The sequence below is a fragment of the Mytilus galloprovincialis genome, chromosome 2, assembly GCF_965363235.1.
Source record: "Mytilus galloprovincialis chromosome 2, xbMytGall1.hap1.1, whole genome shotgun sequence".
Taxonomy (NCBI): Eukaryota; Metazoa; Mollusca; class Bivalvia; order Mytilida; family Mytilidae; genus Mytilus; species Mytilus galloprovincialis.
Window position 1 is genome coordinate 75,564,001 of NC_134839.1, and position 55,276 is coordinate 75,619,276.

At 33.1% G+C, this 55,276-nt stretch overlaps 3 protein-coding genes across 4 annotated transcripts; 1 reads left to right on the forward strand and 2 right to left on the reverse strand.

The window, feature by feature from the left end:
- Positions 1–12,232: 12,232 nt before the first annotated feature.
- LOC143062546 (uncharacterized) lies at positions 12,233–26,637 on the forward strand. The gene is made up of 3 exons (XM_076234211.1): positions 12,233–12,364; positions 25,454–25,526; positions 26,047–26,637. Exons 1-3 carry the CDS (start codon positions 12,244–12,246, stop codon positions 26,240–26,242), a joined length of 390 nt encoding a protein of 129 aa, XP_076090326.1. The 5' UTR covers positions 12,233–12,243; the 3' UTR covers positions 26,243–26,637.
- Positions 26,638–28,327: 1,690 nt separating this feature from the next.
- On the reverse strand, positions 28,328–31,476 carry LOC143064402 (uncharacterized). Its single transcript, XM_076237211.1, has 3 exons — positions 30,999–31,476; positions 29,568–29,747; positions 28,328–28,637 (listed from the first exon to the last, which is right to left on the reverse strand). The coding sequence occupies exons 1-3, from the start codon at positions 31,464–31,466 to the stop codon at positions 28,350–28,352; spliced, it is 936 nt and encodes a 311-aa protein (XP_076093326.1). The 5' UTR covers positions 31,467–31,476; the 3' UTR covers positions 28,328–28,349.
- Positions 31,477–38,234: 6,758 nt separating this feature from the next.
- On the reverse strand, positions 38,235–48,210 carry LOC143064403 (uncharacterized). Of its 2 annotated transcripts, XM_076237212.1 has the most exons (5): positions 48,048–48,210; positions 46,374–46,947; positions 43,524–43,703; positions 41,522–41,802; positions 38,235–38,946 (listed from the first exon to the last, which is right to left on the reverse strand). In XM_076237212.1, the coding sequence occupies exons 1-5, from the start codon at positions 48,155–48,157 to the stop codon at positions 38,358–38,360; spliced, it is 1,734 nt and encodes a 577-aa protein (XP_076093327.1). In that variant the 5' UTR covers positions 48,158–48,210; the 3' UTR covers positions 38,235–38,357. The 2 variants fall into 2 exon arrangements, with proteins under 2 accessions (XP_076093327.1, XP_076093328.1); XM_076237213.1 differs by lacking the exon at positions 43,524–43,703.
- Positions 48,211–55,276: the final 7,066 nt, after the last annotated feature.

The window sequence follows — 55,276 nt, forward strand, 5'->3', positions numbered from 1 at the left end:
AATTGAAGAAAAAAAAAATGGCGGAAGGTACCGAATGGGAATTCAAAACTCGGGATAAATTAACAACGTCGTGACTAGAATATTGATTCCACTACAATAAATGTGTCATGATACATGTATTTCTGCACTCGAAACAGTCAATTTTTCATATTGCTTGCCGAGCTTTTGGAATAATCAAAATCAAGCTGTTGTTTTATTTGATGCCAACTGGCATGACCTCTTTTGTTTTATATCATCACAACAGGAAATTCAGAAGAAACCAAGAAAAATATTGAAAAAATTAGAGAATAGTCAATCAAGTACCCAAAACACACACAGAAAGCCAAAGATGATTAACGCAAACCACACTACAAAGTTTAGGGTAACTGTGGATGATGTGGGAGGATAAGCTTCACTAGTGACTACCTTTATAACGAAAGGTCTAATTTGAACCAATTCCAACCGAACACATTTTTTATCTGAGTGTTTGATTTTTCAGAGGAAATAATTAATAATTATAAACGAAGATAACTTTTACTGTGTATAAACTATATGTGTTTATATTTATTTAAAATATAATTTTTCTTATTCTTGGATATATTATGACACATGTATCTACACACTGTACTGACTTAATTAAGTGTAAAACTAAGTATCTAACAAGTTGAATGCATTTTGTATTGTACATGTATATTAGACAAAAATGAGATATGGAATGATTGTCAATTAGACAACAATCGAACAAAGTTAAAACGACGTAATTTTAAGCAACTTGTATTGTACGACCCTCAACAATGAAAAAACATACAACATAGCACCGAAGAATCTGATTACCCTTTTGGGCAGATGAGACCACCCTTGGTTTTTGGTGGGGTTCGACTCGTATTACTCATTTTTGGGTTTATTGTATGTTTTTATGCTAAACAACCATCAAATTGCCAGTTATAATAGTAGTTTCGTTTGTCTTCCTATGTGTTGTTGTGACGTTTTCAATAGAATAAACTCAGCATACAAGGATAAAACATTTGTACGGAAGATGCGCGTTTCACCTATAAGAAAACTCACTAATGACGCTGGAATAATAACAAATAACAACAAGAAAATAAATAGCACGTGCTGTTATGAATGTTGAATGATATTGGGAAATACAATTTGATAATGCGATTACTTTCATTCAATCAAAGTATAGACTTTTTTTTAAACGCAACATTTGACTCTTCATTTATCATTTCGAACTTAACATGATCTGAAAAGTCTGAACTATTCAAGTATATTGTTAAGTCATAGTTAGTATTTATGTCAATTTTTAGAGCTTTCCACTGGGTTAAATTCGAATTCAATACCGTTAAAAAAATACGTTAATATTTAATTCAGTATTGTTCAGTAGCTTTCAAACAATTTATTTGTTGTGAACCGGCAAATAACCTCAAAAATTGAACTCAGACTGAACAGATATTAATCAACTGCAAGCAACTTTCTGAACGGTATTAAACCATATCTTACCGCAGTGAAGAGTGACCGAAAGACTGAATTGACATAAATTTATTTGTTCAGTCTCATAAGATCTGATTAGATCAAAATAACCGTTCCCGATCAAAGTTAGTTTACTGTTGATGTAATGTATTTTTTTTTCTGGCTTTGTCTATACCAGCAACAACAAATATTATATTATAATCGATAACTCTAGTACCACGTACGCTTAGTTACAGCATCGTTATCTATCCATTGTAAAAATTAAAAAAAACCCCATAATATTGCATCACCCAGTAATGAACGAAACAAGTCATAATATGTCTGTCAGTCAGGCTTGGGGTAATTGTAATTGTAATCGTTAATCAGCTGTAATTGATTACAATTTTTCAAGTAATCATTGTAATCATTGATCAGCCAAAAATCTGATTACATGTAATTTAATTTAATCAATTACTTTTCAAAATACCCTGTAATCATGATAACTTTTTGAATACATTCTGATTACAATGAAAAAATCTTAGACTGTGATATGGTCAATAAATGAACCTTTTTGTTATTCTTATATAATAAATATTCAACATGTTAAGATTGGTTTACTTTATATTAGCATGTTAATTGATTGGTATACTTCAGTAGAAAATAAACTCTTACAGTATTGAAAAGTCACTGTTAGCCTAAGAATAGACATATACACATGTAGTACTCTGGCCTTATTAAGAAATATTATACATTTATTCACAACTTAAAGATGTACATATATATATTTGATAATAACTGTTAAATTCAAGTTTATACAATCATACTTTTCTAGTATAAGTGACTTGAAAAACGACTAACCAAAGACAAATTACGACAACCCAAATGTTAAATCTATATGACTGTATAAGCACACATGTTCTCTAAATGGCAATCAGTATAAAAGCTATTGTCTATAGTAGTTCCGATCCCTTCTTAACCTCGCATTATATCTAAAGACGACAAAACAACAAACATCATAATATAGCATAGTGGTATATATATTTATTATCTAGACTAATAAAAAACAAGCTATACTACTTCCATTATATAATTGCTAAAACTACATGACAAAAACATATAAAAAATGTAACAATATAATCAATAAATGTATCTATGTTTTGGCTTTCTCGGGGGCTACTCACTTTATAAAAAATCTATCTAATCTAAACAATAGTTTGAAACATTATTCTGAAAATAAACTATTAACTATAGGATGCGGTGGATACCTGCAACATTGTTACGGCTGCGGTGGATACCAGCAGCGGGTTTTTCGGTTGCGGTGGATACCAGAAGCGGGGTTTCGGCTGCAGTGGATACCAGCAGCGGGGTATCGGCTGCGGTGGATACCAGCAGCACGATATGCAAAATAATCCCATGCTTACTTATACAATAATAATTGGAACTGATAATTAAGAATATCTACTATACTGATGTATAATTGACTTGGGGGTAAAAAATAATTTCCCCGAAATTAACATGGCCAAATTAAGCGAATTTAATACCATTAAATGAGTGAAAGACCCCAAGATAGATACATCATTTATGCGATTTAATATTATTTTTTTTTATTTAGTTATATAATCTAAACTAAATTTATTAAAATATGGAATTAAAATGGTCTCCATGTTTTTTGGGTTTTTTTTAACCACTCAAATGTCACATAATGTTACAAAAAAAATTACATGTGTGTAAAACTACAAAAAAAAGAAACAATAATAATCTCTCTGAAGCTTTAAACTACAACAAATGAATTAGTTATGAAAACACATATCGTGCTGAGCTCTTTTCAATACTTTGGCATCAGTTCGTATGTATCGTATGTAACAGTCTGATGACCACCTGCCCAATGTTTGAATAATATGATCCTCGACACCACATGCTGCTGCGGTTGTAGCTGCTCCTATACGAAAGGAGTGACCACAAAACTTAACAGTATTATAGCCAAGTGTGTCCAATAGTTGTCTCAATGAAGGAATAAATGTTTCCCTGCTTAACGGCGATGATTGAAATTCATCCTCGACAAAAAGTGGAGATTTTGGTAAAGCGCCATTGTTATATCTTATAGACAGATACTTATTCATTGTATCCACTGGTTTAAATGTGTCATTTTCATAAATAGTAATATTCACCCCTTGACGAAAGGGATCACGCTTAGATGATCGCAGGCGAAAAATGAAAAACTGTTTCGTCGGATCCACAGTGATATCTTGCAAAAGGATTGTACATGAATTGTCATTATAAGACCGACAGGTAAATTCTCCACACCTAAGAAAACCGAAAAATGCCATTTTAAAAGCACACTGAAACATGAGGTCTAGCACTGGTGAAAATATCCCTTTCGATAATAAAGCACAAAGTTTATTCAAAATTGATGATGTAATTGGCAATCTTTCTTGAACAACATTGTTCTGAGATTTTTTAATACCCCGAAGAATAACTGGTAATCTGATAGCATTCGCCATAGGATCATATCCTAAAAATCTTATATAATAATGACGTACTCCGGCAAGATAGAGTTTAATAGTCTGGTGTTTAAGATTAAGTGCTTTTTGACAATAAGTTAAGAAATATACTAGAAGATCTTCTTTAACATAAGGAAGGTTAATTTCGGAGCACGGTTGACCATTCTTGACCAGGAAAGTTCTGAAACATTTAAAAGCGGATTTATATGTCAATCTAGTGCTTTCTCTCAAAGACGCATCCCATAATTCGTCTATCTTTAAATTCAAACCATCATCAGCTCTGAGGGATGCAGACAAGGAGTTGGTATCGCGTTTGCATGTGGTGCCAAGGCGCTGAACTTCATCATCTGGTAACGAGAAAGAGAATCAGCTATACAGTTTTTTTTTACCAGGAATGTGTTTGGCATGCACTACAAAATTATTAATTGCTGAATGATAAGTGAGCTTTCTCAATAACTTCATCAAGTTTGTTTTCTCTTATTTTTGAGTGTAAATTCACATTGCGATAAGACGTGTCACGGTACTTGTCTATCCCAAATTCATGTATTTGGTTTTGATGTTATATATATATGTTATATTTGTTATTCTCGTGGGATTTTGTCTATGTGTGTTACATTTTAGTGTTATGTCGTTGTTCTCCTCTTATATTTAATGCGTTTCCCTCGGTTTTAGTTTGTTACCCCGATTTTGTTTTTTGTCCATGGATTTATGAGTTTTGAACAGCGGTATACTACTGTTGCCTTTGTTTGAATCTTAGATCTACCTTTTTTTTTTATAATATCAACAGTAGCTAAATTGTCACAATTAAATAATATACGTTTTCTTTCCATCTATCTCCCCACAGTACGCATGCCATTACAATGGGATACAATTAAAAAAACGCCATAGATGTTTGCATACAAGACAATAGTTCATAAGGAAAGTCACCTTGAAACCATGCATTTTGATAAAAACCTCCAAATGAGGAAGGTGTAGCATCAGTAAACAAGTGAATGTCCGCAGCATTCGTTATATTATCATTTAAAAAGAAGGAAACACCATTCCAATCTTTTAAACATTTTGACCACATAACAAGATCAGGTTTACAACTTTTTAAGTGCACATGGTGATGCAACTTTTTAACAGTAGTAGACAGTTTAATTAAGTGTGACACAAATGATCTACCTGACACAATAACTCTGCACGCAAAATTTAAATGCCCTAGTAAACTTAATAACTCTCTTTTTGTGCACGAATTGCGCTTACTAAAATATTCTATAATTTCTTGAATTCGTAAAACCTTTTCTATTAAAAGGGAGATAAGCCTCCATATTAATAGTATCTAAAAATATCCCTAAATATTCTAACTTATGACATGGTCCTTCAGTTTTCTTAAATGAAAGTGGCACACCTTATGACTTAAAAATATCTTAAAAAAAAGTATTTAGTTTGTTGAGCATTGTCTTGTTCTGGTACAATAACTAGAAAATCATCTAACAAGTGTAAAATGTGCTCTATATTGTAATTGTTCTGAGCAATCCAATAAATTGCTTGTGAAAGAGTGTCAAAGATTTTTGGGCTAGACCTGCACCCAAACACCAATTTATTAAAAAAAGTAATATCTGTCATTCCATTTGATTCCATGAAACGGCCATAACATTGGCGACAGGGGCATAACCTTGAAGGCGTCGGCTATATCGGTTTTTAAAAGCCAAGATTTAAAACCTAGGCTTTTGATAGTTCTGATAGCATCATCAATTGAAACATATTGCAAAGAAAATTCATCTTTATCGATAAGTTCGTTTAAACTAGGTTTTTTTGGATCCTCATGAGGCGCTGACAAGTCTACGATCAAACGCGTTCTTTTTATTGTATTTACCTTCTGCCACACCGATAGGGTTAATGCGGTAATGTGTAAATGCAATGAAATCAAATGGTCCTTCTAAATAGCCCTTGTCTACCTCCGTCTCTATTAATTTTAAAACGTGTGTTGGTTGAGATAACGCTGATCTTAAGTTTTTGCACTCAATAGACTTAGATGGTAATGTTGTAATACCTGTGGAAAAACCTTGACTTAACCAAGAAACTAGGTAATTCTTAAATTCCTTATTTGGATGATTTTCTAATTCATGAACTAAATTACTAATCACAATGGGTGTTGATGCTCCTAAACTTAGGGAAACTTGATCGTTAACATTCTTCTCTGCATATTGGACCCGGTTTTGTTTTGTCCTAGTGCCTCGTTTTTTGAACTCGTACAGACTGTTTTAGGGTGCTCTCCATTACAACTTAGACAAACATGTAAATTTCTACAATGAGGTCTAAAACAATCTGTTTTCCCGTTGAAATTATTACAGATTTCCTTTCCTCCATGGTTAGAACGCTCCCTGACGTGTATGTCTTGATCTGACCTGTATGACCCTGTCGTATTCCTATTGCTATTGTTTGACTGATTACAATAACTACTTGAGTGAAAAGTGCTACCGCAAATGCTACATGTGTTAGGTTTAATGTTCGCAAAAATATTGCAAAATAAAGTGTTATTTCTGATAGATCAGTCAACAGGAATATGGTTATGCCTTAAATGAGCTGCCGCATCAGCGGAAAACCGTTTATGGTACTCGTAAAATCCCTTATCCGGATACCTGGTGGCCATATCAACCAAATCGCGTTCATAAAGATCCAGCTCACTCCTACGGTGAGGAAATGTTGTACACATTATGTTCTTATAAATCCCAAAAGCCTGAATAAATTCGCCCAGAGACAATGATCTTGAACTCCTAGGGTCAGATTTATTGTTTTTGTCTTCACTCAAGCTTAACGCGTGTGTTCCTGAACCAGAATAGTATGGTATCAGTAAAGATGTTAGATTAATGTCCATACCTGATAAAATATTCTTTCGTAACTGGGGTGAAATTGTTTCCACAAACGGTAGAGTTTCTGCAGAATAGCCATGTGCTGTTCTCACCATGTGGCCTGAATTTCCCATATTTAAAAGCTGTTCCTCGCTTCCTGCGGCTGCGTTCGGTGCAGTTCGTGTGTTTTGTAATGCATTGTATGCGGACTGTAGATTGAAATTTGACCAAGATTGATTTGAATTTGTAGAAGTATGATTGAGGATATTGGATACACTATCCACCGGAGCGGAGACATATGCATTTGGTGTTTCTGCGATTCTACTAGTACTGGTATTTTCATTTCTGGCTTTAAGTAACCTTCCCTGTTAAGCCGGAAACATTCTGTTGTAGGGATTGTACAGTCGATGATAGTTTAGATACAATTCCAATCAAAACACGATTGTCGTTACTGGGCGTGTTCTCATTATTGTTTATGTTTGGTGCATCCTGGGATCGCGGATCCCCATCTACACGTGCGTTTTGTAGTGGCAATGCATGATGGTATACCGCACTACCATTTATGGGTTCCTCGCCACGTGTGTGACTGTTTTCGCCTCGTCTTCCTCTCCACCTGCGTTTGTTGTGTTTGATGTGATATTATCGGAATTTTCGTATCGTTTCAAAATACGAACCAATGTCAAACGTTTTGCATTTATAGGAAAAGCGATATTCTTTCTTTCTAACTCTGCTTTTAGTCTAGCAATTGTCCAATTTTCAAGTTATGTAGGATTATAGACTGCATTATTGTTTTTCTTTTTCCTAATGGGACCCATTGCGTCCGTACATGTGTATAAATGTAATGTCAAATGCAATATAGGTGAATAAATAAATAAACAGACCTCAGATCTATGAATACTAAAACTCCAAATCGAATATAAAATAGAACATATCGTATGAATGAAGACTTCTCGCCGTACAAACACATGGATTGTTCAAAGTTTATTCCAGGCTCCTTTTCCTGATATATTTTTATCATACGGGATAACTTATTTGAATTCATATATAGTCTGAATAAGCCAACACTTAAAGTTTATGCACAGCAGTTTAAATACTGAAACAACTATTTTGTCATTAACTTTTTGTAAAAAACAAAATTAAAATCTGCTACGACGAACTTGCAGCTTCAAACGAGCTTATTAATACTTTACTTATATTTCCTATCTGATTGGCTAACCAATCTTCTAAAAATATCTCAGTTCTCTCAGTAATTTCTAAAAATCTCTCTCTCTCTCTCTCTGTTATCTCAATTTGTATTCTATAAATATCCCACCTGACGTAGACAGGAATTATTTATCGTATAAACTATAATTTAAATCTTTAAATTACCATAATACTTTTCTTTAAGCAATAAAGGAAAGGTGTACTCAGTGGCGGATCCAGAGGGGGGGTTCCGGGGGTGCGCACCCCCCTTTATTTTGGCCGATCAATGCATTTGAATCAGGACATATGTTTTGCACCCCCCCCCCCCTTTGCCCTGGGCTAGCACCCCCTTTCGAAAATTCCTGCATCCGCCACTGGTACTGACATAAGAAGTCTCTAAACACATTAACTCCAAATGGAGCTTTCGTTAGTAGAAGCCATATTAACTATGTGTACCAGTGAGAAAAATGTAAAAGCATAAACATATAGTATATATACCAATACACATAATTAACAGCGCCTGGTGATGTTTCATAGACTAGGCGCTGTTAATTATGTGTATTGGTATATATACTATATTTTTAATACTTTTCTTTAACCCTGAATTATAATCTTTTGTTAATATTGTGATTTTAGTCAACTTTAAATTTACAGGTAGGAAACCAGTCAAGATTTGATTTTATTGCAATTAGTATAGTTGTTGGACAATGTATTTGATAAAAGATTAATCAGACATGTGAACATTTATCTAATTAGCACAAACTAAATTAAAAGTTGGACAAATATCTGGTTAAAAATAAGCAAATTTTTGTATGTCTTTGGACTGGAAATGTAAAATGCAATGATTTTTAGTACTTGAATTTTGTTTACAATTTGATTAAACAATTCTATTAAAATTTTACATATTTTTTAACTGGTAACTTTATTTCATCCATATTTTAACTTCCATAAACTGCATCTTGAAATACATGTAAAGTCTTTAAGAGGTTAGAAGACAAACAGCAATATATTCAATTGAAGTCAAAATAAATCAGTGAGAGATCAATGATGATAAAGGGTAATGGGTCAGAACCAGTGACACAATGTTCATGTATGTGTGTAGTAAACTTTTGTAGTTAATTAAATAGATGAAGTTTGAAGTTATCATTTTATAATATATATCAACAAAAATGCTATAGTTATATTAAACGTTTATTCATTCACAATGTTTTTTTTTTAATTCATTGTAATTAGATGTAATCATAATTACTTTCCCTATTTAATCATTAATTTAATCAGACACTTTCAGAAATGACAAAGTAATTGTAATTTAATCAATTACATTGAAAGTAATCGGACCCATCTCTGCTGTCAGTTAACGATATGCTGTCACAGTAAGACATCTAACCCGGATACAACTTACTGAACTTTAAGGAGCGCTTAAAGTGCCTGATATGAACGTAATTTTTCTTTTTTTTTTAAATTAATTTTTTTAAGAACTTATTATTTAAAACCGATAGAAAAAAACGCTAAAAAATATTAAGAAATAAGCATGTTATATCACATTAAACATTCCCATCGCACCTGTCTGCGACAAGTCCCGAGTGCCAGTCTGAATAACTTCCGGTTTTCTAAGAAAGGAATGCGTGACGTCACATTATGAACACAGAATATAAACAATAATGGCATCTGCATCAACTTCGAAACATCAAGACGATAACGACGACAGTTCTGAAAGTGATTTTAATGAACTGTGCCTGTCTTGTGGTTCATCGGAATTTGGAATGGGAGAAAACGGGAGCTCAGGTTCGGACGATGTGTTAGTAGAAGCTACTGGTGCCATTGCGGGGGCTCAGCGGAGGGCTCAGAGTAACTCATACCAGTTTGAACCGTGCAACTCATATCGGACGAGTCTGAACCAGAAAACGGCGAAGATGAAGACAAATTGGCAGACAATTCTTGGTAATTAATAAATGATAATGTATCTATTCACGCATACCCTTACTTAGTAAAAGGGATAAATATATAACTAAAATATTGAAAAAGAAGGAAGTGAGATACCTACCAGTTCTGTACCTATGCCGGCCGCCTTGCATTAAACATAACTCCAAAACTATAAAAGTGAACGTATTGCATTACTATAACCGATTCTCGACGGGAAAGGTGTAAGTCAAAATACGTTACTTTTATAGTGGGGGCGGGGGGAAACTGTTCATTGATTTTTTTTACCCATTTTTCTCAGAAACTACTAAGGCTACCAGAAAATTAAAATCACGCTTCATATGTGCATGCTTAAACTGTGCACCACTTATTGCGGACCTGTTTTTGTATTGTTATGAGTTACAATTTATGACAAAAATAAGCAAAGACCCATCGAAACAACATCTGATTAACAAATTTAATAATACTTTTAGATATTTGGATGATATTTTGGTTCTCAATAATGACGACTTCAGTATGTATATTATTGAAATTTATCCTGTTGAACTTACTTTAAATAAAGCTAATACTAACAATGACCACTGCCCTTTTCTCGATCTTGATATCTATATCACTAATGGGAAGCTGAATACTAAAATTTATGATAAAAGGGATGATTTTTCATTTCCTATCGTTAATTATCCGTTTTTAGATGGTGACGTTCCCTTGTCACCATCTTACGGTGTTTATATATCTCAACTTGTACGATTCGCTCGTGTATGTAACAATGTTTTAGATTTTAACGAGAGAAATTTATGTATTACTGAAAAATTATTACACCAGGGTTTTCGATATCACAAAGTAGTCAAAACATTTACTAAATTTTATCATCGGTATAAAGACATCATTCGTAGATATAGCTCAACATGCAGACTTCTAATACGTTCAGGTATTTCACATCCATTTTTTTATGGAAATATTCTTTATAAAGCACAAAGGTGTCAGTATTCACCTCAGAAACTTACAAAACCTTTGAATAGACTTATTAAGAAGGGATATAATTACGATACTGTTGTCAAGTCATTAAAGATTGCATATTTTGGCGTTAATATTGAGTCACTGATAAGGTCTTTGCATCGGAACTAAACACATTTATTCTAAAAACAGTTGTTGGCATGACACGGGTTATGTTCTTCTCATATATGTTATGATGGTATGATACTAAACCCCTAACGGGAAGGATTGTGCCTGATGTTCATATGATGAAATCATAATCTTTCAGTCAGTTTAATTGAAGTCTGGAGCTGGCATGTCAGTTAACTGCTAGTAGAATGTTGTTATTTATGTATTATTGTCATTTTGTTTATTTTCTTTGGTTACATCTTCTGACATCAGACTCGGACTTCTCTTGAACTGAATTTTAATCTGCGTATTGTTATGCGTTAACTTTTCTACATTGGTTAGAGGTATAGGGGGAGGGTTGAGATCTCACAAACATGTTTAACCCCGCCGCATTTTTGCGCCTGTCCCAAGTCAGGAGCCTCTGGCCTTTGTTAGCCTTGTATTATTTTAATTTTAGTTTCTTGTGTACAATTTGGAAATTAGTATGGCGTTCATTATCACTGGACTAGTATATATTTGTTTAGGGGCCAGCTGAACGACGCCTCCGGGTGCGGGAATTTTTCGCTACATTGAAGACCTGTTGGTGACCTTCTGCTGTTGTTTTTTATTTGGTCGTGTTGTTGTCTCTTTGACACATTCCCCATTTCCATTCTCAATTTTATTTACTGTTTGAATCTTTTCCTGATACATTACTCTACATTCAACAAGTTTCTGTTTACAAAAATTCAATGTAACTACTTCCATTCAACCTCTCCTCAGTATATGTACATTTTTAATACCGGGTGCAAATCATCGATCAAGGACAAACATAAAGCATTATAACATGAAGAGAAGCAATTATAGCTTATATTCAATATATTTTTGCGGTTTCTTCTTTCAAAGATATAAATAGAACTCATTGCATTATTATGTCGGACCCAAATGTATCTACAATATAAAAAAAAGATGTGGTATGATTGCCAATAAGACAACTAACTCTCCACAAGAGGCAAAAACAAACACAAAAAGTAAACAATTATAGGTTACCGTACGGCCTTCAACAATGAGCAAAGCCCATACCACATAGTCAGCTTTTAAAGGCCCCGAAATGACAATGTAAAACAATTCAAACGAGAAAACTACAACTTTATTCATAACAAATGAATCTTTCTTTGAATGTTCAAATCAATCATACTGAAAATATATAGTTTATGCTTTAGTATCTTAGATATTTTTGTTGCCCTAAAATAAATCGGTTGCTTTCTTCAAGGTGTAATTGTGGACATTGTGCAGTTATGCCGTCAGCAAGAGAGTGTGTATGCTGTTGTGAAGTTTCAAAAATTGATGACGTGAAAAATGAACACACTGACACAGCTTGTATAACAGACAATCCGGGATTTCATCCATTATGCCTTGATACAGTAGCGGGTCAATTGGCGAAAAGGGCAGAAACACATACACCGAAAACTTTGGATATAAAATCCCGACGTATTAAATCAAAACCTCTGGCAACACCCAAACAATGAACTGAAAGAAGGGTTTCTTGATACTGACAGCAAACAATTCATATTTAAAGTTGCAAATACCTTATTTCTGACAAAAGTATATATATATATATATAGCATAACAATAACATAACAGTGACATATATTTGAGATCACAATTTTAGTCAAGCTCAAGACCAATAAGAAAAACAACTTGCAAATTTATCAATAATAAGTACACCTTTAAGTGAATTTCCAGACAAATATTGCCTAGGGTATCTTTTCAAAGGTTGATCAAAAATACTAAAACTACTCATAAAGAGTATAACTACTGTAACATTAACTGCTATGATGTTCTCTCGTTTGTTGAGAATAAGAGCAGATATGGACAAAAATATTATAAGTACTCATGTATTAAAAGTACATCTGACCTCACGCTAATTATACTGGGACGTAATTCATGAAAATAAATATTATAAGAACTAGAATTTTGCTTAAACAGTGTAATTGCTTCCACAGGCTAACACTATAGTCTAGATTTCCAAACTTGGTTATCACAAAGTTTACTTATGGGCAATTATGTGACTTATTGAATGCTTTTAATAATGGCAAGAGTTTAGTAGAGACTTTGTATTAGCTTCCTTTCACTAAGAACGTAAGTCTCATTTTAAATGATACAGTTTAGTAGAGACTTTGTATTAGCTTCCTTTTGCTAAAAACGTAAGTCTTATGTTTCCTTGACCTTTATTCTAAACAGTGAATTTTAGTGAAGTTAAAATCGAGAACTATAATTTTATTGCAATAATGTTTGTTGAGACATTGTTTTAGTATCCTTTGGCTAAAAACGATTGTCTCAAAAGTGACCAGAAGAAAATGACAAAATATGGCAAGAAGTACAATTATCTATTTTACTAACAATGTTCCTTTAAAGTTTTGACTGACTATACATGTATAGATATTTGATTACAAAAATGATGTCTTGAATTATTATACAAAATAATTGACTAACTGTTTTGGTCTTTTAACCAAATATATGGAAGATTTGTACTAGTTTCCTTCACTAGTAATGTGTATTTCTATGTTTATCTCATTGTCTGAAAACCCTATTAGAACCCTTAACTAGTGCAAAAGACTTAAATTTACTGAATCACCCTTTATAAGTGACATGAAAATTCTATATAAGTATTGTCAAAATTGTTCCGTTAAGTTACATGAAAACTTCAGACAGTGATTCGGCAAAAAGTATTATTAACGTACGAAATTTCTCATCAGAAAAATATGTATACGTAAATTCTATGGTTTATGTATTGTAATTCAATTTAAACCATTATTATTAAACAAAGACAAATTCTCATAATTTTCCTAGATTCCTCAAGTTTTCCGTGAAATTTTGGTAAAATATTTGCGTAAATCGTTTTTAAACAATTATGTACACTTTAAAATGTTAAAAACTTTACAAAAGTAAAGTAAATCTATTATTCTTACTTTCAAAAAGAATATCTCCTTATTATTTTAGTAACGTCTTAGCCAGAATGACGTCAGACTCGCGTTTTGGGGTTTTATACTTGTACTTAAAAATAGTGCAAGTTTTGTGCAGTTTTCGTGCAGTTTCTGTGCGATTTTCTACCGCGCAACTGCAAGATTAACAGTAAACCAATGGAAATCATTTGCGGCATTTCTCACTTCGGCCGTTGTGAAATGTTTAAATTTATTAAATAGATATACAAAAATCATTCTTAAGCGACTTTATATTTGCTAAAATGTTTGTTCCGTAAATAGAATATAATAATAAAATTTCTTTCGATAAGCTAAAAATACTCGTGACCTTCCGTAATCGTTCGACCAATGAAAACGCTTCATTACCGTTAACTGAAGATGGCGCTGAAAGGAAGCCAGGTGCTTGTCTGTCAACGAATTTCGACAAGTTATGTAGTTAAACAAAATGTTCTGACATAAAACTTGTAATTCCCTATACCGAAATGACTTGAGGAAACTGTACAGATAAGTAAGTTCACATGACACAATCAAAAATGTACATACGAGTAAAAACAACACTCGGTTCAATGAAAGTAAATAAATACGGGGATCGTCTCATAACAGTAAATAACAGATTCCATAGTAAACAGTAGATACAATATTCTATAATAAAATGACTGCATTATAACCTATTCTGTCAGTTATTAGTTATTTGAATCTGAATAAAAATTATAGAAATAATCCTAAAAATGGAATGCACTGATTCTATCTTTGTCTCTGAATAAGTAGAGTGAAATTTAGAATTGAACAGCATACAATTATTCACATTTGAAGTTTTAAGAAAAGTAGTTATTATAAGTACAATTGATAAATGGTACCCGTCACATTACCCCCCTTTTAGAATTTGTGTCCCTACAAATTGGTTATGATAATCAATAAAATAAAGAATTTGAAAACCACAAGAACAATATGATATAATGGTACTAAATGTACAAGTAAAGTTTTCTCCAATTGAATTTCATAAATTTCCAACAAAAAAAATCAATTACTACCAGACTTTTTGAGTTTTAAAAAAAAAAACAATTTTTTCTATTTTTACTCTATCCTAAATATATTCAATTAAATACCTAATTATATCAATAATCATTATTCATGTACAAACAAAATCACAAGAAAGAAAAATATATAACACAAATACAGTTCAGGTTCTTCTGGTATATCTTGGCATGGGTGTAATACTCCTTCTTTGGGCTGGTCGGTAAGGAGAATATCTGTTCCTGTTGTAGTGACGGGCTGGAGAGGCATTCCTTTGTCTGTTCTCTGTGTTTTGACCTCGAACTACAGACCGTAGTCCGGTCACCTGACTAGTCAGTCGTACAATTTCCTTCTGCATGTTTTCCATGTTAGTTGTCATAGTACTGGTAAAGTTTGTAAATTTTTTTGTTAGTTCCTCCAACAAAACCTTATGGGAGCATGTGCTTGAAGATGATGATGAGGATGAAGAGGATGAAGATTTTATTTCAGAATTATTTGTTGGAACCATGTTCCATTCTTCAGCTGGATGTGTGTTTGTGGTGATGGTAGTAGTTGTCTGCTCGAACACAAACTCGTCTGGCTGTGACTGTTGCTCTTCCTCCAGCTCTTCCAGTTCTCTTTCGCGGGCTATGATTTTCCTTATAGGGGAGGAGAGTGGTGTACCCACTGGTTCGGGTCTTTCCTCCACCACTTCTGCTTCCTGCACTACATCTACCACTATTTCCTCCACCACTTCTGCTTCCTGCACTACATCTACCACGATTTCCTCCACCACTTCTGCTTCCTGCACTACTTCAACCCGACATACTGCCTCAGCTGGTTGTACCACAGGAGTTGGACCAAATGTTGGAGTATATCCTCTGGTCCTTATCAACGATTCACCGCGGGTCATCTTCTCTAGGTCTAAACCTATTACGGATCGGTATGGTAAGGGACTCTTTTTGATATATGCTCGGTCTCCCTGGTACTGACCCCTATTGATCATCTCTTCCTTCTGTATCTGGTGGGGTCGGAAGTGCTGGCCATGCTTTATCATCTCGCTTTCCTTGCCACATCGGAAAAGGCATAAGGTGCAATAATATGGCACTACTTCTAATGGCACATGCAATTTCCAGATGTGGCCTTCAACACGGTGTTTTTGACCAATGTAACCATCTTGGTCAATACATTTGAGGCAGCGATATAACCTTCGGATTTGTTTGTTGTTTAGATTGTCTGACATTCTGCAATAAAAATAAAAATATAAAGTATGTTGCCAGTGACATTGCACTTTATAAAGAGCTAGACCAAAACATATAAGGTTCCAACTTTGGTTCCTTCTGTTAAGGTTGTGGTTTTTCCTACATTGATAATTTATTTATTTTATAAATGTAATTTTTTTTTTTTATATGTATGTTAAAATTCAGCATAGCACAGCATTATTTTTATTTGGTACCACACGACTTTACAAAATAAAACAAATTGTACTAAATCTTGCCACTTATTGTCATTTTTACTTAAATTCTTAATACACCCTATTTATGTTAAGGCCTGAGAGATAACGCATTTCCGTTTTGTGACAGCAACTCAAAGACAGAAAACAAATTATTAAATGACAAATTAGGAAGTATCCTAGCGTTTATTTTATTTTTACAAAGGCTGGTATTAACACACTAATTCAAATAGTGTGTACATAACTATATACAAAGAAAAACTAAGTACCTAATGTTCCCAAATTATATTATTGGGAGACTATCCTTAACAAAAAAAAACATCATTTAATCCTACATTCAATTAAAACTAAAAGATTAACTTGAGTACAATCTTGAGCTTGACTATTCCTTATCACATTTAAATTTTATGTACAACTTTATCAGTTTATTTACATTTGGAAAGAAACATTTTGAATACATACAAAATGTACACACATAAAAAGAAACAATCATGTAAAATACTTGATCAGTACAAGTATAAACATATAACTTATGTCGTACATGTACATGTATAGCATTTAATATCATTTATTCTGAGTTTCAACTTGTTTAATCCATTTTTGGGTGCTAGTCCCTTTATATGGCTTTAGTTTGTTATGGTTGACCACTTTTTTGGTTCCTTTTGCATCTATCTGTATTTGATAATTTAGGTCATTGTACCTGTTTACTATCAGACATGGACCCAAAAATAAAGGTTGTAACTTGAAACAACTTCCTTCTCTCCTTGTTTCGTTTAGGTACCACACTTTGTCAAACTTTTGGTATTGGACAAGGTTGGCTTTGACATCATAGTGATCTTTTCTTTTTTTAAGGTTAACTTCCAAATGTTTTCTGGCTACATGATGAGCTTTCTGTAATCTCTCTCGTACTTTAAGCGCATGGTTTCCCCATGTTCCCTGTTCAGTTTCTGAAACAAATTCTGTTCCTTCTCTAGTTAGCTCATAGGGAAAACGAATTTCTCTGCCTAACATCATTACATTGGGAGTTAAACTAGTCGTATCATGTGGACAAGCTCTATATGCACTCGCAAGGCATCCAAGATTAAGATCCCAGTTCGTCTGCTCTCCTCTCAAATAAGATTTTATCATAGAAACCAAAGTTCTGCTAAAACGTTCAACTTGACCATTGCACTTTGGATTACGGGGGCTTGTCCTTGTCTTGCGTATATCTAATATACTACACAATTCTTGGAAAATGTCGCTTTCGTAATTCCGACCTTGATCAGAATGTATGGCCAAAGGGAAACCAAAACGACAAATTACATCATTCAAGATAATATTAGCGCATGTTGTAGCTGTTTGGTCAGGAACTGGAAATACTTCAACCCATTTAGTAAAGTAATCCGTAACTGTTAAGATGTACCGATTATTCCTGGGAGTAAGCGGCAATGGCCCAAGGAGATCAGTTGCAAGTCTGTCGAGGGGCCCTCCAACTGGCATTTTTCCCAACGGAGCCCTCAATAATTTTTGAGGAGGTTTGTTGGCCCCACAGATGTCACATTGGCTTATCCAAATTTGTATGTCTTCTTTCATCTCGTACCAGTAATACCGTTGAGCTAATTTTTCCTTTGTTTTGTTTTTGCCTAGATGTCCTGACAAAATTGAGTTGTGCATGTTATTTAGTACTTCCTTTTTCATCTTGTCTGGAACTAAAAATTGTCTGTAATCTCCTGAACCATCTCTTCGGCTGTACTGCTTAAACAGCAGACCATCTTTCTTAACAACTGATTCCCATAGGTGCCAGTAGTGTCTGGTAGCAGCACTGTATTTTTCTAATTCTTTTGAATTAGGTCGAGTGTCACCTTCCTTCCACTGTAAGAGAGGTCCGATATCTGAGTCATCTTCCTGTAGTTTTAATAATTCTTCTTTTGAGTGTCCATTACTCCATGTTGTCCATATATTATCATCTGAAGTCTGTTGTCTTGTTTTTACTGCACAAATCTGTATAGGTTCTCCACCATCTTTGTTTTTAGTTGGATCTTCAATATTTTCCTCATGGATTTCTGGCGATAGCAATCTTGTACTCTGCATTTCTATGGCACGATTTCGACACTTCTTACAGGGACCACATTTTAGGTACTCCAAATTGTCTACATCCGCACACTCACAATCTTTTGGATTATAACATCTAGACAAAGCATCAGCATTCCCATGTTTACTACCGGGGCGATATTCAATGGAGAAATCGAAATTGGATAGAATTTCTAACCATCTAGCTATTCGACCTTTAGGCTCTTTCATGCTAAAAAGCCATATCAATGCCTGGTGATCAGTACGTACACAGAATTTACGTCCTAGCAGATACTGCCTGTAGTATTCAATAAAGTAGCGTACTGCTAAAAGCTCTTTGTCCGTTATACAGTAGTTGCGCTCTGCCTTATTAAGGGTACGACTACCATAGGCTATAACTTTCAATGTACCATCCTGTATCTGACTTAACACTGCTCCAATAGCTGTGTCACAGGCATCTGTGTCCAAATAGTATTCACCTTCATCTCTGGGAAAAGCCATAATATCTGTACTAGTGAAAGCTTGTTTTAGTTTCTCAAAAGCAATTTGGCATTCCTTTGTCCACTCAAATGACTTAGATTTCTTGGTCAGGTCAGTTAAGGGTTTTACCATGGCTGACAAGTCCTTAATAAAACGTCTGTAGTAGCTACCCATGCCTAAAAGTTGTCGTACTTCAGTGACGGTTTTTGGTACAGGCCAAGATAAAATTTTTGCTGTATTGTCCAGATTTGGACGAATTCCTTCATCCGAAACCACATGACCTAGAAAAGTGACCTCTGACTTCAGGAGTTCACATTTCTCTGGTTTTAATTTCAACCCAGATTCCAAAATTCTGTTTAAAACTGTATCTAGCCTTGACATGTGTTCTTCGAAACCGTTACTAAATACAATGATATCGTCTAGATAAATTAGACAAATTTGCCATTGAAGCCCATGGAGTACAAGTTCCATCAATCGTTGACAAGTAGCTGGACCATTGCAGACTCCAAATGGCATCGTCTTGAACTCATACAGACCACATTTGGTTACGAATGCTGTCTTGGAAATATCATCTTTCTTCATGGGAATTTGGTGATATCCACTGGTCAAATCGAAGGTCGACATCAAGGTGGCGCCACCTACGGCATCCAGACAGTCTTGTATTCTCGGAATAGGAAATGAGTCCAGCCGAGTAAGGGCGTTCAAAAATCTGTAGTCACAGCACGGGCGAATCTTCCCGTTTTTCTTGACCACTAGCTGTAATGGACTTCCCCAAGGTGAATTTGACTTTTGTATGATCCCTTGATCTAACATTTGTGTTATGGCTTTCCTCTCGTCATTGGCAAAAGCAAGTGGAACTCTTCGTGGTGGTTGTTTAACTGGCTTGGCTTCACCGGTGTCAATTGTATGTTCCACTAGGTGTGTCAGCCCTAGGTCTGTATCATTTACTGAAAATGCTGCCGAATATTTTTGCAAAAGACTAACTATAGCCTCCTGTTCATCTTCTCGACGGTTGTTCGCTGCATCATCATATAAAGAACGTAAATGTGTTGGTACGACGCCACTTTTCCCTCCGTCAGTTGTTCCTTTATTTGCTAGACTTCTTATTATTCCCTCATTTGTCTGCCATGTGACAGGTTTGGAACCTGTTAATTTTATTCGTCGGACAGAGTTGAAGTTCTGTGACTCCTCACTGTCTTCCTGTGAAAATAGCGTAATTGGATCAGTATCTAATTTTTCTGCAATTCCAATAACTGCATCTTGATTCAGCTTTACCTCTTGATCAAAAGGATTCATGAGTCTGACCTTATTAGTCACTTCTTCTCCAATTTCAACAAGACAGGCGGCCATTACTAATGGATAGGTATCTTCAAATTGTGGGCAAGGTTCTATTAAGTAGTCTTGTGGACAGTTGTGTAAATCTTTGTCGAAACGGTCAACAAAAACATCAATAAGTATCTCACTTCTTGGCTGTATGACATAATGATCAGCTGATCTAACTTTTCTTATTGGTTCCGTCTGTCCAACTTGGATACATGGGATAGTGGTACTATTAAGCAAGATAACTCCTTCTGTTAATTTTATATCAGCTGGGCCTTGATCTCCTTTCATTAGGATATCTAAACCTAAAAGGGCTTCATCTTCTATTTCAGCAACTATGAGTTCCTTCTCTAAGGCCAACTCACCCAGTGTCAAGTTAAAAACAGCTTTTCCCAACTCTTTCAATGGTTGTCCATCAGCACTAGCCAAAGAACTAGATTTTTAAAGTTTTGGTCTTTTTGATGAAAGTATTTTTCTGAATGATTTAGTCGAAATAACAGTTCGTGTAGCTCCAGTATCAGCAGTAAATGTAACATCAATTCCTTCAATACTTCCTTGGATATATACTCCTTCACATCTCAAAACTTGTCTTCCAATAATATGAGTTTCAACTGGTGGAAATCTTTGAACATCATCTAGGCCTTCAGACGATTTCATCGATACTTCCGCAGTACAAGTGCCAGCAGGACTATCACCTCTATGCAAGGGTGAATACTCAACCTCCTGTTCACTCTTGTGACTCAGTGGAGGACTATCACCTCTAATCAAGGGTGAATACTCAACCTCCTGTTCACTCTTGTGACTCAGTGGAGGACTATCACCTCTAATCAAGGGTGAATGCTCAACCTCCTCATTTATTCTTACTGGTTTCAAAACATGACAACTATCAGTATCAATTTTATCTAGACCCCCTTTTTTTGTACTTAAACTTTTATTCTCAGAAATTAAACTGCTATTTTGACCTTTAACATCATTCAAATTTTGACCTTTAACATCTAAAACTGTATGGGTCACCTCCCGGTCATCAGAGATGCCCACCCTTAGTTTAATGGAAAACCTGGTGGTGGTACCCCCATATTAGGGTTGGGACCAAGGTTACCGTTATTTTGTCCCCATTGTGGTTTAAAGTTATTGTTTTTTGAAGGAAATCTGTCTGCAACTCTATCTGGATTTGCGAAACAATTTCTCGCAAAATGTCCCGGTTGTCCACAGTAATAGCATAATCCATTCTGTCTTGGACCCTTATGTTGGCCATCATTGGATTGAAATGGTGTCTGACTGGTTCCTGGTCTACCATATGTCTTATGCTGTAATTCTTGCTTTTTGTCTTCAAACATCTTGTTAAATAAAGATTGCAAATCCCCTTCTTTAATAGTTAGACTTTTATTTTTGTCTTCAATCTGGCTTTCAACAGACGTTTTCTCCGCTCCCTGGTAATTGTCGGACTTTTTGTCATTATCCTTTCTAGTAATGTTTTCATTCTTTTGTCCTCCTTTCACTTGTCGTACTGCCTTCTTATTATTTTCTTCTCCTTGATTCGGATTTTTCATGGTCTCTACGTATGTAATGACTTCTTGTACTGCTTCTTCTATGGTTTCAGGATCTTTGTTTAATTCTATATGAATACGGGCCTTATAATCTATGAGTCCCAAGAGAAATCTCTGTAGTAGATCTTCTTGGCGTGTACTTGCATATCTGTTTTTGTAGGCTTTGTCATATAGCCTTTTTAACTCTGCTGCAAATTTTTCTGGTGTCTCTCCGTTTAACTGTTTCCTTCTACTAAATTGAAGCCGGTATGTTCTGGTGGTCTCTATGACTCCAAATCTATTTTTCAGTTCTTGTACCAACTTTTTGTAGTTCCTGATAGTCTTCTTTGGCAATTGATCAAACGTGAAGTCTCCAGCGTCTCCTTGTAACCTGGGTAACAACTCTTGAAGTCTATCTTCCTCATTCCAAGATTTGAGTTTTGCAACTGCTTCGAATCGATTGAACCAAACCTCCCACTTCTCTTGACCAGTAAAAGATGGAAGCTTGACGTTATGTGAACTTGACTTCTGTTTTGACTGTGTTATTTTATCGGTAGATACACTGCAATCAGAATCTACAGGTTCATGGCAATCTTCCTCTGAGCTGGAATCACTGGAGTAACTACTCTGTATACTTGACTTTCTAGTTGCCTTACATGTTGAGGAACTTTTTACATGTCTTGGTTTTCTCCTATGTTGTGGTTCTTCATTTGATTTGATAGTATTTGTACTGGATGGTTGAGCAATAACATTGCTACTAAAAGCAGCTTGTATCGCAAAAATAACCTGGGTAGTCATATCTTGTATGGCATTCTTAAGTGTACCATAAATGCCGGTATGTTCATTAGGTGACAAAGGACGTGTCTCCTCCACCAAATTTTCTTTCTGTAATTTATTACTCTTTTGTCTCTTGTTGTATAACCTCGAACTTCGTCGTAAATCTAAAGTCTGAAAATTCTTTTGTATCCCACTAGTACTTGGTGTACTCTGTGGTAAATTCCTGGTGTTTGTAACCATAGTCTGTTCAGCTTGCTCGATTTCTGAGTCGGACAGATCTGTATAGCCAGTAGCCTCTGTCTCTGTAGTATCATTTTGTCCGGTCTGATAATCATCAGTGTCGTCTGTAATGATTTCTCTTCCACTTTCATCTCCACTACCTACTGGTGGTATATGTGTTCTTTTTTTCACCATTACTGCTACTGCTCGTACTACCACTTAAAGGGTACGTATCACTAGATCCACTCAATAAATGAATGAATCCCACCGTGGATGCCAGAAAATATGTAGCGGGTCAATTGGCGAAAAGGGCAGAAACACATACACCGAAAACTTTGGATATAAAATCCCGACGTATTAAATCAAAACCTCTGGCAACACCCTAACAATGAACTGAAAGAAGGGGTTCTTGATACTGACAGCAAACAATTCATATTTAAAGTTGCAAATACTTTATTTCTGACAAAAGTATATATATATATAGCATAACAATAACATAACAGTGACATATATTTGAGATCACAATTTTAGTCAAGCTCAAGACCAATAAGAAAAACAACTTGCAAATTTATCAATAATAAGTACACCTTTAAGTGAATTTCCAGACAAATATTGCCTAGGGTATCTTTTCAAAGGTTGATCAAAAATACTAAAACTACTCATAAAGAGTATAACTACTGTAACATTAACTGCTATGATGTTCTCTCGTTTGTTGAGAATAAGAGCAGATATGGACAAAAATATTATAAGTACTCATGTATTAAAAGTACATCTGACCTCACGCTAATTATACTGGGACGTAATTCATGAAAATAAATATTATAAGAACTAGAATTTTGCTTAAACAGTGTAATTGCTTCCACAGGCTAACACTATAGTCTAGATTTCCAAACTTGGTTATCACAAAGTTTACTTATGGGCAATTATGTGACTTATTGAATGCTTTTAATAATGGCAAGAGTTTAGTAGAGACTTTGTATTAGCTTCCTTTCACTAAGAACGTAAGTCTCATTTTAAATGATACAGTTTAGTAGAGACTTTGTATTAGCTTCCTTTTGCTAAAACGTAAGTCTTATGTTTCCTTGACCTTTATTCTAAACAGTGAATTTTAGTGAAGTTAAAATCGAGAACTATAATTTTATTGCAATAATGTTTGTTGAGACATTGTTTTAGTATCCTTTGGCTAAAAGCGATTGTCTCAAAAGTGACCAGAAGAAAATGACAAAATATGGCAAGAAGTACAATTATCTATTTTACTAACAATGTTCCTTTAAAGTTTTGACTGACTATACATGTATAGATATTTGATTACAAAAATGATGTCTTGAATTATTATACAAAATAATTGACTAACTGTTTTGGTCTTTTAACCAAATATATGGAAGATTTGTACTAGTTTCCTTCACTAGTAATGTGTATTTCTATGTTTATCTCATTGTCTGAAAACCCTATTAGAACCCTTAACTAGTGCAAAAGACTTAAATTTACTGAATCACCCTTTATAAGTGACATGAAAATTCTATATAAGTATTGTCAAAATTGTTCCGTTAAGTTACATGAAAACTTCAGACAGTGATTCGGCAAAAAGTATTATTAACGTACGAAATTTCTCATCAGAAAAATATGTATACGTAAATTCTATGGTTTATGTATTGTAATTCAATTTAAACCATTATTATTAAACAAAGACAAATTCTCATAATTTTCCTAGATTCCTCAAGTTTTCCGTGAAATTTTGGTAAAATATTTGCGTAAATCGTTTTTAAACAATTATGTGCACTTTAAAATGTTAAAAACTTTACAAAAGTAAAGTAAATCTATTATTCTTACTTTCAAAACGAATATCTCCTTATTATTTTAGTAACGTCTTAGCCAGAATGACGTCAGACTCGCGTTTTGGGGTTTTATACTTGTACTTAAAAATAGTGCAAGTTTTGTGCAGTTTTCGTGCAGTTTCTGTGCGATTTTCTACCGCGCAACTGCAAGATTAACAGTAAACCAATGGAAATCATTTGCGGCATTTCTCACTTCGGCCGTTGTGAAATGTTTAAATTTATTAAATAGATATACAAAAATCATTCTCAAGCGACTTTATATTTGCTAAAATGTTTGTTCCGTAAATAGAATATAATAATAAAATTTCTTTCGATAAGCTAAAAATACTCGTGACCTTCCGTAATCGTTCGACCAATGAAAACGCTTCATTACCGTTAACTGAAGATGGCGCTGAAAGGAAGCCAGGTGCTTGTCTGTCAACGAATTTCGACAAGTTATGTAGTTAAACAAAATGTTCTGACATAAAACTTGTAATTCCCTATACCGAAATGACTTGAGGAAACTGTACAGATAAGTAAGTTCACATGACACAATCAAAAATGTACATACGAGTAAAAACAACACTCGGTTCAATGAAAGTAAATAAATACGGGGATCGTCTCATAACAGTAAATAACAGATTCCATAGTAAACAGTAGATACAATATTCTATAATAAAATGACTGCATTATAACCTATTCTGTCAGTTATTAGTTATTTGAATCTGAATAAAAATTATAGAAATAATCCTAAAAATGGAATGCACTGATTCTATCTTTGTCTCTGAATAAGTAGAGTGAAATTTAGAATTGAACAGCATACAATTATTCACATTTGAAGTTTTAAGAAAAGTAGTTATTATAAGTACAATTGATAAATGGTACCCGTCACAATACACACGTATTAAAAGTTGCCTATTACCAGTATAGACAGCAATACGGAGAGCATCCTTATCATGGAAATGAGTAAGAATTTCAGTCGTGAATTTCAACATCAATATCTATATTGGTTTATTTTTAAAATCTATTTAAATCTTGAGTCAATGCTCTGTGTTGAAGGCTGTGCAGCAAATTCAATCTATAAATGCTTAAATTTAGTATGTGAAGTCTTGGCTAGTGTGCTTTGGATGGCAATCATACTATGTTATCTCATTGAAAAATGCAACACCTACTTTTTTATACATAGTTACTTGTCTAATTGTACCATATGTCCAAAATTGATTTTTGTTCTCGAACTTTATTACGCCTCAACCAAATGTTATGAAACTTGTACACAATACTTATATTCACAAACCTTTATATATTAATATATTCAAGCATGACATTATCTTTGTTCATGGTTATATTCCCCATTTATTATTCAAAAGTGAATATATATAAATTTTAAATGGATAAAAATATTAAATTTTGCAACTAATCTTGTCCTGAATATGCTTGAAATATTTACTGCTGGAGATTATTAAAAGAACATATTTTATAATTTCAGGAGAAATCGTTATACAGAATATAGACAATTTTTACGGTGGTGTTGGCAGTTCCTAGGGAAAGAGGTCCGTGTGGTTATTCCATCTTGTGTGCTTTTTTTTTTATTGTTACTCTCCTTGATTTACATATTCTCTCTCAAATCAGACTTCTTAAAAAAAAAACCAAAAAAAAAAAAAAACAATGAAGCGCCTTTCTAGATTTACCTTCATTAGGAATGCTCATAGCCGAATATGTGAAAGCCGGGGAGGATGTATAAGGACCGAAAACGTTGAAGAACTACAAACTTTTGCCATATAGTTTCTCACCATGATGGCTATGTAAGAAGTAAAGCTATGTTGTACCATTAAAAAACAATATTTAATAAATTTTCCACAAAGAGTGATTCATTTGCATGATAACGAAACAACTAAACATTTTTTAAATATTCTTATACAGCTTAAGTTTGGGATTCATACTCTTTCTAAAATAAAACTAAGGATTCAGGAAGATGCAAAACTTAATTTACGTTACACTTTATAATTAAAACATTGGTTGTGTTACGCGTTTATTACATCTCAAGATAACATTCATTATTGCTCGTATCTTTCTAGTGTGGCGGCGTTTGATAACAAAAGACCTCCGACAATTGAGTATTGACTGTCTGTCTTCGAATGGGCTGACTTACAATTAGATAAACAGTGTGCTACTGGATCATCCTGATCTACACAAGCTTCAAATCATTTCAAATCACTGCTATTGGTAATTTTAACAGCATCTATTTTGATGTTTGGTTTAGATGAGTTTTCTTCAGTGTCCGATCGATTTTGAAGAAGGGGCAACATATCTAGATTGAATTCAACTTTCGTTATTTCTGTGTAGGTTTTGGTATTTGTGTCTGTTGAAAAGCATAATATTGCATTTGGTGATCCTCCCATTGTTCTGTTTATTTGAACCTGGAAAGTTAACGCATTTTCACTTGAGACTGACAAGAAAAGCATCCACAAATGAGCACCATTGCCTGGTTTTAATCCAATGCATCCTGCCGGACGTATCTTGAATCGTTGGTATGGTGTTAAAAATAAATTCTCTGATTTATGAATAAGAAAGTGTCCTTCTTGTTGTTTTATATTTATCAGCACTTTGGTCTGGTCTGAGCGACAACAATTAACCCTTAGCCGTAATGTTGATGAATTTCTCTTCAGAAAATGAACTAAAATGTTACATAATATTCTACTGCCATAAAACAAATTCAATTCATTTGTCAACTTTATCTTAGTGATTTTGTTTTCTTTTATCTTAAGTACTGCTGCAAATGATACTCTGTAAAAAAGTAATAAAGAAGATCAGTTATAATGGTCAAACACGAAACATACAAAAAAAAAGATATTCAAGCATAAACTAGAGTAAAAGCATGCACTCTGTTTAAGTCTACTAACTTTCTTTTTAAATTGAGTGTGTGAATTAATGATTTCATTCGACATTTCCATCAATCTCCTCTTTATTTGTATATCTAAATACAAATTTGTCGTTTGTTTTTTGTTGCACTTCAGTGTTTCTGTTGTTTTGTTGTTTTTCTTTTCTAGTTGATGTGTTTCCCTCGATATAAGTTTGCAACCTGGATTGTTTTCTCTCAATCGAATTATGCCAGCGAAATACTGCTGGAGCCTTTATATAGTACAACATATTTTAAAATAGGTTTTATTGGATCAATTACTTTAGTTTGTTTAATAAATTTCTTGCAAACCATGAAAAAGACTTTCAGAACCAAGCATATTACCGTTTGTGTTCTTGTCAAATATAGTTAATTATTAAACGTGTTGTTTTCCATGTTTTACATCACTTGGTCGATACCTCTGCTGGTGGACTATCAGTCCTCGAGGGTCTCATCAGCTCAGTAATCAGTAACAAAATTTTCTAAAATTGTCCGTTTATAGATTTTGAAATTATCAAGAAACTAAGATTGCAACTCCCTCAGGCAAAGTTGACTTTAGGTGAATTTGGCTATCAATTTTAGGTATTTTTGTCATATAGCTCTTCAACGGTTTCGGTACTTATACATCCTCGGATTTCAAATGTTTGGCTTTGAGCGTTCCTGGTGAAGGTACATCCAGAAAAGCGCTTCGGACGCATTGAAGTTATTAAACGTGTTGTTTTCATTTTTTATTGTACTGTTTTTACATTTTCGTCCTTTGGTTTATTAAAAAAATTGTCTCATTGGCAATTATATCATAAAAGTTTGAGAATCATAGAATCTTACTTAAGTCTGAAACTTTAAATGTTCGTGGTGATAAAGTACACAACATTTGAATAAAGTTATTATAGAAATCATAAATACCCGTCATATCCATGTAGAGAACCACTGTAAATATCATCTGCACTCTTCTGCCGGGACTCAACAGTAGAAGCTGATCCATCTTTGTAACCAACCAATATAATTTCAATTTGTGACTTATTCTGAGGCTTAAGAGGAATGTTGGTGAGGGATACCACTACCTTTATCGGTTTTAAGAATTTCGACTTATCATATTCAAAGTTGACTTTGTTGCTCACATGTTTGACATGTCGTGTAGATGTGTGAATAGTTCTGGAAAACTCAACGTCTGGGGTGTGTACCTTAAACAATTCAAGTACAAAATGTTCAGTTATTTGCCAAAGATGCATATAAGATACTATTGAGCAAAATATGTTCATGAACAAAAAAATTAGATTATGTATCATCAATATTATGTTGTGAGCTTTTGTTTTTAGATCATTTAACCATACACATACCATTGCTTTCTTAAAGGAGTAGGTTAAGTAAGACCACGTTTTGGCCCCAAAATATATTGTTAAAATGTAAACTTTGAGTTATTTATTGGAAACTAAATTGCTTTTGCTACATAAATACGGGCAGTTTTTGACAATACAATGTACATATATCGGGTACTAGCATCATTAAGTCATGCTAAATTACTGAAATCTTTATCATTAAATTTTTTTTAGACGGTTTCCGTCTTAAATGAAAGTGGCTGCATTTGTGTTCATTCGTTATATTGAAATGTAAGTTGTATTTGATGATAATACATAACATATATAAAGGTTGAGGATGAACACGGATGCGGCCACTTTCATTTTTGACAAAAACCATCTGAAAAGTTACATTTTTGGCATATTTGATAGATTTTTCATATTTAAGCTAGAATCGGAGCGTTTTAAATGAGTAAATCAGTTAAAATCTTTAAAATAAACTAATTGAATCAACTGAAATAGACACTTAAGTGTTTAAAAAGTGTCTAAAATCGTTCGTCAGATGAACTTGAAATTTGAGGCCAAAATCGGCCCTTAACGGACCTACTCCTTTGTTACTGATAGTCTTTCCAGAAATTAAATTCAGATTTATTAAATTGGGTTTACATTTATGGTTTTCTACATTAAGTACAATCATAATTATGCCTCATTCAATGTACGGATGTGTGTCTGATTACATTAATAATTCAGAAAACAACGCATCTGATGGAAAGGTTTTAAAAAGTAAACATTTAATGACTCACATTCAATACTAACCGTATACCTAAAGTTTTCATTTGATTTTACACAATCTTTATCAAACTTTAAAATAGACGAGCAGCTATCCCCAATTTCTATTTCAGTTCCCAATGGATTGATAATCACATTCATCCGCTTTGACTGAATAACTATTCCAAAACTGTTAAGTTGACAGCAGTAGAATTCAGCAAAACCATCCTAAATATAAATATATGTTATATGAGTTAGGGTGAGGGCATCAGAGGTATTATACTAGCCATGTTTTGCCTGGAACAACAAGACATATGTCCATTTTCAAATTAAACTTTGAACTGAAAATAACCATTAGATAAAAAATAAGATGTGATATGATAACCATGAGACAGCTCAGCATCCAAGACTCGATGAGTAAAAAGTAAACAATTATAGGTCAAAGTACGGCCTTCAACACGGAGTCTCGGCTCACACCGAACAGCAAAATATTAAATGGCTACAAAATGAATAGTGTAAAGCAATTCAAATAGGAAAACCAACGGTCTAATCTATATAAAAAATACTTTGATACTCGATTTTGTTTGATAATATTTAACAATGGAAGAACTAAATTATTTCATATTTTATAAAACTCAAATAAAAAAAACCCCTAAAACTATCAAAGCAAAACAAACAAAAGCATAAACAAATAATGCCAAAACATGGCAAGTAAAACAAAACATACCGTTCTAAATCTTATAACATTCTTACAGAATTTATTTTGTTTTTAATATTGAAAAAAGTGAATTACAAAAATCTTTAATAAACATGTTTTTTTTTATTAAAATAGACAAATCGTTTTTGGAGGATAATACATGTAACTCCAAAAAGATAGTTTAAATAACATTACATTTTGGGAATGTTCTATTAAATTATAAATGATAATATCTTTCGATTTATTAGAGAATTAAAGATAAAAAGCATAACTTACAGTAGATTAATTTTAAAATACTTCATGAAAAATAAATTCACAATTTCTTAGCACCTAGAATATAAACAACTATCTAAGTTGTTTAAAATTTGTTGCTGTTCAAATTGTATAAGGCAAATAACCAAACAATTTTTTAATCGATTACTGAACACATTTCATAAAATGAATGAAAATGTTGTGGTCATTGCATTGTATTCTATTTTTGAAATTTAATCATATCATTTTGTTTTGATTCATGACAATGTTTGATCATTCAATATGACTTTCTTCAATTGCCCTTTTAACTAGTTTTATACTTGTATAGATGTTAGTGAAACGTTAATATTTTCATAGTTTAATTTTCAATTGAATCAACAGCTTCAAGAACAACTTATTACGATAAATCTAAACAATAAATGCTAAACTATAAACAGGAGGACATTTGGGTATATTTCAGTAAGACATTAACCAAACTATTCAAAGACAACAAAATACTATTATAAGTATAGGTATGTAGCAAAATTTACCTTAACCGTGGCTGGAAGCATTTTCCATACTAATCCGTCATTTATCCAAGCAAAAGCCTCGTAAAATTGACTCCCAGTTTTTTCAACGAAAGTATTTATGATGTTGACACTAAAACACACTTTGTCATTAAACTGGGAGGGTACATTGAATTTATCTAATTGTTCCTTCTGAATTTTAACACAAGTGTTTCCTGTTTCTCCTTTCTGTCGTTGAACAGTTCTGAAGATATCAGACACAAATATTGACTCCAAAGGAAGGTTTAGGAATTTGAGTGAATTATTTTTCTCATCTGCTGTCAATTTGGTGGTTATAAATCCATTTAAAATACTATATAAACTGCTTGGACCTGTAATACTAACATCATTTCCCAAGTTGATATTACATGTAGTAGTGCATGTTGTAGGTTCTGAATCATCTTGTTCAAAGTCGGATGAATAGCAGTCATCACTTGAGTTTCTATCTTCCATTCCAATTGTTCTTATCTTTTATCAAAATAAAGGAATGCAGTAAGATTGACAATGAACAAACTTTTTATACATGTAAGATCCATATACAAATATATGAACATATATTCTAGATTATCATATGGTATATAACAATAAGAAAACTCATATAGTAATGTAAGCTATTATAATGAATAAATATAATAACAAAAGGCCCCTGCCAGAATGACAAAATTTGGTAAAAAACCAAATGAGAATTAAAAACTAATTGTTCAAAGAACAATTGAAGGTCTTTCCATCCCCAAATGATCATATTTTGATACGAGATTATCAAAAGCTAGTTTAAATAGTCATATGTGGTGTCAGACGATAGCTTACTTGAAGCGTGTCCCAAAAATGTATGATTTGTATATGTTGTGTACAAGTTATCATTTTGTACAAATTATAATTTGTACAAAAAAATTGTACAAATTATAGTTTGTATTTTGACTTTGTACATATTGTAATTTGTACAAAAAGTGCCTGTACAAATTATAATTTGTACAAAATAAGGCTTAATTTCACTTATAGCTTATACAATATTGTCTATATAATAAATTTCAAATTAAATGATAAAAATATATTTTCAATTTTAATTACGAATCAATATGAAACACACTTGATAACTCTATTTACAATACTTTACAATACTATACAATAATATACAATGCTCTTATTTGTTGGAGCAGGTGAGCGAACTATGACACCTTGAATTACACAATACATTCTGTTTTTTTGCATTTACACTTCGAATTGTTACAACCTCCTTTACATTTGCAATAGAGATAACCCTGTCCACCAGTTTTTGAATTTTTTTTCACAGCTTCCCTTAGAGAAAGTTGCAAATCTTGAATTTGTGTAACGGACAAAGAAGAGACACAAATTGATTCTACTTGGTTTCTGTTTAAGACTACTGATAAATTACCAGCTATTGTCCCAACACGGTGATCAAAATTTCCTACTTCTACAACAACACCTTGTATATTCCTCGGGTCGGTTGGTGCTCGGTCATATTGTGGTACACTTGTATGTCTCCAACAGATAATTCACTCAGTTTCTGTTTTGTATTTTTTGTAAGGACATCTGCTTGTATTTGTTGGCCCGACAATGCATGTTTTCTTGCACGAATGATCGGTGTTTCCACTTCCTCTGATACAACTTCAATGGTTGTACTAGTTGACCCAGAATCGTTCAGTTCTCTTTCTGATTCTACCGATTCAGCATCTGTGTTTTAATCCGTGCCATCAATCTCAATCTTACTGTTCTCCTCTGAAACCTCTTTAAACACTTTCTCCAAATTTTCCCCAGTTTCAAGATTTGGCAAAAGTTCCTCGGGCAAAGAAGATGAAGATAAACCTATTTATGGGTCAGAACCAAACAGAGCATTATAAGGTGATTGATCAATTACTCTGTGATATGATCTATTTTTCTGAAATTGCACGAAGCGCAAACCTTCAGGCCACTGTTGTGTGTCATTGTCATCCATGATATGAGCATTTCTTTAATGTCAGCATTTGCTCTTTCTACAGACCCTTGACTTTAGGGATGTCTTGGTCGCCCATGAACTATGACTAATTCTGACCATAACGATTTCAGTTCTGTGATTATATGTGCACTGAACTCTCTCCCATTATCGCTTTGGAGGATATGGGGTGCACCAAAGAGAAGAATAATGTCAAGTAATTGATACGAAACTTTAGCAGCTCTCTTATATCAGAGCTCTAAGCACGCTAAATTTGGTGAGATGATCTTGATAGTGCATTATCCAATTAAATTCATGGTCATGGACAGATTGATGGTCTACAAGGTCAACCTGCCCTCTACAGTTAAAGTCATCAGAAATTATAGGGTTAACAACAAGTTTTGATAAGTCAGAACGTTTTCGTTTCAAGATACATTGTTCACAGTTGGTTGTGAATATGCGTATTGCTTCCTGGCTAATGTTAGAAAAATGTTTTTTTAGTTCTTTGTTAGTTTTATGGAGACCTCCATGACCGACCCTTTTCAATATCAGAAACTTCAATAACATCATATTTCTTTAGTAAATGTCTGTCTTGGTCACTTTTCTTCAGTGCCTCTTTTGCATTTTTAACTTTAGAAATTAATTCATTCAATTTGTCCCTGGTATACAGATGTTTGTTCTTAGATGTGTTATTCTCAGGAAATTGCTCAACTTCTTGGTAAAATTTATCATGTTGATCAACAATACTAGCCATTTTTTTAACACCTTAACTTTTACTTTTGTTAATTACCATATGAAGGAACATTGAACAAGAGTCCAATTTATAACCTCAAGGCAATATAAATGAATCAATTTGTGACTTTAAAAATAGCACTGAAAAGTTTTTAAGTGGGTATCAACACTTTTGTTATCACAATATTCATATGATAAATTATTGTACAAGTTATAAGTGAAATTAAGCCTTATTTTGTACAAATTGTAATTTGTACAAGCACTTTTTGTTCAAATAATAATTTGTACAAAATGATAACTTGTACACAACATATCCAATTTTGCTTCAAAAAAGTCATGTGTATTTCTAAATGCAAAAGACCCTACGTCACAGACACTTCTGGAAATCCAAAAATATTACCTTATAGTGTACAGGTATTTTATCAGAACAAGTGCCTCTGTATATAGGCACATTATGCAGCTATTTTTGTTAAAATAAAACTAATAGTTGTGGTGTGTTGATTTTTACTTCCTTCAAAAGCCGGTTATACAGTCATGAGTTGATGGTAGTTGTGTTTGCCCCCACCAGATTTTATCCTAGTTTTGTATTGTGCAATCTTATTTTGTTTGTGTAATTTTTCGTGAAATGTTGAAATTCGTACTGTTGTTCTTTATTAATGGCCATATCTGTTTTCCTCGTCTTCTGGTTTGCTTGTCTGCGTGAAATCTTATCCCTCTTTCAATTACTTAACCAATAGCAGGTGTTTAATCAAAACATTGCAACCAGACAGATTTTGTTTTCATCCCATTACTTTCTTATACGTTTAAATATTAAAACTCAGAGACACCAGGTTTACAATTGTGTATGCCAGATAAAAATAAAAGGTTCACAGACACTATTACTATATTGGTTGATCGTTATGGAATTCACAGATGACGACGGATATGTCCATATTATTGTACCAACAACAATCCCATCCTATTTTCTTCAAATGTGACTATAATAGATTTATCACCGAGGTTGTACTTACCAGAGCATTACGACAGTACCACATGTAATACATGATTTCTTTACACTTCCAGAGGATATGAGATAACCACGGGTTTATGGTGTGGTTCGTGTAGATCCGTTTTCAGGTTTCTTTGTTGTGTTTTGTGTACTGTTGTTTGTCTTTTAATTGTTTTTCTTTCTTCTTATGCTACTAATTATGAGTTTGTTTTTCCACCTGTAAGTTTGAATACACTCATTCGCCTAGCTCTCTTTGCAATGCTGTTTTAGTCATTTTGCATCATCAATGTAAATATATACCTGATATATGTTAACATATATCTATTTATTTAATAAAATGCGATATAATTATATTATCGCTATTTTGTGCATTTTACCTTTGATCTTTTTTTGTGATAATTTTCATATCATGCTCCTCGCTTGAGATGGAAAATTATTGCTAGAAACTAAGCAGGCACGTGGCGTTGCTAACGAAATTGACATGAAATTGACAACGTTGTCATAGGTAAAATAGCGATAAACAGATTATCATTGATCATCTCAACTCGATTGCCTTTCTCGCTTTCGCCGTCCGGCTCAAGCGAGAATATCAATCTCGTTGAGATGATCAACGGTAATCTATAATTATTGTACTTAAATGTAATACAAAATATGAAACTTACCAACGTGATTTAATAGTGTAAGGTTTGAATTATTTTATACCTTACAAAAACAAAGACTTTTACTATTCTGTTTAAACGTAATTTGATATGTATTAATCGTCAAATCCACTAACAATATAAAACGTATTGTTATTTGAAACAATACAAAGATATACAATATCCTTATTGTTTACCAATAAGATCATGGTCTCTAAACATGAAGGGTATTGTCTTAATCCTTGTAAACCATAGGCATAACTCTGTGCCTCCCTCGAGATTTGAAGTTAAGGTGTACCTATCTACATTGCATTAATTCATGCTGAACTTTGCAAGCCAAACATTTCCCTGTAGTTCATCAATACACGTTAAGCTAGTTATTTGTTTAATGAAAAAAAATATTTTAATGATAATAGTTAACGCAGTGATATGTGCCGTCTATGTAATCTATTCATAAATTGTTAAAACAATTGTTGGTTTTGACGACCACGATGCTGAAAAAAAACCTGCCAACGTATTGTCAAAAGGTGGGAAAAACAAAAAGTATATCAATACCAATATAGGAAGTTGCCTAGTTACTTTTAGTACAATGAATATTTACGCGTCTGGCGTACTAAATTATAATCCTGGTACCTTTGATAACTATATTCACCACTGGGTCGATGCCACTGTAAGTGGACGTTTCGTCCCCAAGGCTCCCACCAGCCCAGTAGTCAACACTGAAGTGTTGACATGAATATAAATAATGTGGTCATTTCTTATAAATTTCCTGTGAACAAAACTTGGAATTTTCCGAAAAACTAAGGATTTTCTTATACCAGACATAGATTACCTTAGCAATATTTGGCACAACTTTTTGGAATATTGGATCCTCAATGCTCTTCAACTTTGTACGTGTTTGGCTGTATAAATATTTTTGATATGAGCGTCACTGATGAGTCTTATGTAGACGAAATGCGCGTTCTGGTATCTTTGGTAACTATTTACATACTTAATTTATTTTGAAATTGTCTGAACGCATCTGTGTATCATGCCATTACCGAACATGGATACATATGTTTATAATGACTATTAAAGTGGTCGAAAGATAACAAATGGACATTTAAACTCATAGGACGAAGATAAATTGATAATGCCACAATAGTATACTAACAAAACATAAAAAATTCAAAGTGACAAACTGAGTTACATGAATCACACAAAATAAAAAACAGGGTAATATCAGGGCTATCAAAAGGGTATATGTAGATCCCTCTCATCACGTTTCACTGTTGTGCTGCTCATGCAAATACAAACTCAGTGAACAGTCTAAATTGGTAATTCGGGCAAAGGAGTACAGCAATGTGGTCTAGACGGTTGGAACATTCTCGTCGTCATCTGTGAAAAAGATATTTTATATATCCAAAAGTTCATGATTATTATAATAAATACAAGTCTTGGAATATCGTTGCAATTGAGAGATATATGATTCGTATACAGGCGTTGCTGGAAAGTTATTACAAAGAAAATACAGTTTTGTAAATGTTGTCATATGCTGTTCAGTGTTACTTGTATAGTAAATCAAAAATTAATCATTATATAAATAAAATTCGTAAGGGAGTAGAATTTCATTTAAAAGGTTTAAGGTAATGGTTGAGTGCCCATAAAGATGTTTAAGCCCGGTATTATCAGCCTGTCTCAAGCCAGGAGTCAGTAATCCTGTAGCGGCTATAAATAAAAGCAACTGTAGTATACTGCTGTTCGAAATTCATAAATCGATTGAAAAAAAACAATCCGGGTTACAAACAAAAACTGAGGGAAACGTATCAAATATAAGAGAACTACGACACAACAGAAATGTACCACACATAGAAACGAACTATAATGTAACAATCGCCATTTTCCTTACTTGTACAGGGCATTTTATGAAAAAAGTGGTGGAATGAACCTGGTTTTGTGGCATGCCAAACCTCCCGCTTTAATGGCAATGTTTATTATAACATTAAAATGACACGACAGGGTTACAATAAATTAATGGGAGAAAATATAGGACAGAGAAACAAACGAATAATAGCCATTAAAAGGTAACAGGTTAAAAAAGAATGTAAACGCCAGACGCGCGCTACGTCCACACAAAACTATGCTCAGATGAACAAAAGTTTGAAAGCCATAACAACTACAAAGTTGAAGATCGCCGAGGATCTAACACTTGGTAAAAATGTCCATAGTTAGTTTGGACAAAGATACATCGTATTGATCAACCAATTAGTGAAGGTGTCCGTAAAATTGACGAAGTGTCATTTTTAATCTGTCCTCCTCATAACTTTGTTGGAGCAGTTTCTGCGTTAGGAGCACACTCCTGTATATGAAGTCCGTATAGTGTGAACATGCACTAAAATAACGTATCAATTGAGATATGTAAACACCATACGAAGGGGCAGAGGGTATGTTACTGCTGAGAAATGAGAAATTGATAATTGGGAAGTTGAAATCGTCCCGTTTATCATAGATTTTCGTGTGAAGTCGTCCATCTGTGTCAATATTGAGGACAAGATCAGGGTATGAAGCAGTCCTTTTAGTATCAGTAGTATCCTTAATTTCAAGTTCACTGGGATACATGAGATGCAAGTATTGGCTGAAATATGGGTTATTAAATGATAGGACATCATCAATATATTAGAAAGTAAAATTAAACAATTTCGCAAGGTACTTTTTCTGTTTGTCTTTTAGAAGGGTTGCCGTCTTCAATTGGTGTTTTTATGATATTATGCAGCATCAAACTGGCACTTTGTTCTATTTCCTGTTCGAACTGTTCACAATTTTTCATTATGGAACTTTTATAGCTTACTTTTCGGTTTCAATTTTGAGTCAAATGTTATGGTGAAAAACTATTCGTAAATAAAACGTATTATTTTTAACCTTAGGATATATTAAATTGAGAAACAAATGTCTCATTGAAGCCTTTTTAAGTCAAATCTTTATTATGCTTATACAATTTGTATGATCTACATTCGAAATGCCAGTGTTTTCACTGTTTCCTTATAATGCACAGCCGTTTTGGTTTCTTGAAAATAGAATTAAACTGTGTTTTTTAAACCCCGGATATTTGAGGGAGAACTTGGTTGTGTTTTAAAGATATCACTCAGTGTTGAGTTTGCTCGACTCATAGTTTGTCTTTGATTCCTACTTGACAGAAAATCTAAACTGAAGTCCGCCTTTGTAATTTCTCCTCTTCTTTGGTTATCCGCTGAAAATTCTATTATAGCATTCGTTGATCTGCCCATTCCTCTATTCAATTCAACAGAAAACAACGTGTTATTCTCTTCAGTAATATACATGAAGAAAAGAAATGGATGATTTTTTATTCCAGGTTTGAGTCCTACACTACCAGTTGGCCGAATTCGAATTCGCTGATGCGGAGGTAGTAAAATATCCATAGATTCGAAAACTAGTTTGTGATCCTTATGTTTAGAAATTATGTCTGCTAAATTTCGCTGCAAACAACATTCAGCTTTAAAATAAAGAGTTGTATTTTCTTTCAAAGTGTAGAATAACAAGACTTTGCACACCTTTCGATTTCCGTAAAATAAATCCAGTTCGTTTTTTAACGTTTCTGCAAAATTTTCATTTTCCCTCTTTCCACGTTTAATTGCAACTAAGGCTGCCCTGAAAAGGACCAATATTGAGTAAAACTAGTACAATCCTATGTCTATAGATATAATATTCAATACGAACAAAGTGAAATGAGTATCTCATAAACATGTTTAAAAGAGGGACGAAAGATACCAAAGGGACAGTTTAACCCCGCCGCATTTTTGCGCCTGTTCCAAGTCAGGAGCCTCTGGCCTTTAATTTGTTAGTCTTGTATTATTTCTATTTTAGTTTTTTGTGTACAATTTGGAGTTAAGTATGGCGTTCATTATCACTGAACTAGTATATTTTTGTTAAGGGGGCAGCTGAAGGACGCCTCCGGGTGCGGGAATTTCTCGCTACATTGAAGACCTGTTGGTGACCTTCTGCTGTTGTCTTTTCTATGGTCGGTGTGTTGTCATTTGACATATTCCCAATTTCCATTTTCAATTTTATACATCTATAAAACCGCAGCACAGTATACGCCAATGATGCAGAAGTAGAGCATACGTCTATGAAACATCAGCAGAGTATACGTCAATGATACAGCAGTATAGAATACGTTAATCAGACATCAGAAGAGTATACGTCGATGAGACAGCAGTATATTCTACGCAAATGATACATCAGTAGAGTATCTATGGCCCGATAACTCAGTTATTTTGTAGTGCAATTGTTTTAGACAATAAATTCAAATAAAAAAAATCGTACCTGCTCCCTCAATTATTATTTTTACAGTGTAGTGTACTATTATTTGGACAAATAATATAAAAATTATAGAAACTTCTACCACCTCTTAATCAAAGAATATTGACAATTTTGTGTCAAAGGGGGTCTAAAATTAAGTCTGACAGCTTCAGACGTACTAAAATCTGACCTTTTTTAACTGGACCAAATAACTACTTAACATAAAGATTAGCACCCAATTTTTTTAACATGTAATTTTCATTCCCTTACTTAATATTTCATTGATTAAATATCAAGAAATAAATTAGGAAACTGTATAAAAAATGCAAGTTATACACTGCTCAAACTATGGATACAAAAAAACAAAAGACGATAATTGTGTCCTTGGACCGTATGTCGATGAAACAGTCGACGAGACAGCAGTAGGGTATACGTCAACTAGGCAGTAAAAGAGTTTATTCTTATACTAGTAAAACAGCTGTAGGATAAACATCAATAAGACAACCGTAGAACTACCTGTGAAAATCATTTATTATAAGGCAGACATTACGTGTGAAAGGGAACGAAGTCTGTATGATATTTTTTTTAATTCAAACCTTTCTTAACGTCAAAATATGTTAAAAAAGAAACGGAAATTACGTAACGTTTCCGATTTTGGTTCTGTTGTTAGGGATTTTAGTTGTGATGTTATTTAAGGTGGTATGGGTGTCTTCCTCCATCTTGGATTGTAAAAAACAGAGAACCAAAGGTCCAGATTTTCCATCAAGTTAGCAAAATTTGATGCAGGAATGCAGATATTTAATGTGAATTTTCATTTATAAGAACCAATTTATGTAAAGAATATAACTTATAAATATAAATATTTTTGTAAATGTTAATTACTTTTGGTTGTTTTTAATTTTTTTTAAAATTGTCATTTTAAGGGGAGGTAACTCTAAAACAGTACAGTTTCTGAAGGATTCTACATGGAATTTTCCTATTTTGTATTTTAGCCGGAAAAAACGTACGGTGACCCTATCTTTTCTTTTGATATTCTCAAAGCAGTGTCTGAAAGCTATCTTTTCCTGAAGTATTTAACAATTCTATCATTTTGTTTAGTTTCTAATTACAAAATGGTGCTTTTTCCTGTATAACCCATACAAAATGTGTCATTTTGTCCCGTCCTGTAGCTTTAGAAAATGCGCGGTGACCTATCATTTTTATTTTATTTTTCAACATGTATCAATAGATACTACGTTTTGGCAAAGTATGAACAAATTCTATCATTTCTATTTTAGACTCCCATACCACCTTAAATTGACGTTATATTCAATGTAAACAAAGAAACGCAATCATCAGATGACGTTTTTTTTTCATATCAAGGAATGATTAAAAATGAAATTGGTATTGCGTTCCTTCATATATTTTACTAGCCTGACAAAAATATATTTTACCCAGTCTCATGCAATAAAATTAACGGTACCAATTTTCTTGCACCAGATGCGCATTTCGACAGTACATGTCTCTTTAGTGATGCTCGTGGCCAAAATATTTGAAATCCAAAGCTTATATAAAACAAACGAGACAGGAAAAAGGAAGTAGATTTCTGCACAAATGCGGGAAAACACAAAAGTCTGAAAATAAAAAAGTTTACGATTTTGATTTTTCCAGATTTTTTTCCCCGTTTTTTTTTTTTTTATTATTATCATTTTGTTGATTTTACTACTGTTATAGGGGACTTCGTCCCTTAATTCTCTTCTATATTCATACTACCTTTGTGCAACTGATAGAAATGAATTAAATGCATTGATTAATCCCCATTATCATAACAATCGATTAGCCTTTTTATACTTACTTTCAGTTCACTATTTTATAGACAGACATATTTATATGATGTAACATTATAATGCACCGAGACACATAATGCATATATATATATAATTACCCATCATAACCTTCCAATTTTCCAGCAAACCTTCCAGCTGTCATCCGTTCTGCTTTTGTATCTAGGATAGTAGGTTTTTCATCTTGGTAGCCGACAACCTTGATATCGAACTCCTCAAAATCAGATCCTTTATCTTCATTACAAGTGAGTGTTCCACTTAAATGTATTGGCTTTTTGAATTGTGATTTTTCATAATTCAATCTGATTTTGTCGCTGACAGATGCCACCAATGTTTTGGAGTTTAACGAGTGCTTTGCATATTCCATGTCAGGTCTTTGTATCTGCAGAAAAGATTAAATACAACTTGCATCCGTTTATTAGCGTCAGCAAAGACACCATTACATTCTATTATCTTTTAAATAGTATTAATATTTTCTATGCGTGAAACTTATGTGTGTTCTACTTTATGGAGCATATTTCTCAATGTTCTTTTTATGCCGACGTCGTTAATGATTTCAGTTATTCAACGACGTTACGTTTGTGGACTTAGATTTATGCACGCCGTCATACGACTTATCATTGACGATCAGATCAATATAGTTGTAAAGCCAAACAAGTACACAGTTAGAGAGCATTGAGGACCCAAAATTTCAAAAAATTGTGCCAAATACGGCTAAGATAATCTATTCATGGAATAAGAAAATCTTTAGTTTTTCGAAAAATTCAAAGTTTTGTAACAGGATTTATAAAAATGACCATATACTCATCCATTATGTTTTACTAAACTTACAGTATATCCCTTTTCAAAACAAAATAAAGAAACCAGCCTGTGTGTTTTGTCAAATTGCTTCTTATTGACGTTTATCAACACATACATGTGTATTGATACACATGTTCATGTTATTATTAATTTAGACAAAACTCGAGAAAAAACATACCCTTGTCATTCTTTTATGTTCAATCTTCAACATGTGGAAAATAAATTTACAACAGTGACAAGATGGTACTGATTCAACGGTTAGTTTGGCACTTTAATGAACATTATTTCAAAGTGAGAGAAATTAATTCACTTTCATATCTATGAATCGTTTTCACGTCTAACTGATACAATGATTACATACATGCACATGTAGTTCAAAAATAAAAGTAAAATTGATTTTTTTTCTTTCTTTTTATCCTTTTCGTATTTGGGGTCTGAAAATTTATCCATTGCATACAAAGCTGATTTGGGGTTTCCAAGGTTGTTTATTTCGCTTCATTCAGTTTTTTTCTATCAATATCTTTATTCAAGGAATCGATTGGTTAAATAGAGAATAATGCCGTATCATCCCGAGATACCAATATCAACCAGAGGGACTTTAGGCCCGAGGGATGATATTGGTCGAGGGTGATACGGCATGTGATACGGATTTTGCCATGTTTTATACGCTTTATCATATATTTCAACAGGAGAGTATATATGAAATACTTTCTGATCCCTAGCACCTGGGTTACCTTCAGTTCTACTTTTGTCTTGTTTTAAAAGCTTTAAAAGAAATGCTCAATTACTCATCCAAAGCACCCGGGTTACCTTACAATTTGCGTGCTGTTGTTTTAAAAATGTTTTGTTTATTGTATTTTTTTTTTGTGAGTTTTGTATGGTATTTCATTGAGTTCTTTTTTATAGTTGCATTTCGTGTGTCAGAAATATGAATACTCGACGTTTGTGACGTCACATTCCAAACAATGACGTCATTTAATAAATTGCGTCACGTCCGAATGGCCGGTCATTTACGGGATCAATTTTGAGGAAAACATTTTTAAGAATATTTAAACTAGAGAAGCTTGCATAAATTAAAAAAGTTAAAAAAATTAGTAGGGGTGTGATAAAGGGTGCGATAAAGAGTAGAGGTGTGATGAAGGCTGTGATAAAGGGTATGATAAAGGGTGCGCATCAAAGTTGCGCGATATGGATTAAACAGAAGGCTATTTATTAAATATTCAGAACTACTGTATTTACTACTAAGTATATGATAAATTATAAATCTCAACCATGTGTACTATATAAATTTGTATAATATACCGAATATTTAAGAGTTTGTTCTTTGTCCACGCTTCCTTTATCAAACTGTAAAACCAGCCGACCATCTCTACCAGTAGAAATAGTTGTTCCAGAAGGATGTACAATATTTTGTATCATCTTTGGGCCGTAAATTATTCCAAAACTGTTCATCCGATCGCAGGAAAATTCGACATAACCATTCTGAAGCAAAATATAATTGTTCTCACTATAGACATATTTGTAATGTGTATTGAACTTTAAATTTCCTCAACTGCTATGGTACGAACGAGCTAGGTATACATGTGTAGTATTCCTGGATATGTATACAGAGAATATAGTTTTTCATTGACTGTATGCTTCAAATCAATACAAAATTACCGTATTTCAATTTTTATATACCGGAATTGAGAATAAAAAGCAGGGACCAATTTCCTAAATTTGTGTTAAGACCAAAGTAATTTTAAGTTGAAACTCATATTCATATTTTCTCAAAACTAATAGCATTACATCTACATATATGTTTAGCATACTTTTTTTTAAGTGAAGTATTTTTTTTTATATATATCTTGTTGACAAATTATACTATATTTGTATAAAAGGTCCTACATTTGTTTAGTTCGTCTTCTTCAATACATACACACTTTTCGTTTTTATTTGCAAATGCAGTTTTGTGCGTTTTTGGATGCTAAATTCACCAAACACTCGACGATTCTAGTATTATTTGAATCAGATCCAAAATCCCTATGTCGTCAAATACTTTTAAAAGAAAAGACTGTAAGTACAAACAATACACAAAAAAAAACGTACCATGTTGGCTGTATAATTAAAAAAAGACATGGTAAAGGAAATATTTTACACATTTGTTTTAATGTGGTTGAGCAATTTTTAAATGGCGTACACACTCACATTTCATCAACGCATATACATATCTCCATGTTAATTTAACTGTAACTTATGATTAAAAACAATTGAAAATAACACGGTACGTTTTGTATCCGTCTGAAGCGCTTTTCTTGATGTACCTATCCTATAAACGTTCAATATAAAAAAAAAAACGAAGAGGTTTTATGATTGCAAATAGGACAACTCACATCAAGAGACAAAATGACATAGAAATTAACAGATATAGGTCATCATTCGGCCTTTAACAATGAGCCAAGCCCATACCGCATAGTCAGATTGAAAAGGATACAAAATCACAAATGTAAAACAATTCAAACGAGAAAACTAACGACTTAAAAAATGTACATATTTTTTAACGAAAAACAAGTATGCAACAAACGACAACAACTGCATTTCTTACTTGTGACAGACAAATACATACAGAATGTGGCGGGGTTACCTTAGATGTATTTGGCAAAACTTTTAGAAAATTTGGTTCTCAATGCTCTTCAACTTCGTACTTTATTTGGCCTTTTTTAACTTTTTTTTGGATTCAAACGTCGATGATGAGTCTTTTATAGACAAAATGCGCATCTGGCGTAGATACAAAATTTAGTCCTGGTGTCTATGATGAGTTTATATTAAACAGGCCATATATTTGAAAGTCAAGGTAAACTCCAAAATATCGGAAGAGGTATTTTACCCAAAATATGGCAAAAAATAAAATCAAGATACAATTACTACTAAGTATATGATAAATTATATATCAAACTAGAATTTAAATGCCTATGAGTGATACCTTTTTAGAAACTGTTGAAATTAATCTTCCTAATGATCTAATAAAAAATGGGTGTTTGTTGCCTCATTTTTCGTAAAATTTTATCACAAAGTTCGTGCGACAAAAAATTAGAAAAACATTACAATAATTGCCGGACCAATGTATGGTATGGATATGCAAATACGGACTGTCATACATAAAACAGCCTATATTACATACATTACATAATCTTGTCGTCCATATCAACCCAATATGAAGGCTATTTTTATCCTCAATTTTCCAAAAATTAATTTTATTGCACATTAGCTCTTATATTTGAAAAATCCTCAGGGGCAAAAATACGAAACTACACACCTAACTGTGGAGTGCTACCTTTTAAGAATAATTTTTTCCCCTCCTGCCTCGAATTTTAATACATGTTCTGTGTTCTACTAGCTGTTACGATTAAAATGGTACCCTAGTTTTTAAAATTGGTTCAGTAATAAAGATTTAATGAAGGTATCATAAAATTACCTTAAAAGAGAAACATTGTACGATTGTTAGGTATTTAAAAGCACTAATAGGTCCATTTTGCTGTAAATAGCATACATAACCTTGGTTTAGAAGCTCTTGTGCAGGGTATACATTTCTAACAGTACTGACATCATTAAATTTAATTAATGTCAAAATTAAGATATGAAATCCTGCTAGAAATGTTTATTTGACTTATTTGCATTCCAAAATATAAGCTACTTTAAGCTATCATTATTGTATAAGGGACCAATTCAAAACAAAAACAAAAAGAAAACAAACAGAAATTAAAAACTGATTGTTCTCTGAAGGTTTTTAACTTAAAATGGTGATAATTAAGATTTAAATGAACTTAAGTTCTTTTTCTTTAAACACAAAAAGAAAGAAAAACGTTGTCAGATAACTTATCTTAACTTTAATACTTGTATAACAACCTATATAACTCTATCAAATGATATATTTTACCACTGATATTATACAATGTATTGAAATTCTGAATAATTTTTTTTCTATCTAAACATGTTTACGTGAAATAACACTGCGATAACAGACAGTGTAATTAAGCTACGAATGTATTTATGTAATACTGAATTAATTAAAGTTTTATTTGTTAGTTATCACTCTTTCGAACATAAAATTGAGAATGGAAATCGGGAATGTGTCAAAGAGACAACAACCTAATTGACTTAAAAAAATATTACCCTCAAAGATGCAGGTATGGGAGTCCAAGTATTACCACATTCTACCCATGCCCAGTAAGTATTTATGTCTTTATCTTTGATTGGAAATTTGTTTTCATCCACTGGGACCTGGAAGGAAACTTGTCCATGATGTTTATGAACTAAAGAAAATGAACACTGACTTTTCTTTATGTGTTTCTTTTCGTCAGGATTAGTGATGGTTTGCAAAGATTTTGTTGATGACGTGGTACAAAGATTATAAATATTTGTCACAAATTTTATATTCCTTTGGTTACTTGGTGGTTTTAAGCCTTTATTTCGTGCTTCAGCGCTCCAAACAGTTGTGTTATAATGTTTTAACGCCCCTATTAGTTCTTCTGATGTTTTAACTCTAATACCATTTCCTATGTCTAAATATTGGAATTGTTCGTCGTAAGTTTCTTCCTCAGAACTATAATAATAGTCGTTTAATCCCTCGTCTGAATCCGATTCAAATTCCTCCCCAGAGTATGTTTCACCAAGACAATCATCAACACTGAAGTCGTCGTCTACCTCGTCGTTTACAACTACACCGTCTTCTTCTTCACGTATTGCCCTGAAAATTATAATCTAAATGCAAATTGATTTTCATCTGATGACCATTATTTTTATTAGCACGAACATGATGAAATAAAGATATGTCTTTTATTTTACAAAATTTAACGACTCTATTTAAAAATAAGAAGATGTGATCTGAGACAACTCTCAATCAGTGATGTTAGAATTACAAAAAAGAGTATCATTTCACTATTTGTGTATCACCCAACTGCTGTCTCCAACATATAATGGCACGGCTTAATCATGTAATATGAACGTTTGAAGAATCAAGGGAAAAGTTTTAAAATAATCTTATTAACATAACATCAGCGAATGAGTCTTATTCTTATCGTAGTGTCTCTAGTGGCGCAGGATCTGTTTACCTTTCCAGAGCACATGGGAATTGTTGGTGGCGTCGTCATCCTAAGTCTTTAAAATAATTAGTTTTCTGTGTTGTGTTTTTTCGACTTGATTGGTTTTTCGACGTTTTTTTATTACGTTTTGTATCTTCTGTATCTGAGCTATTAAAGGTTTCTTTTGTAAACTTCTATCTTTTTTTTAAAACAAAATACTCATATATTAAAAGAAAATAGATAATGCCATCTATTCTTTAGACACAAACGAAAACTTTACTAATAATTTCTTTCTTTAATCATGACATTTGATTTAATGCTGAAATCAACGATATTTCAAGTCAGCAGAAGAGTGCTTACGAGTGGAGATATTTTTGCAACGAAACATGTAAACGCAGTGGCAACAACCAATTTGTTTTTATATACTATATCAAAATACATATGATCATGATTTAGTACGTAAGACTCGTTCTAAATTGTAACTGTGGAGTTATATTTTAAAATGCTCGTTTTTATACCGTGTGGAACATCGATCACACATGGCCAAAAAGACAAAAAGACACTGTCCCGTTCTATGAAATACCTGTGTTTCTTATATTTATATTTGGTTCGTGTGTCGTAATCTTTCGGTCCTTATCAGTGTTTTATGCATTGTCCGTTTAAACGATCTTCTTTTCTAGATATATATAAAATGAATCAGTTAGTGTCTGTTTCCAAAACAAGTACTCAGATAGCAAATATCTTAATAACAAATTAGATAACTTACTGTTGCACCATGTACGGCTGATGTGATTGTATGTTGACAAGACTTCCTCTAAAAATATTTCTTGGTGTTCTAACAATTTGTCCCAGTTTCCTAGCGGAACTCTCCGCCATTATGTTGCAGTGAATAATATCTATCTAACTTATCTAATATAAATTAAATAAATGAATTTAAGTGTAGAAGTATTTAAAGTTTTAAATTAGTGAAACCCGTACCGGTGTTGAGTGTTCAAATAAATCATGATATATATTACATTTTTATAGTTGATTCGCTACAATTAACATAATATTAGGTATTTAATATATATATCATTTTATGTAAAATTGCATGTGAATACACAAGGAGCAGATATATATCGGATCATGTCATAACGTTATTTTTCATTGTTGGATTTTATTCCAAGGCGCTCAAATTCCAGAATTATTTTCAGGTCATCATTTTCTGAGTTGACTTGAAATTTATTTACTATGCGTAATGATTCGATAAATTAATTCATCTGTCACACTATTAATAACTTCGTAATAAGAAGGCGCGTTTTGTCTAGTGATTTTGTCATTTTGTAAAAAATCTTATTTTTATTGTTAAATTTGGCAAAATCGTAGTTAAGTCGCTTTCAAAAATACGAAAATGATTTGCAAAATGGTTCCTTCTGATTGTAAAAAATGTAAAAGCAATTGACATCGGACACAAGCATTCGATAAAGTAAAAAAATACTTTCGCTACTGACTGCACAATTCTAGTTTCTGTAATAACCTGTTGACCTTCAAAAATATGAAATGCTGATTTCGAGAGAATGTAAACCGAAAATGACAACATTAAATCATCTTTGCCAAAGCAATGTGCACTTTTATGTGACTTATAAATTACAAATAGCAGATCCAATGCTATTTAAAAAAAAATGTTTAGAAGATTAAAAGTTGTTCACTAGAAATTGTATCTGCTTTCTTGACATTAAAGTGACTTCGTTTTTGTTTTATCTTTCGACGAGACAGTTTCAAGTAAATACATAAACATTCCCATATCTTTTAAACTTAGGAGTTTATAGCATATGCAGGTGTACCCATGTTAGAAACTACACAATTAAGTGCTTATTTTCCATGTTTTTTCGTCATTTTAAGGCATAATCTTTTATGTGTGTAACTTTCGACTGTTTTTTCAAATTTAATTGTGGAGAGTAACCAAATTACATTATAAAATGGCTGAATTCATTATAAGTTAAAGTATTACATTGTGAAAATATGTAAAAGGTGAGTATAAAATACAAAAGTGAGGGTTATGTTAGCTGTAGAATAAGGTTTTACCCAATATTTTATCTCGAAAAATGTCTGTATCAAGTCAGGAATATGGTAGTTGTTAGTCACCTGTTCCGTTTATTGAATAACTCGTAAGTCCTTATAAACACATGCAGGAGTTATATAAACTATTGTTTGCATTATAAATGATACAGTGTAATTGCACATTACATTTTAATAAGTAAATTAATATATACTTTTTTATAACAAGTGTTTGAAAGACTTGATGTGAGAAATTTTGGAAATAGTGTTATCAAAAACCCAGCTGTTTACATACGTCTGGTTTTTTTTCAACTTACACCACCTTGTCTGTTTGTTTACTTGTCTTGCCCTTTTTGCAGTGTGTCATTTTGTGATTTGTATTTATTTGTTTATCAGTCTTGTGTTCAGAGTGCTTTGTTAGCAGATATAATGTTCACATTTAAGGTGCAGTTGTCTGTTGATATGGTTCATTTGAGAATATAATTTAAAAGTGAGGTTTTATTTTCAAATATATAAAATTCAAATATCAGGTAAATAATTGGTATTTGATCGAACAATTATCTAAAGGAATTTAAAAAATCTTACAACTTGTAGAAGGTTTGATACACTTAATCGTTTTAAAGACCGTAGTGCTTTCGTATGAAATATTTGTACTACACATACATACTTTAATATATGAATGTATATATTTTTTTACTCGTCTACTCATCAAACCGACAATGTTAGATCTGTAAATTTGCTTTCGCAAATTTTTTGTTCTTCCCTTGTCGGGATTCAAACCCATGCTACTAGGTATCGTGACACCAAATCACCTGCACTGTAACCGGCGCTAGACCACAGGACCACCTGGGCTTCATAAAAATGAAGCTTTTGGTGGCCGTGTGTTACCTTTCCACGTCAGTTTAAATCTAGCGTCGTACTACAGAACATGATATATAAGGCATGAAGATTTTATACAAAATGTACACAGCCATGTATCACCATCACTGCTGGTAATCCGATGGATAAATCTGTTGTAGAGTTGTCACGGGTTCAGACGTACTTATAAATATAATTATTTCTGTGATTGTATCTTGCATTATTTGTAGGATCCTTTACAATAGATGATTCAGCTGACCTGTAACAATAACATCTGCATGCCTTATATATAAACTGACGATGAAAGGTAACACCCGGCCACCGAAAGCTTTATTATTGTGAAGCCCAGGTGGTTGAGTGGTCTAGCGCGATGGATACAGTTCAGGCGATTTAGTGTCACGATATTTCAGTAGCATAAGTTCGAATCACGATGAAGGAAGAACAAAAAAATTTACGAAAGCAAATGTACAGATCTAACATTGTTGGGTTGATATTTAGACGAGTTGTATAGATATATGTAAGACTCTAATGTGCAATGGGTAAATTAAAGTACGATGGTCTCGCTTAAGTGCTATGGTCTACGTCAAAGTGCAATGCTTACATACGATAAAAATATAGACGTAAATACGTAGTTTGATTATGATGCCAACCAAACATTACTGTTCATGCTATGATGCCGGATGATAGATTAATGATATTTAATTAAAAACTTTTAAACCGGAATGTTCATGACTTAACAATATATGTCCATGACTTACCAATATATGTCCATGACTTACCAATATATGTCCATGACATTACAATATATGTCCATGACTTAACAATAGTTTAAACAATATTTTATATTTTCAAAGGTGCACATAATACAATAGAAAAACAGGGATTCGGTCCCATAGGAACTGATATAAATCCGCCTCACTTTAAAAAAATGACAAAATAAGGAACATATAATGTAATTTAAAACTCAAATTACATGTTTATTACTTGACTTAATTTCAAACCTAACCGGGCTTTGTCAGCTGAATCGAATGTTTTTATTTTTGGTACTGGAAGACGGACTTGTGTCCGACAGTCGACCAAATTTCTATAAAGATACAAGAAAGTATACGTATATATATACCCTGTATCCTGCTTCTATTGGAAACGAACAGTTACATTAAAATCATTGTTTACTTTGCAATTTACTTAGGGGTCCAATTTAAATAGTGTTGATTTTATTGAAATTTAACGTTGGTAAAATAAAGGTATTTGGGACTTACTGTTACGACTGTGTGAACGGTAAACTGCACCAATTATTCAAACATTTAATATGCCCATATCGTTTAAAAAATCATTTGACAGGACAGACACACCATACTTTCTTTTAGAAATTATTACGTGGTTTAGAAACAATCACTTAAGCCAGTCGGTAAATTATAACTAAGAATAAATTCATCATAGATACTAGGATTAAGTTTTGTATTTACGCCATATCACATATGTTACACCTTGGCATATTTATATACTAGCTTTTTCAAAAAGACATTTTTTTAAATCCGTGTACTTAACCGTTTTGATTCCCCAAACATGTACAACTGGTCAATTGCACTTTAGTGTGATATATTATCGTACATTGGCAAAACAACAACCATCGCATAAACAAGAATACCGAATCGAAGGTTAGTTCAAATCGTAAAGTCCCTTAATAAAGCTCAAACACATCAAACAAATGGAAAACAACTGTTCTATTCCAGAATTGGCACAAGCATATTCATGTAGAAAATGGTGGATTAAACATGGTTTTAATCTAGCGTAAACATTGACTTGTATTACAGTCGCATACAATTTTATCATATTAACAACATATGAACAAAACAAACAGGCATAGGCGGTAAAAAGACCAAAAATAGGGGTACAGCAACTCTATATAAACCAGAAAATATGTCAACAAAGAAAACCATTTAATAAAAATTAGTCTTTTTTGTCGAAAAAAAAGTATAATAACAAAAATACCGAACTACAAGAAAAATTCAAATCGCAATGTCCCTCATCGAGAAGCAAAATCAAAAGCCTAAACACATTAAAAGAGCAGAAAACAACTTTCATATTCATGACTTGTTAAGGCATTTTTGTATGTGAATAAAACCTAGTTTTAATGGCTAGTAAAACCTCTGACTTGTATAACAGTCGTATAGCAGAATGAAATGAACACTATTTTTGTCCTCTCATTAACTTCGCGCCACCCATTCAAAAAGTACAGAGGAAGATGACTTTTATTAACAAATTGCGATACAGTTGTCTTCTAGAATTGAAAAAAAAAGTAAAAACACAAAAATAGTGAAAGAGTAAGTCCTTTTGTTGAACATTAGTTTCTATGTATGTTGGAGTTTATTAGTTGCACTTCAGTGTTCCTGTTGTTACTTTGTTTTACTCTTACAGTTAATGTGTTTCCTTCTATTTAAGTTTGAAGCCGGATTTGTTTTTTCTCTCAATCGATTTATAACTATTGAACGCCGGTGTACTACTGTTGCATTTATATAGTGGAGATAATAATTGTACAAAGCAATCTAAAGCAAGACATTTAACTAATAAAATGAATAAAGACAACAGAAGTATACCACGGTTCGATAGTCATAAATATTCATGCCGTTAGGCTCAAAACTAGTATAATACTCAGGGACAGGACAAGTCCACCAGCAATAATTCCGATCCGAGATTGATGAATAAAGGTAATAATGGTAAACTTTTAATCAATAGTCATGGGTATATATGATGTTGGTCTAACGGACTTGTACCTTTTTTGTTGATTATATTACTGATTATGTTTTTTTCTTTTATCTTGTTCTCTCTTTTTACTTAAGTTTTTGCATTTATACAATGGAGTGGCAGAATATACCAAAAGATTATTCAAATTCATCAGTGGAAAACGAGCCGAAAATGCCATGGCGCAAAATATAAGAAAAACAACAGTCTTTACAAAAAAAAAAAAACACAGAAAACTAAAGAAAGCATAGACCAGCATGAACAAATGTTAGGTATTGCATCAGACTGATAATAAAGAAACTATTGCAATTATTGCAAAATTAAGTTTTGGTTTTATCATATTTCATAATTATGGGAATTGTATATTAAAAAAAAAAGTTAAACATAGGTTTCTTGTTATTGTTTTTGACTTTTTTGGTTAAGAATCATCACAATTGGCAATAACTTCTATTGAAGTCAACTGAAATGTCAACCTTGTTGATAAGTTTTCAGTTCTTTTCTCTATTATAATTTTCGTTGTTACAATTTTCATAACCTTCTATAGTAATGACCAAATAATGATCAACATCAACATGATCAAAGGATAATAACTTTTTGAAAGAGTCAAGAGATGATTTCTGCCATTTTTATAATTTCCTGTTTACATTTTTCTTTGTCAGTATTGAGCATATTGACAAACCATCCTTCCAAATTTTAAAGCTTTGTGGCAAATAATCTCAATAAAGCAGTTTTCAAAAAGATTTTTGAAGTTCATGCGCTTCCCTCATTTTCGTTTTCCGCCTCGATTGTTTTATATGCAGGGATGCCATTCTCCGGAAATTGTCACCAAGGAATTTTATGCGAAGATGTTCGCGAACTTGGTCAACAGCCAATCATCAGCAGAAGCAGATACGATGTCTACAGATTGACCCACAATGATCCAAGCCGGGCCTAATACGAAGGTAAGACAAAGAGAGGAATTTGTATTACCATGTGTACCTACATGACCACACGATCGTTGTATTGAGAGTGTGATGCTTTCGATTTGTGACTTTTAAATACCGGTAAATTACTGTTGTCGTTATTTATCAATCTATGCAGGGAGGTGTCAAGTCAATAGACTATATTAAAGTAGTTTTCAATGAAATTTAAAAAAAAACAATTATTACTCCATAAATACTTTTACTTGATTTACAATACATTATGTGAAAATACGTTGTTTATCATCACAATGTACTGTCCCTGCCTTGTGAGAATAATTACAAGATTATTTCGTCATGCCACTTCTCCTGGGTTCCAGTGTTCATTTTCCTTTCATGGTGAACAACCTTTAGTTCTTTGCCATTTCTCCATCGCCCTGGAAAGACATTCCTGTTCTGGTCCTCCAAGTCTAACAGATTGTCGATGGTCGCTAGATGTCGCAGTCAGGTCAGATTGCTAATGATCATTTAAGTTGTGATGACTTTTTCTGCATGTATCTGGCTTCTGTTCCATATTCAGCAGCAAAACTCGGAAGTCCTCCACTACACGCCTGGTTCTGTAGAGTATGTTATTAAATAGCGTCTCATTTTGCTTTTTTACTTTAAAACAAGTTAATCAGCGGTTTATTGATTTAAAAAGCAGTGTTCCATACTATTCAAAATTGGATAGGAATGTCGTCGCTAAGAAAACACTTCTCTTTAAGTAGATTGAATATGTTGTTAGAAATTTCCAGGCTTTCCGTCATATCTGACCCACTGTATAAACTGGAATCGTTTTTGAAATTGCCAAAGCCGATATTCCAAAGACAGGCTACCGCAACATGTTTGCCATACAACAAGTGTGGAAAATTCTGTCTCTTGTGATTCAACAATGGCGGTCCATTCCTCGGTTTTAGCAGGAAATTAAATCACCCTAGCAGTAAACCCTGCTTTGATGGTATTGCAGCCTATATAAATGATAAGGTAGATATTGTTTGAAATCACTCTGAAGTTGTAGAACCTGGCTAGATATTTGTACTACAGGCCAGATTTCGTATGAATAGAGTAAAAAAAAAGCTTGAGACCAGGAGGAAAATGTTTTCTGTCTTTTTCTAATTTGCCTGCTATCCTTCGCATGACTTCTTCATAGAGGCACCTGCGATGTTTTTAATAGTTTTGGAAGCCCTCCTTATTTTTTGTTTTCATCTACTTTAGTGCTGTAGTAGCTCTATCGTTCTCTTCATTTCCTGATCTATATAAACTTTAATTTCCTTGGAAAATTAAAAGAAAAAAGTAAAAAGTACATTAGAAAATGTTAGAAAAGCAAATAGCAATAACAAGACATGACAACATTATATATATTTGTATACCTCTAAGAGGAATTGGTGGGCATGTACGATTTTCTCATCATGTTTCACCT

Bases quoted from the DNA above. Each gene is read 5' to 3' on its own strand.
- LOC143064403 (XM_076237212.1), bottom strand. From the start codon at position 48,157: ATGGCGGAGAGTTCCGCTAGGAAACTGGGACAAATTGTTAGAACACCA. The intron at 46,948-48,047 runs GTAAGTTATCTA...TATAATTTTCAG, and splicing joins CAGCCGTACATGGTGCAACA to GGCAATACGTGAAGAAGAAG. The intron at 41,803-43,523 runs GTATATTATACA...TCTTTTCTGCAG, and splicing joins AACAAACTCTTAAATATTCG to ATACAAAGACCTGACATGGA.
- LOC143062546 (XM_076234211.1), top strand. From the start codon at position 12,244: ATGCCGTCAGCAAGAGAGTGTGTATGCTGTTGTGAAGTTTCAAAAATT. The intron at 12,365-25,453 runs ATACAGTAGCGG...GTACCCGTCACA, and splicing joins ATTTCATCCATTATGCCTTG to ATACACACGTATTAAAAGTT. The intron at 25,527-26,046 runs GTAAGAATTTCA...TTATAATTTCAG, and splicing joins CATCCTTATCATGGAAATGA to GAGAAATCGTTATACAGAAT.
- LOC143064402 (XM_076237211.1), bottom strand. From the start codon at position 31,466: ATGGAAGATAGAAACTCAAGTGATGACTGCTATTCATCCGACTTTGAA. The intron at 29,748-30,998 runs GTAAATTTTGCT...ATTTATATTTAG, and splicing joins TGCTTCCAGCCACGGTTAAG to GATGGTTTTGCTGAATTCTA. The intron at 28,638-29,567 runs GTTAGTATTGAA...GAATTGTTTAAG, and splicing joins ATGAAAACTTTAGGTATACG to GTACACACCCCAGACGTTGA.